Source organism: Cavia porcellus, unplaced genomic scaffold (assembly GCF_034190915.1).
Source record: "Cavia porcellus strain 051 isolate PalLab524CR breed Dunkin Hartley unplaced genomic scaffold, mCavPor4.1 scaffold_8, whole genome shotgun sequence".
NCBI classification, from domain to species: Eukaryota; Metazoa; Chordata; class Mammalia; order Rodentia; family Caviidae; genus Cavia; species Cavia porcellus.
This window is the reverse complement of record NW_026947491.1, coordinates 41,434,772-41,502,129: the sequence shown is the minus strand read 5'-3', so window position 1 is coordinate 41,502,129 and position 67,358 is coordinate 41,434,772. Positions and strand designations below refer to the sequence as shown.

At 49.1% G+C, this 67,358-nt stretch overlaps 3 protein-coding genes, 1 long non-coding RNA gene and 1 pseudogene across 4 annotated transcripts; 2 read left to right on the top strand and 3 right to left on the bottom strand.

Annotated features, from left to right (window-relative positions):
* Positions 1 to 7,378: 7,378 nt before the first annotated feature.
* Aqp6 (aquaporin 6) lies at positions 7,379 to 12,354 on the bottom strand. The gene is made up of 4 exons (XM_003475790.4): positions 11,461 to 12,354; positions 10,623 to 10,781; positions 10,284 to 10,364; positions 7,379 to 9,642 (listed from the first exon to the last, which is right to left on the bottom strand). The coding sequence occupies exons 1-4, from the start codon at positions 11,851 to 11,853 to the stop codon at positions 9,448 to 9,450; spliced, it is 828 nt and encodes a 275-aa protein (XP_003475838.1). The 5' UTR covers positions 11,854 to 12,354; the 3' UTR covers positions 7,379 to 9,447.
* Positions 12,355 to 17,578: 5,224 nt separating this feature from the next.
* Aqp5 (aquaporin 5) lies at positions 17,579 to 21,157 on the bottom strand. Its single transcript, XM_003475791.4, has 4 exons — positions 20,677 to 21,157; positions 19,157 to 19,321; positions 18,666 to 18,749; positions 17,579 to 18,254 (listed from the first exon to the last, which is right to left on the bottom strand). Exons 1-4 carry the CDS (start codon positions 21,037 to 21,039, stop codon positions 18,069 to 18,071), a joined length of 798 nt encoding a protein of 265 aa, XP_003475839.1. The 5' UTR covers positions 21,040 to 21,157; the 3' UTR covers positions 17,579 to 18,068.
* A 68-nt stretch (positions 21,158 to 21,225) lies between these two features.
* On the top strand, positions 21,226 to 24,074 carry LOC106028926 (uncharacterized). Its single transcript, XR_001202573.2, has 2 exons — positions 21,226 to 21,796; positions 23,810 to 24,074. It is a non-coding gene; the product is annotated as an uncharacterized LOC106028926 (long non-coding RNA).
* A 1,444-nt stretch (positions 24,075 to 25,518) lies between these two features.
* Positions 25,519 to 32,072, bottom strand: Aqp2 (aquaporin 2). The gene is made up of 4 exons (XM_003475792.4): positions 31,611 to 32,072; positions 28,675 to 28,839; positions 28,222 to 28,302; positions 25,519 to 27,620 (listed from the first exon to the last, which is right to left on the bottom strand). Exons 1-4 carry the CDS (start codon positions 31,968 to 31,970, stop codon positions 27,411 to 27,413), a joined length of 816 nt encoding a protein of 271 aa, XP_003475840.1. The 5' UTR covers positions 31,971 to 32,072; the 3' UTR covers positions 25,519 to 27,410.
* A 17,692-nt stretch (positions 32,073 to 49,764) lies between these two features.
* Positions 49,765 to 51,226, top strand: LOC111758616 (small ribosomal subunit protein uS2B-like; annotated as a pseudogene).
* Positions 51,227 to 67,358: the final 16,132 nt, after the last annotated feature.

The window sequence follows — 67,358 nt, the reverse complement described above, 5'->3', positions numbered from 1 at the left end:
ATTGGCCTCTAACTTGAAGCAATCTTCCTGCCTCACCCTCGTGAGTGCTGCGATTATAGGCCTGTGCCCCCATGACTGGCTCACCTTTTCATTTGAAGGAAGCATTTTATGGCTTTTCTTTGACATCCAATTGCCATGATCACGCCTTCATTTTGTGGCCATTGTAAGTAATGTAAGGTTTCCTTGAACACAAGCACTCTGACATTGCAATGGGCCCTCTGATAATTGACTAACAGCATATACAGTGTGAACATCCTGGACAGAGTAATGATTCATGTCCCAGGCAGGGCAGAGCAGAATGGCATTACTTTGAATGGTACACAATTTAACAGATTTTTACATCTGAAATTTTCCATTTGATATTTTTGGACCATGGCTGCCTATGGGTAACTGAAATCATGAAAAAACAAACAAACAAACAAACATGGAGGAGGGGCCTACTATATTCATACAGGTATACATAGCAACATACTCTTTTGGTTTGTGTGTTTTCTGAGAAGGTCTTGTTAGGTAGTTGGCCTCACATTTGTGACAGTCCTCCTGACTCAGCCTTCCAAGTGCTGGGATTATGGGCATGCACAGCCTTACCCAGCCCACTGCATTATTATATAGTATATGATTTTCAATTGGAAACGTGTTTGGGGGATGCAGTGTTCTAGCTGGCATGCTGAGTAATTTTCTTAATTGTGCTTTACCATTCCTAGGGTTCTCTATGAACAGGGACAGCTGTTGTGGAAGTCCTGGTTTAAGAAGGAAGGGTGGCACAGAGTTCAAGGTCCAAAGCAACATGATGGAGAAGTAGGTTTTTGATCAACATGGCTTTGATATGATCAGGTTTTAACCACTGAAGTGAAAAGCTTTGAAAGCATGCAGAGTTGGAGCATGTTAGTATCGTGCTTTTACTATAAACAGGGCTTGGGGAATGAACACTTAACCTAAGAACTTAGGGCAATTGTTTTAATATGCTTCATGACGCTGGTATATTTTGTAAATAAATGAAAGCACCAGGCCAAGAGGTCCCTAATTTATGTAATTTATTAGAATCTGGTTTTCAGAGCTGTGTTTGTTGATGGTTTCTATTCATGAATTCAAATGGAAAGCAGCTCAATGTCACCAGGAATAACCTTGGAAAGTCCGAGAACTTTGTCCTCTGCACTTTATGGGATGAGCAAGGAGGCAACTTTTCAGGTACTCATAGCTGGAAGCAGGAATTTTCCTTTTATCTACCTTCTCCCTCCAGAACTCTTGCCAGGCTTCATTTAGCTTCATTGTTTTTACACAGTGATATTCTCATATCTCACAGAGCTGGGCAACATCTGTGTGCTAGATACAGACATGTATGAGTGGATAGTTAAACTTCTAATAAAGTACTTCCCAGTTACTACTGTATCTTCTCTGGTCACCACTGAAGATGGAATTAAGGACTGATTCTCCATAAAACCTCTAGGAAATTTCGTATGGTCATTTATCTTATTCAGAGTGCTATCATTTATCATTTAATTGATCTCACCTCCCCTGTTAGCCCCCTCCTTTAGCATTTTCAGAGAGGTGATTTGGCACAATCTAGTGTGCAGTTTACCTGGGGTTAGAACCTGACCATTCCGGCTCTTAGTCTGGAAGTTAGCCACAGTACTTGGTATTTCAGACTTCTTTAGCAATACCTGTAATAATGTAACATTAAATGCTATTAAGTGGCTTTCCCTTAGGTGCAGTGTAACTTGTATCCTATCTTTTCTACAAAGTGAGCAATATAAAGTGAATAAAGCTATATATAGACAAAGAGATGATCGTGTACATTTCAGGAGTTATTATTATAAGAGCTTCTGTAAGTCACACCCAACCTAAAACTGAGATGTTGATGTAGCTGTGAGTTCTCAGTAGATGACCTAGAAGGCGCAGGCAGATACATACTGCTGGGGACAGAATTTCCTAATGCTTGGGATCATTGGCTGTGTGGAAGGATGAGGATGAGCTAGGGTGAGCCCTTGAGGTTCCCCCTCGTGGAAATCTGTTCTCAGGCCACCCCTGTGCAGCCTGTGCTCCCTGAAGCTCAAAGCTGAAGGCAGGCAAGTCTGTGAGCCAAGCCATTGGCCCACTTCAAGGAATGTGTCAGCGGATTAGCTTATTGGCTTTCCCCCTGAGTGGCATTAGCTCTCACCCTGTCTCATGTTCACCATCTGGCTTTGAGTAAGAAGTCTTCAAGTGATCTCTCTTCAGCAGCCTGGTCTATGCCAGATCTTTCTGAGGGCTGTTCGGCTTTCTTCCTCATCACCCCGCAGGCTCTGTGCTCTCCAAGAAGAGGTAGCTAGTCTGTTGTGTCCCCACACATGCATACCTGAGATCAGAAAATATTTTAGATGTCATGGGCAAACATCAGCTTAAAGAATTAGTCTGGGTGGTTAATGGCCTAAAATCTTTTTGTTAAAACTAGCAAGCGGCTCTGTCCTTAGGTGAGTTTTTGAAAGGGAGTGCCTCCTACCACTCTCCTATGACGAAGAAAGCTCTCTCTGCTGGGTGATGATACAGTCTGTCCAGATTTTAGTAGCCAGAGAGGTATAAGAGGACTGGGAGTTTTTTCCTCATTGGAAATTAAAACCCAAAGTGGAGGTGCTTAAATGAACCCCCTCTCCTCTTCCCAGAGAGCTGGCTGCTTTTCTCCTCCTGGGTTGATATACATTGGCCAGGGCTAAACGCCTGATGCTTTTGGACAGCATCCAGCCCCTTGGCACAGCAGCCGCACTGTGGAGATACAGCTGCTGGCATTAAAGGGCTAAGCCCTTTCCAGCTGCTTTGCTTTAACGGGAACCGCCGGCAGTCGGCGGCTTTACGGAGCTGTCTTAGTCCGATTAGGGGGAAATGACTAGTCTCTGCTTCTTCTCGTGGCACCGCTCTGGAGGCTCTGGGAAAGACGCCCGCTGGGTGGGAAGTGGTTGGAGAATGGTGTTGGAGGGCCAGGCTATTATCTCCTCAGAATTGTGGTCCCAGCTTGGCATGGTTTGCATTTTGTTTTGCCTCCGTGAAAAAAAAGCGGGGTTCTCTTCAGTGGACTTCTTAGCACTGAGGAAGAAGAGATGTCCATGGGGAGGCATACCCTGGGTACCTGAAAGCTGACATGGCCGCAGCGTCTGGGGTGCACAGCAAGCAATGGCAGTGGCAGCCTTCCCCTGAGAGGAAGAAGACTTGAGCCCCTCCAATATGGTCCCTACTTTGGCCATCCATTTTCTCTTTTGATTAAATCTGGATTTAAAGAGTAAAAATTTGAAGGAAGAACAGTCTTTTTAGTAATTATAAGGTATGTTTTATGGCTGGGGATTTAGCTCAGTGGCATAAGCACCTGCCTGGCAAGTGCGCAGTTGTGAGTTCAATCCCCGGTACCAAAAAAAAAAAAAAAAAAAGAATATGTTTTGAAGATCTCTGGGACCTTGGACATCTTATAATCAATGATTCTTACAAATGCATGCAGTAACAGGCTCAGTGATGCAGACCTATAATCCCTGCACTTGAGAGGGATCACAAGTTGGAGGCCAGTCTGAGCTATATAGTGAGACCTTGTCTCAAAAAACCAAACACTTACAATGTAGTATTTGTTCTTAGTGATTTGCTCATAAGATAGTGACATATGGATTTGAAGTGTTAAAAATGTTGGTTGATCCAAGTGTGCAGGCAACCAGGGAGCTCCAGTAGTAGAACATGTGTTTAGCATACATAAGACCCTGAATTTAACTCCCAGCATTATAAAAACAAAAGCCACAATAAAAAACCAGTGAGTTCCCTCAGGTTTGAGGGGAGCTGCTATAGGAACAGCAGAGAAACTTAAGGCTCAACTCCAGAGACCTGGCATGAAGAAGTGGACAAGTAACATTAGCACAGGGTTAAGATCTTGCTTGTTATGACCCCCACAGCCATAACGTGTGACCCCTGAATCAGGGAACAGAGAACATCCGTGGTGTTCAGGATGCTGAAAAAGGCTGGGGTGTTAAAGTGTTCTGTTTGGCTAGCAAGTTGGGAGTGTTCATTGCAATTTTTTGTTCAGTTTGATCACCAAATCCAGAACATCAGGGAAAAGTCCTTTCTTTCTCAAAAGTGGACCAGGATTTGAGGAGCAACAAAAGAAGGAAGCCTAGCTAGTAAAATTAGGGAAACTGTTGCATGAAATTAATAAGCACATTAGTTGTACAGTTTGGCTTGGGAAGGCCTTCCTGTCCAGATAGTAATAGGTGCTCAGTGCTAGGGCAGACATGGGTGCATGGTGTGGGAGCTCAGAGAGGGAGCTGGGGACTGAAATTCTCACGGAACCAGCGTGGTGGTGCACACCTGTAATCCCAGCACTTAGGAGGATTGCTGCAACTTTAAGGCCATCCTGAGCTACATAATAGGACTCCCCCCCCAAAAAAAAAGAAACCCAAACAAATAAAACAAAACAACAACAAAAAAAAACCCTTAGACATAAAGCTGGAATTAGGCATGAATATGGCAGCCAGAAAGGAACCAAAAGCCATTCCTAGGCCAAGGAAGCACAGCTAACCTGTTGCTCTAGAATCAGACATGCCTGGCTGTTCTGGCCTCTTCTCTGACTGTGGACCGGGCCCTGGCTGGGCTGGGCCTTTTTCCATCTGTTCAAGGCTCTCGAGTGTGAGGTCTTGGCCCCTGCCCTTATCTGGCTCTCCCTCTGGCTTTGGCAGTCACTGCCCCTTCATCTACCTTAATCAGAGATCTGAAGCATTGTTTTTCATTTCCCCTTTTCTGCCCAGTAACTGCAGCCTATTAATTAGTGCCATTGGACTCCTGTAAGCCCCCTTTACTAACTACGCTTGGCCTCCGCAGCTTTTGCTAGATGTGTTACTGTGCCTTAGTGTGGCTCTCCCTGAGAAGTGATTACAGATCTTGGCTGGGCTGACCCCCTGCTACAGCTGCCCTGTGTGGCCATAGATTGGCCAGATGCTTCATCTTGATTAGCTCTTCACTTATTCCTCCCTGCTTTCCTCTCTGACACTTCTGGAGCACTAAGCTGTAGATTAAAAAATTTCTCCATCAAGCTTGTCTCCTTGAGCCTGCTCTCTGCAATGCCTGGTCCTGCTCTGGGCATAGAGCACAGTGTTGTGGGACCAGGGGGCCTGGGTGAACCCCTCTGCTGTGGGGTGGAGTCTCCTGTCAAAACCTTCACCAGCTGGTTCTATGTACCTTGACTATTATAGATCACAGAGTTTTGGTCTGTGCTTCACTTAAACCACAGTTCTGATATTGTCTCCCTTTTGTGTTTATTTGACTTTTGTATGAAATTACTAATCCTAAAAGCTCTGGTTCTTTTTGCCTATTTACTATCCCACCCAGTCTCCATTTATCCTCATTGTTTGAAACTTCTCCAAATCAACTTTCCCAGCTTTGATCACTCCAGTGCTCCACTTCCCTGCTCTGAGAAAGTTCTTATTTCTCTCGTTTGATTCTTGAGTTCTCTTTCCCCTGCGATTCCACTTGCTCACCCAGCTTCCTACACACACACACACACACACACACACACACACACACACACACCAGCACATGCGCTCCATTGCTAATCCTGGGATAGAGGAAGGACATGATGCCTTTTTTAGTAATAACCCTGGCCCTGAGTGGAGACTGCAGGGAAAGCACCCTTGCTCATGATGTTACAAGTAGCTGTCAGTGACTGAGAACCAGCCATATGTCAGAAATGATGTTAAACACATTTCATTCTTCCAGCAACCTCCTCCTCCTCTTCCTCTTCCTTTCTTCTTCTTCTTCTTCCTCTTCTTCTTTTTCTTCTTCTTCCTTCTTTCTTCTTTCTTCTCCTGTCTTTTAGAGACAGGGTCTCCCTATGCAGTTCAGGCAGCCTTGAGCTCATTTTGCTGCCCAGGCTGGTCTTGAATTTGCAATGATCCTCCTGTCTCAGTCTCCCGAGCACTGAGAGTACAAACATGTGCCACCATGCTCAACTCAGCAGCCTCATAACTCTCCCCATTTTCCAGATGAAGAAAGGAAGACCCAGGATCCTCAAATAACTTGTTCAAGGCACATATCTCTTAAGTGCCTGAACCCATGCATTTAAGCTCCATCAACTTCTACTTTATGCTTATGTGGTCTTTTAATCTTGATGGCCATCAAAATTACTTTCTTTGGTGGTTGTTGTGTTTGTTTATAATTTATTTATTGTTGATTTGTTTTGAAACAGGGTTTCACTATGCAGTTCAGGCTGGACTTGAACCCACTCAGTAGCCCAGGCTGGCCTCCAACGTGCAATGATCCTCTTGCCTCAGCCTTCTGCATGCTGGGATTATAGGCATGTGCCACCACCCCTGGAAAATGATTTTCTTTGGAAAGTGAGTGTGTAGATTACTGTGTTGCTCCTCCTTTTCCCTCAGCCCCAGAGGATCAAATGTGTCCCAGATCATAGCTTCTCTCTGGGCTTTTTCCCTCTGCATATTTGGCCCCAGATTAGGCCTGTCCTCTTTATACCCAGGAGAGGCAAGTTAAAGGCCACCAGTAGAAGGTGGGCAGTTTGAGGGCCTCTGCTGGTCAATTGGAAGCAACTGGCTAGGTTCTGAGCTCACATCATCTGCTACTGCTAAGACAATCATCAGCTTGAAAGGCTAATTGTATTAATCACCAAGGCATCCATCCCAAGTCCCCCTCCCTCTGGGGAGAATTATGAATTGCGATTGCAGATGGCTCCACTGATTGAAGGCAGTGCTCAGCAGGGAGAAGGGCCAGATCAGATTACACACCATTAATTAAAAACTTCCCCTGACAAAGGGGAGGAAGAGAATGCACACCAAGGGCCTGCCTGGTTGGGGCTCTGTCCTCCTGGGGGGCGCTCCCCCACCAGGCCCAGAGGCTGTGGCAATGAACCTGCTTCCCCAGCCAGAACTGCTGAGATTCGGCTGGCTTGTAAAGGCCAGACCGTCCGTCATCCAAACAGATGGCCCGCTGTCCTATTAAAAGGCTCCAGAAAAGGAGAAGCTAACCTTTGGTTACTGACTTCTGCATCTAACCTTCTATGCTCTTCAGCCTCTAACCTAATTCCTTACTTCTCAGGAAGCTTATCTCTAGCTCTAGTCTATCCTGACCTAGAGCAGTGCTAAAGAACGGTCAGTGAAAATAACCCCTATCCCCCATCTGTCCCTTCAGAAAACACCTCTGGCTGTGAGTCCTGGGACAGAGGTTGCAAAGGCTGCACTGGAGTGGGGGGTGGAGATGCAAATATCTGGCCAGGACCCTCTTCCCAGCCCCTGCCAGGAAGCAGAGCTGCTCAGCTGCTGTCATTTTGGCTCATTTGGAGCTGTAACTCTTGAATTTTCCTACTCTTGATCAATTACTGCCCCAGTCCCTCCGCAGATGCCCAGACTCAGTCATTCATTCAACAAACTTTTATTGAGCACTCAGTGTGTGCTTGGCTCTGGGGATACAGAGATAATTTGCCAAGGAGTTTAAGAGCCCACTGCAGGGATTCACCACCTCTTCAGCGCTGTCTCCTTCTGTGGCTTCTGTAAGCTCCCCCCACCCCAGCTCTGTTTTGCAAAATCCTTCCCTGGGAGCTGGGGAGAGGTTAGGGTCTGTATGACTATGCTGGGTGACCTTTAGCAAGCCACTCATATCCTCTGTTCACACACATGCACATACACACACATATGTGCACATAGCTGTCCCTGCACATAAAAGGGCACAGAAAGCCTTGGGCTCTTGAGTGATCACAAAGATGGATGATTGGGACCCAGCGTGGAGAGATGTGAAAAACGCTGGCCACCGACCACCGTACAGAATGTGGAGCGGCTGCTAACCCACAGCCCTGCCCTGGTCACAGGCCCAGCCTGTGACCCCACCCTTGGAAACCTTGGGCATCCCCGCCCAGACCCTTGGGAGACACCATGGAGAGGGACCTATTTTTTTGTTTTGTTTTGTTTTATGGATTTGGCTGCTGCTTCTCAGGGTACCATGGTGATGGGCACCATAGAGATGAGAGAAACTGACTTTTATTGGCTTGTCTCTTCATTCCAGGTCCCACTCCCACCCCTACTCTCAGCAGACCGGAGAGCAGGAGGCAGGGTCCCTGTTAAAGTAAACGGAGCTAAAGACGTCAAATCTCACTTTTTCCCTTCCTTCTCCCTACTTCCCTCCTCCCTCCCATTACCAATAGCGATTGTATTCAAACCTAGTAATTACAGTAATAGCAACAATAATCATCATTTATTGGGGTTGTTTTTCTAATGTTTTAACTCCCCAGAGCATTTTCTAATCTCTTATTGTTTCACAGCAGCCCCAGAAGGAAGATTGTACCCATTTTACAGCTGGGAAGTTGAAACCCAGGTAGGATTCCAAGTCATGGGCAGAGTAATTACAGCAACCTTTAAATTTTAACAAGCCTATTGAGATTCCTTAATCCTTTGGAGGCTCTGAAGCTTGAGTCTTGGTTTCCTGGGTCCTTCCCATGTTCCTCCTGCCCCTAGGTCTTATTCATCAGCTTCCCTGGGAATCCTGTGATGCCGAGGAAGAGGCTGGAGAGGCTTCTTCTGGCCCAGGCCATGAGCTGAGGACAGGGACAGGGACTCCCTGCTGTGACAGCTTGTGGAGGGCCTGCCCTGAGACAAAGCTCCTTTCCTATATCCTGCCCCTTTTCCAGCTGAGGAAAGGTTTCTCTCCATCAGCAAGGGCACCTTTGTGAGCACTGGAAGAAGCCAGGGATGATGACACACTGTCCTTAGGCAGCCCCTGGTCTGATGGAACCACAGCCCCCAGACCATCCCCAAGGGCAGGCAATCCCGCAGAGCTCAGGGGCTATCCCAGAGCCCAGTTCTTCTGGGAAGACCGCCCCCTTCCTAAGGGCTAAGGTTCCCTGGTTAGAGTCCTAGAAGAATGGTTGCCAGGGCTCTGATTCCCTTTCCCCTAAGACAAGGATCTGGAGGAACAGGACTCTCACCAGGTCTAGCTGGCTGTGAAAAAGGGAGAGTATCATAAAGACCAGTGTCCCCCAGCCCCATTCTGTCCCCTTAGGAAATAGGGAAGGTCTAAGGGGAAGGAACCAGACAGATTTGCTCCAAGATTTATTTGACTTATAATTGTAGAAGATGGGCACATGCAGTAGGCCTATACTCCCTGTTACTCAGGAGACTGAGGCAGGAGGATGGTGAGTTTGCGGCCAACCTCCCCGATTTAGCAATACTTTATCTCAGAAAAAAAGTGTAGATGCAGCTCAGTGATAATGCCTAGTGTGAGTGAGCTTCTAGGTTCCAACCCTTTACCATTTTTAAAAAGAGAAAAAGAGTGTAATGCCAGGGATAAGGCTTGGCTCCCCTCAACCCAGCACACCCTGCTAGAGCAAGGGAGCAGGCCCCCTCGTCCCCATTCCAGTCCCCTCACGGGGAAGCCGAGTCAGGTCATGCAAGAAACGATGCCCCCTGCAGTGCTCCTCCCTGCACTCTGCACGGGCCGGGCTGCTCACACGCTCACTTCCGTGTCCCCCGAACTGGATTGGGAGTCTTTTTTCTCAGGCTGCACCTCTACTCTCTCTGCCTCGGTGGTGCCCATGAGGATGGCCAGGCGCTGGGTCAGAGTCTTGGTGTCAGGGAACAGGATAAAGTTGTAGATGAGCGAAGCTAGGACAGCCCCTGTCAGGGGGCCTACCCAGAAGATCTGAGGAGACAGAAGGAGGCACCCGTCCATGAGGTATCAGAATCGTACGGGGGCTTTGGGACCCTGCTTCTTCACTAGTGCTGACTTAGTTTCCCAGGAACTCGCAAACTGACTCCAATTTGCTAAGTTGAGAACGATCTCCTGAGCCTACAAGATGAAGGGGCCTTGCCTTCCACGCAGCTGGGCCTCAGCTTGCCGCCACGGCAGGGTTCTCCTCGCCATCTCCTGCCTTCCCTCTCACTGCTCCATCTTAGCCGAGTTCTGGCTATTGCTGTTTCTGTCTCTGCTGGTACGTGTGTCTATTTCTGTGTGTGTTTTTCCTTATTCAAGTCTGAAAATTGGTCCAGCTGGAGGAAGTAAAGAAAGAAACAGAACAGAATGCTTGGGCCAAGGCTACAGATCCTGCCCTGGTCCATTTTCCCTAGTTCTCTGGGTATCATGGGCCACTGGAGATGGGAAGGAAAGTACAAGAAAGAACACCCACGTTGGCCTTGTGAGCTTGGGGAAACCTCCAGCCCTGGCTCTGATGGGCTGGGGTTATCTTCCCAAGAGCTGTGGCCCCACTCTGGAGAAACCCACTGGGTCTGGTGCCTCTGGTCAGGCCCGCTCCCTTCCCCGTGACATTCCACAGAGGGTCTCACCCAGTGCAATGTGAACTTGCCAATGATGACTGCAGGACCGAAGGAGCGGGCTGGGTTCATGGAGCAGCCAGTGAAGTAGATCTGGGGAGCAAGTGCAGGGTCAGGGTGTGAGGAGGCTTGAGGAGCCTGGGAGGGAACAGCTGCCTTTCCCCTGGCTCACAGCCCTCATCCCAGCCCCACTGTACTGCCTGATATTTTGGGCCTGGAGTATGGGGCACTATCTCCACTCGAGGCACAAGGAGCTCAGGGAGAGTTACTTCCTGGTTATGAGGGCCCCAAGAGTTCCCGGGGGGGGGGTCCCAGTGTGTGCATGTGCATGATGTCCCCTTTGTCTCTTACCCCGATGAGGTGGCCCAATGCCACAGACATCCCAATCATGGCGGCTGGAGAACCCAGTGTATGACGGCTGTCCATGGAGGCAAAGACACAGAGCACCAGCTGCAGGGTCAGAATCAGCTCCACTGCCACTGCCTGGCCAGTCGAGGTGCTGTTCTGGACCTTGGCAGAGGGGATTACACAGAGGTGGACATGGGCTTTGCCAACAGGATGGTGAACCCCCAGAATTCATATCATCACAGGATCCTCACTCCCTGCAGAAGTGTGTGGCACCTCTCCCTCCCATGGGTTGACTGGGGCTAGTGATTCAGGGGGCCTCAGCACCAGGAGGAGCGGGGAGGTCTAGACGCTGGGGATGCACATTGGAGGGTAGGATTTGAGGAGACCAGCAGGCAGGAGTGGAAGGAGGCGTGAGGGCAAGTCAGCAGGGAAGGGAAGTGAGCAGGCCTTGGGGCACTGGGGAAGGGTGGGACTGGGGGACAGAGGGGAACAGTGGACACGGTGCGGTTGAGGAAACAGGTTCCCACGGAGCCCCTTTCTCCACCCGCAGTTGCAGTTCCAGCGTGCTCCTGGCTGTGCCTGTCCTTAGATGGCTGGTCTTTCTCCCTTGTCCATCTGTTCCTCACACCACACTGTCGCTGCCACTCTGCCTAGGTAAAGCCAGAGTTTGATCCTCTGGGTCCCAGGGCCCTGCTGGGAGCAGGTGTGCAGCAGCTCGTGGCTGAACTGTGTCTGTGTCTCCTCTCCTAAGGTCTGGCTCTCCCTTGCCCCTAATTGGACTTCCTCCTCCTGGCTCCGACAGGTGTCTAAGCACTGTCCAGATGCCCCTCTTTGTACCTACCAGATTGATCCCAAGCGTCCCTCGGACATCTCCCGGGGTGACCCCGTAAAGCAGAGCAGCCCCCACAGTGGCCCCTGCCAACTGGGCAGCTACATAGGCCATAGCCCGGGGCAGGGAGATGTGGGAGGCTACGAGGAAGGCCAGTGTCACAGCAGGGTTGGCGTGGGCCCCACTGGTCTTCCAGGTGACCTGCACTGCTGTGGCTGTGGCCAGGTTGAAGGTGATGGCGATCTGCAGCATGGAGGGAAGTGCCGAGGGCCAGCGCAGGACGGAGCCCACACCAAAGAACACGTACAGTCCTGTGGCCAGGAACTCAGCGAACAGTGCCTTGCTGACCGCTGTCCAAACCTGGTGTACCAGCGTGTTAGTCTTGCTCCACAGCCCTGGCTCCATGTCCTCGAGCCTGGTACCTTGGCTGTCACTTTCTTTTCTTGAGGGGGCTTCTCTTCTGTCTCCCCTGGTCTCTTGTCTCCGCCTGACTCTGGCTGCCTCACTCCACAGAGGCTTCACGTGCTCTGCCTGCAGCTCTTCCACTGCTCTGCTATCTGGGGGAAGGAGCTGGTCACACTGGCAGGCACATGCCTGCCGGTGGGGTTATGCATGTTGGGGTGGGAGGAGGGCGCCCTGGGAGGGCCGGTGCTCACACGCCTACTTCCCCCTGGGCGCACCCGATGGGGGAGCACATAAGGCAGTGTCCTTGGGAGCTGAGCTGGAACCTCCCAGGTGGTTTTCCAAGCCACAACTGAGCAATCAGCCTAACCCTTGCTGCCCACAAAGGCCTCACCTGAGGGCTGCAGGCACAGGAGCACATGGGACAAGATCCCACAGACTCCCAGGTCCAAGGCCTGCTTCAAGGGCTCCAGCTCTCCAGGCGCCCTGTCTCCATGGTGGCCTGGCTGAACCTATTTTGCACTCCATTAAGTAGGACATGAAATTAAGCTCTTGCTTGTGTTTCCAACTAACACTGTGAATGTCAACTTTAAGAAGGACGCGATTGTGGGAGGGCCAGAGAGGGGCGGTGGAGCTGCTCACCTTGTGCCAGACGCTGCATCTGGCTCCGGATACCACTACTGTCCCCTCCAGGAACCTGCACCAGCCCTTCACTACCTTCTTCCTCCCTCTCCGTCTTCCTTTGTCCCCTTCTCACTTCCTTTGTCCCCCTCTGCTCACTTCCCTCTCAGTGCCCTCTGAACTCTTATTTGCTACGTCAGGCAGCTTACCCATTTCTGTAGCTGCGCTGCTCCCAAGGTCACTCATGGCTTGGTTTTCCCTCCCAGCATTACATCAAGACATTTTGTCAAACAAAGACCGTTCCTTCCTGCGGGTGGTGCGAGTCTGTAATCCCAGCTACTGGGGAGGCCAAGGCAGGAGGATCGAAAGTTCAAGGCCAGCAGAGGCAATTTAATGAGACCCTGTCTGAAAATAAAAAAGGCTGGTGATACTTTGGGGGGGCAGAGCACTTAGCTAGCATACATGAGGTCCTCGGTTCCATCTGTATTAATGAAAAAAAGTTTTCTTTCGAAGAAAATCTGTTGAAATGATACCCACACCTGGATACCTTGACCTTGTCTCTGGCCATATCTACCTGCCCATATATGCCTGCTGGTTGTCCTCAGGTCCTCAAACGCAATTTGTCTCAAAATGAGATCCTTATCTCTCCTGCCTCCACCTTTGCTTAGTTTCTAGCTTTGGCAGCACCCGTGATTCACCCTTGACCCTCTCTTTCCCCTTCCCTCATCCAATAAAAGCAGTAAGCCCTGCTGATTTTGGATCCCACGTGTTTCCATGGTGCCCTCTTTTTGCCACCCTGCAGGCTTTAGCCAGTCTCTCTGCTCGCTTGTTCTGTTCTAATCAATTCTCCACACTGCAGCCAGAGTAATCTTTCCAACATGCAAATCTGATCGTGCTGCTCCCCGCTGAAATTCCTGCAGAGCCTGCCGTCCCTCTGGAAGCCCCGTGTCTGGCTGATGAGTCCTCTGGGATCTGCTCTTCGGCTCCCTTACCCCTTCTGCCTGCTTCTAGCCTTTGCCCTCCAGCCTTGCTGGTGGGTGCCGGTGGTCTCTCCAGGAAGATGCTCTCCCCTCTCCTTGCTCAGCTCGGGCTCCCTCTCCTGGGTGAGGGCCCCTCTGGACAGTTTCACACAGTCACACAGGGAATCAGTGAAGCCTTAGTGGGCAGGAACCAAGTTTTGTTCATCTCTGCCTGCAGTGTCTTGCATAGATGGACTGTAGTTCAAAAAATAATTGTTGAATAGATGAATGAAAGTTTGAACTGCTAGAGGCAGATGACTTCTATATGTGCTGCTTCTATAGCCTGGGACCTGTCCTTCCCTGGGAATAAGCCTCTGATACCTTCCAGGGGAACATCCTCTGTATATCAGAGCTTCTGCTGTCTGCCTCCCGTCTCATGCCAGTGAAATCCCCTGCCCACCCTCTCTGTTCTTCTAGCCATCTTGGCATCACCCCTCCCTCTCCAGAGGACCCCTTGGCTTCTCAACCTGTGCACGCTCTGGCCAGTGCCCTGCTCCTAGCTCTGTTCTATCCACCCTGCTCCAGCTGTACCACCGATTCTCATTCTCCTCGGTGCCTCTGAGGCCATCTGCCTGGCTGGGCCCTGCTTGAAGGAGCCTGGCCAGCCTTGCAGACTGTGGCCGTAGTCGAAGGTCTCTGGCCTCCATAGGGGTCTCGGCCTGCTCAGTGATCTTCCCCTCAGCCCCAGTCACCTCTGCCCTCTATTCTTCTTCATACCTCTCCCATCCTCATTAGGCACCCCATTCATTCTGGCTCTCAGGCAGCAGAGTGCCAGCCTACACCTGCCATGCCACCTGGAAAGCACTCTCGCAGGGAGACCTCACCTGGCTTCCTTCGGGCCCCCTCCCCCATGGCCTGTTGGGGAGCGTGCACTGCTTGTCTCTCTTCCACTCAGCCATACGCCCAGGCCTTATCTGCTCCTGGCTCATCTCCCTCTGGCGGTGACAGCCTCATGTATCAGCGGCCTCCATACCCCACAGACTGGACACGACCTCCAAGCTCCAGCCTCTTTCCTGGACTCTGGGCCCATGCAGCCTCCCTACTGTACTTTCTGGCTGCCCCTCCTCATTTTCCTCCTGGGTTTGGTTTAGAAAGGTCCTGGTTGCTGGACAGATGAGGAACAAAGAGGCACCTGCTGTCCCCATCTAGGCAGTAGGTGTAGGTGTAGCTCTTTTCCCCAGTGAGCCTGGTGCAGTGCCTCCTTTGGGCCCTACCTGGCCTGGGACAAGGTCCTTCACCTCCCAAGGGCAGGAGGCCACTGAGCAGGGCTTGCTCCAGCTCTGGCTTTGCCTGCCTCAGCCAGCACCTTCCCAGCTCCAGCCAGTCCTGGGCCCTGGAGTCTGGCTTAGAGCTCACTGGTGCTCAGAGGCCTTTTGCAGGGCCCACTTAGCGTGAGTTCCAGCTAAGGTCTTCTCAGGGTTTGGGAAATGTAGAGCAAATGGGAAACAAGGAGGAGGGGGAAAGGGGCAAGAAAATACAGACATGACAGGGCGGGAAGGAGTTCGAGGCGGCTTCTGGGAAGGCTGCGAAGTCTGATAGCCTCTCACCCACAGCTGATGGAGGAGGAAGCTGAGCTTGAGAGCAGCAGAGGAAGCAGATCTTCTCAGCAGTCTCTCCTCCTGTCCATTCATCTAATCAGTCACCCTCCACTTTTACTCCACTTCTTCCAGCTCTCTACTGGTGAAATGCACAGCCCCTGGGGGGAGGAGGGGGGGGGGGAGATGCCTCCTCCTGGAGAGCCTAGGCTTGCTTTGTGTTCAGTCTTCAGGGGGGACAGAGGGGCAGAGAGGAGACTGAGCCTGTGTGTGCTTGGGGACGGCTGCACACATGCAAGCCTCTCGGAAGACACGCGGAGCCGGCCTTCTAGGTCTCTTTCCTGAGTGGCCTGTGAGAGTGAATGTAGGAAGGGCTGCCGTGGGTCTGCACATCTGAAGGCAGTGTTTCCATGCTGAGGGAAAGAGCACACACACCGAAAAGATGCATGCTCTGTGGTTCAACTGAAGGTCACTGTGCAACGGAGAGCCCCAGAGATGTGCGGAGTTAGTGTGTGTGGGCTCCTTTGTACACAGATCTTTGTCAGCCCACAGACCAGGCAGCTAATGACAGATCAGGCACAGGAGCACAGCGCCCCCTGCTGGCCAAGCGGCGCCATCCTCCGCTACTTAGCCCAAAACCCTTGCATGGCCCTCGCCCAAAGGCCAGGCCGGCGTCACCTGCAGGAAATCCAAGACCACGGCCTCCCTCCGACAGGATGTCCCCCAACCCCAAATGGGCTGTTTCCCATGGAGTCACCCTTCACTCTGTCACATGGACGTTGGATCCGGTCAGAGAAAGGAACAAAAGCCCGTGGGCTGGCGGGAGAAGGCAGCGTCCGTCACCTCTGTGCCTGTACCTGCTGGAATTCCGGAGCTTTGGGGTGGACGTGGGTGGGGGAGGGCTCTCCTCTCCTCTGCACCTGCTCCCGGGTGCTGGGGTGGGGTGGACTAGAGACAGGCTAGTTCTTGGTGGTTCCTGGGAACCGAGTCAAGAGGCTCGGCCCTCCACTCCCGTCCCCGCCCCCTACCTGGCCAGGGGCCAGCCTCAGGAAGGACTCAGGGAAGCGCAGGCTGTGGATTCGATGGGCGAGGTCTCCCCCTGCTGGCCAGAGTGGCTACTCGCAGCCTGGCGTGAGGGTTCTGAGTGTCCCACATTCACGCTCTGCCACATAGTTTTACTCATAAGCCTGTGAGGCAGGCAGGCCGGGGTGGCCGCGGCTTCCATTCACAGACGTCCAGACGTCTGCGGAATGCGGGCGGGGTGGTCCAGGAATGGAGTTTCTCTTGTCCCGGGTAAGCACCTAGTGGGCCCTGCTGGTCCCTCCTCTTCAGAGGCAAAACTGAAGGTCAAAAGGAGAGATTCCTGCAGCACACAAAGAGGAACACAGGGCAGACACTGTCGGGAGGGCAGAAGCCCAGTCGAGCCCAGTGCAGGCAGGAATGTGCACTGCAGCTCTTTCCCACACTAGGGCTGCAAGCACTCACTTGCTGGGTGCCTGGCCTGTCCATACCAGTGTTTCACGTCCACCTATTGTCTTGTTTTCTCCTCACAGCAACCCTTGACGTTGGTAAAAGGATCCCTGCTTCACAGATGTGGTAACTGAAGCTCCGAGAGCTTATGTTACCCAATGTTGCACAGCACGGTTTGAACTTGGGCCTTCAAGATGGACTCCTTGACTATGTCATGAGGTGTTCATTATGTGGCTCCTACCCTGTCTCACAAGGATCCAGCCCAGTCCCAGGTAGTTCACTCCTTTCCCTCACCTGATTCTCACCAACTGCCCCATGAGGGAAGCATTTCTATCCCCATTTTGCAAAAGATGCAGGCCCAGAGAGTTGGAGAGGTTTCTGAGGAGTGTCTGGCAGCAAGCAGTGAGCAGACAAGGTCAGGGTGAGGACAGGGGACACTAGGCAGAGGCAGTCGGGGCGGGCTGGGCGGGGAGCGGCTTCTGTGTCATGTGTGCGGGGAACGGGCTGCTCCTTCTGAGCACAGAGTTGTGGCATGTGACCTTTTTGACACTCTGAGGTGCAGAGAAGGGAGCTCAGGCTGTGTCTCCTCCACATGACAGAACCTGTCCAATCACCACTTTGGCATCTCAAGGGGTTGTTGCGTTCACTTCTTCTTTAGCTTGCCTGGGACACTCTGGCTCTGGTGCCAGGCCCTCCTCAAGTGGCAGGGACTTGACATAGCTGATGGGGGACTTGGGAGGGGGCTGAGGCATATGACATGGATGAGGACCCCTCCTTTGTGCTCCCACTGTCCCCCATCTTCCTGGCTTCTAGTTCTATTTTTAAATGTGGCCATCTTTTCCAAAATCATAGAACAGATTAAGTTAGTGAACCAAGGTATCATTGCATGTGCTCATTCTCCTTTGTCTCTTGGGCCCTCCCATCCCATTCACTAGGCCTCTCTGGCCTCAGCTTCCTTTCCTTTGCAGAGAAGTTGTCTTTTTGTGCCCTGTGAGGATTATGGAAGAGGATGTGGTAATGAAGAGAAGAAGTGATGGGCCAGAGTACCTCAAGAGGCTCCCAAGGAGAAATGGAGGCAGAGCGTGAGGATCAGTGTTTTATTGGGAATCCCCAACCCAAACACCAGCAGCCCCATTCCAAGCATCAAATAAATAAGGTGACTTTCGAGGAAACAGCCTGTCTCCCTGCTGAGGTGCTCTGGGGCGGGGGCTGTGTTGGTCCCCCAGGGCCTGGCTTTAAGTCTTGAGGGTTGGGGAAGGTGGGGAAGCAGACACAGCCACTCCTTTCTGGCCTGGCCTCAGGGCAGCATGCGAGCTTGGCACGACCTTTCTAATCTCTGAGGTCTGACATTACAGCAGCACAATCTGCCCTGTCCCAGAAAAACTTGTCCCCACCAGACTCCTGCTCTGGCCCCTCACAGAGCATCCCTCATGGTCCTGCTCTCATCGCAAACTGCACAGCCTGAGGCGCCAGCACCTCCTCCCCAGCCAAGAGAACCAGCTATGGGAAGGAAGCTCTGCAGTCATATTTTTCTTCTTTTTTCTCCTGTGATTTCCACCCCGCCTGACGCCGGTCAGCGGGCGGTTAGCTCTATGGTCTTCTTGCGCTCCTCATGCTGCTCCTCCCAGTCCTCCTCTGGCTCATATGTGCCCTTGACGATGGCCACACGGTCACTGATGCTCAGGGAGTGGGGGAACAACACGTAGAAGTAGAGGATGGCAGCCAGCACGGCCCCCACGATGGGTCCCACCCAGAACACCTGGTAGAGACAGGGTAGCCATTAGAAGATGAGCCCAGATCCACCACCAAAAGAGACCTCCAGACCCCTCCATGATCCAGGGGCAGATGTGGATCACAGACCTGCAGAGGAGGCAGACAGATCCCACAGGGAAAGAAAGCCTTGCCTCTCACACTCTAAAGAGGGACAAGTAAACCTTCAGAAGGGACAAACATGCAGATCCTCAGACAGAGATGGACAAGACCTTCCCTCCACACAAAGACGGCCCTTGATGAATGAACAGAGCTATGAAAGTAGGTGACAGGCTGCCTGGGGCGGGGGAAGGATCCATAGGAACACCACAGCATCCAGAAAGGTCAACTGGTTTTTCTGGGCCATGACCGGGTCTCCAGGCCCATATTTCCAGGGTGTCAGAAGAGGATTTGGACTCACCCAGTGCGTGGAGCTGAACCGTTTCATGACCACTGCGGGGCCAAAAGAGCGAGCCGGGTTCATGGAGCAGCCAGTGAAGTAGATCTGGACAGACCAGGAGTGGCAGTGAGGGGAGTGACACCCCATCCCCTCCCACAGAAGCTGGACTCTCTTGGGGTCCTGAAGAGGTCCAGGGGCTCCGCCAGATCTCAAACTCAAATCTCCTGATTCCTAGGCTGGTGACCTCTTCCTCCATGGATCCCAGTTGTCCACTGGACCACGGATCCTCACTCATGTCTTCCTCTCTGCCCACCCCTACTCCTGTCTTTCTCTGGTCCAGAGAAAGTTTGGTGGGAGCTGTCCTGGGGCCTAGTAGGGCCAGAGTCCAGCAGCCATGAGACTAAGCCTTGAACTCTGCCGGGAGATTCATCAGTCTGAAGAGAATGTTTTTTGGGGTTTGTCCTGAGTAGCTCCCCCCAGTGGCACTCCTGCTGAGAGTCAGAACCACTCACCCCCACAAGGTGGCCCAGGGTGACAGAAAGGCCAATGGACAGGGCTGGGGAGCCCACCGGGCTGGTGCGGCGCGAGTCAGTGGAGGAGAAGATGCAGAGTGCCAGCTGGAAGGTCAGGATGAGCTCCACCACCACCGCCTGGCCTGTTGTGATGTTGCTGTTGAGCTGCAAGGGAAGGCTGGGTTAGGGCCCTGGCTGTTTCTGCTGTGTGGCTGGGGCCTGCAGGCCTAGGCTGGTGGACTCCAAAAAAGACACTGGGAGTCTAAGCACCTGGAAGCCAGGCCTGTATATGCCACCTCAGAGAAACCATTCGTCAAAGAGACTGGGTACTTCACAGTTTGCACAAGTCCGAAGCTCAGGCCTGCGGCTAAAGGGCAGAGTGTTGGGAGCTTTTCTTGGACACAGTTCTGTCAGTGGCTGTGCCTAATCCCCAACCCCCACAGGCTGGCATTTACCCTCCCTCCAATGGGCAGCTGCCCGGTTTGCCTACTGCAAACTGCCCCCAGCCTCTTACCCATGCCTAGGCCACTGCTGGTGCCAACCTCAAACCCGTCTCTCCAGTGTGGCTGACTCATGGCTTGACAATGGCCATGAAAATCCTCCTCTGTGTTTGATTAATGAACCCAGTTTGCATGGGACAGGGGGCTGAACCTTGGACTGCAAAAGGGGGAGGCCGCTGAGAGGGAGGAGAGGGGTGGGGAAAGGGGGAATCAATACTTGACAAAGACCGCTATGCACAGACCGCTGTGCACCACATTAGGGGGATCGTGTCTAAATGTAATTCTTATGACACCTGTTGTGGTTTGACCACCCTTGTGCACTGGCCAATAACAGTGAAGCACAGAGCCAGTTAGTGGTGGCACATGCCTGTAATCTGAGCACTTGGGAGGCTGAGACATGAGGATTGCTTTGAATTCAAGGCCAGCCTGGGTTACATAATGAGTTCAAGGTCAGTATGAACTACACAGCAAGACCCTGTCTCAAAAATAAATAAAATAAACCAGGTATGGTGGCACACATGCCTGTAATCCCAGCACTCAGGAGGCTGAGGTAAGAGGATTGTTGCAAATTTGGACTACACAGTGAGCTCAAGGACTACACAGTCTGGACTACACAGTGAGCTCAAGACCAGTTTGAACTGCATAACGAGACCCTGTCTCAAAAAAGACAAAATAAAATAAGATAGTGAAGCACAGAGGTTACCCCAAACCAAGATTGCAACTGCTTTCTTTCTGGTGGTTCTGTGAAAACTGCTCCACTAGGGCGGACAAGAGAGGCAGTGAAGGCAGAAGGGGGCCAGGGTGGGACAGAATGAGAGAAGGGAACAAAGGTGATACGTGTGAAGTTGGGTGGCTTTGGTGGGGGCACCGGTTGGCTGGAGTCTCATCTGCCTTGTCTTCCTGGCAAGGGTGCGCGTGCCCCACTTAACTGACCCATTCTCAAGGTGAGGCTTGGGGGCCTGGTCCCGAGCACACCCCGGGGGTCCTGCCCACCCTTCCCTCAGTGGGATGGGCACTCACCGCATTGACAGCCAGGTTGCCCCGGGCGTTGGTCGGTGCCACTCCGTAAAGGATGCCTGCTCCGGCAATGGCACCCACCAGCTGGGCTATCACGTAGAAGACAGCCCGGAGCAGAGAGATCTGGTTGCCTACTAAGAGCGCCAGCGTGATGGCGGGGTTGATGTGGCCTCCACTCACCGGCCCCAGGGCTTGGGCCAGGGTGCCTATGGCCAGGCCAAAGGCCAGGGAGATCTGCAGGATGGTGGGCAGTGCCGATGGCCACTTGAGGGCCGAGCCGAGACCGAAGAAGACAAAGATGAGGGTGGCCAGGAACTCCGCGAACACCGCCTTGAGGAAGGCCACGGAGCACACCTCCTTCTTCATGGTGGCCTCGGGGGCCCCGCGGCGGCGGCGGCGGCGGCGGCCGGGGGCGGCCGTCGGGGCGCGGACGTTGGCGGGGCCGCGGCTCGGGCCGGCGCTGGCTCCCGCGCTCGCTGGGCGGCCGGCGGCCCGGCTGCGCGCGCTATATACGGGGCGGGCGCAGGGCTGCGGGGCGCGCGCGGGGGGGCAGTGGGCGGCCCCGGCGCTCGGGGGCCAGCGCGGCGCGCACGGAGCGGGCCCGGGCCTCGCGCCCACCCCCGCGCCCGGCCGGCGGCCGTCCACCCCGGGCCAGGTGACCCAGCCGGCGGTGTAGACCGGCTGGGCGGCCGGCGACCTGAGCATGCCGCGCTGCGCGCCGCTCCGGCTCCCCGCGCCGCGCTCCGCCGGGAGACGGCCGGCTCTGGGTTCTCCGATCCGGCAGGAAAGTCTACCGAAAAGTCTGCCTGCTCCGGGCCTTCATGTGTTCTTGTCAGGGCCTTGTCCAGCTCCTCCTTTTCCTTTTCTCCCTGAGCCGAGCATCCTTCCTGCCTCGGCCTCAGCCGCGGGCACAGCCGAAGTAATGCGCGTCCCTGAAGACGGCGCCTCTTGGTTCCCCGTCGTCGGCCGGCGTGAGCGGGGGCGTAGGGCACCGCAGGGCGCTGTGCCAGCCTGCGTTTAGCAATCCTCGAAGCTGAGCGTCCGGGCAGGACCTTGACGAGGCGGCAGACTTCCCGAGGCTGCCACCGTCCTGAGGCACAGGATCCCTCGAGTCCTGCAGGAGGTGGGGTGAGGCAGTCCTCTTGTTCACAGCTGGGTGGGACATAGCCAGTTAGGGCTGTTCTGGGGTCACGTAGGAGGCCCCAGCCTTAGGAGCCACAGACCTCCCGTGCCAGGGCTCGACCTCTGCTGCCTCCCACCGGGAGTCCCCGGCTGGGGTCTGGCTTCTGCTCTCAGCGTTCTCAGACTCTTTCTGTAAATCCGCGTTACCTCCTGGCCCCTCTCTCCATAGCGATCTCTTGCTTCTTACCCCAGTGTTTGTCCAAGGCCCATTTTTGTTTATTTGGGGGACTCCTGGGCATTGAATCCAGGGCCAAACACAACTACATCTTGTCTCCAGTTTTCTTTCCTTTCCTTTTTATTTTTTATTTTAAAGACAGGGTCTTGTTAAGTTGCGCAGTCTGGGTTTGGACTTTAGACCCTCCCTCCTCTGCCCCCCAGAACACTAGGATGACAGGCGCAAGTGCTGCCATCCCCGCCCCCCAGTTTGTCCCATCTTTTCCTCTCCCTCCTCACCAGTCTCTTCCCTGCTGTTTTTCTCCTCCTTTCTCCACTTTCTTGGCCTCTCTGCCTTTATCACTTAAGACTGTCAGTCTGTGTCTTAAATTCTCCTCCTTCACCCTCTCTGTCTGTTTATGCGTTCTCATTTTTTGTTTTTTCCCTTCCATTTACAGTCTGAGCCTCTCTGTCTCCATTCATGTTTCCATCTTTCCTCTGCCTCTTTTAATATTTTACAGTCGTCTGTGTTCGCAGGACATAACGATTCCATTCCTTGTATGGAGTTGGCACACTACATAACCTGTCTTGACTCTTTTTTCACCCTCTTCCCCTTACTCTCTCTTTTAGTTTTTGTGTCTTTCTTTGTCTATCTCTGATTTTCTGTGGCGGCATTTCTTACACTTAGTACTTTTCAAGTCCTTCAGTCCTTGGACCGCACAGTTCCTTCTAGCCCTGTCCTTGTGCCTTCCCTCTGAGCTCCTAGTTCCTCTCCTCCTCCATCTTCTCATCCCCAGGTTTAGCACATGGAGCATGAGGCTGGAAGGCTCCCCAGAGATCCATCCTCAGGATTCAGAGAGAGGAGGTACACCCTCCCCTCTGTCACCACCAGTTGCTTGAGAAGCACTTAGCACACTCCTGGCTGTGTAATTAGTTTAAAATGCCCCCTGGGTTTGAGCCCTACCTAGGCTGCAGCTGAGGGAAAGAACAGGTGCCTCCTGTCGGTCTGCCAGGCAGGTCCCAAGGGGCGGAGCTGTGGGAAAGCCGGGGACCTGCAGGAGCAGCTCTGGGCTCTGCAGCAGCCAAGAGGCCAAAGCAAACAGGGGCCAGAGAAACTCCACTGTTGTTCCTGTTCTGCTCTGGCATTTCCTGCTGGAGCAGCTCCTCCTCCATCCCTTTTCTGAGGCAGAAGGGCAGTCTGTCCTTTCTCCCCTGGGTCCCGAGACCCTAGCACTAGCAGGGCATAGCTACTATATATAGCACCTTCCTCATGGCCTGAGGCTCAAACTGCAAAATGGCCCTGATGACCCCAGAGGCCTTCACAGCTGAACTGGCCTTCGTTTGGTCTGCACCCTTCCACCTTCTCTTCCATCCTTTCCTGGGCACTGTCTTTCCGAGTCCACAGGTCTCCAATTCCATGGACTTGGAGTGAACAGGACACAGAAGTGTTCATGGGAGGCTAACCTGCTGAGGGAAGCATCTACCTGAAGACTTGAGCTTAGTCTTTGTGAGCTAGTAGAGGACTGTAAAGCTCAGGAACTTGTTCGGACCATTTTATAGATTCAGAATGACATCTATACAAATAGATAATAACTGGCATCTGCCATGTGACTTAACCCCAAGCTACCTAGTGAAGGGACCTACTCAGAGGTTGCTCGCCTGGGATCACTCAGTGACCTGAGAGGGGAAGCTCAGGGTGCTGTACAGACTTGGTCACTGGGAGTGGACAGGTGAGGACAAGCCCAGGCCCATGGGTGAGGTTCTTCCTTCTCTCTAACCATCTGGGTCACTCTGCTCCCAGGCTGTTCCTGGCGCTGTTGTGTCCTGGAATTGTCTCCACTGAGCACTGAAGATCCTGCCTGCCAGCTCCAGAGGAGAGCCTCCCTAGGACCTACGCTGATGGGAGAGCTGGACTTTCTCAGGACCTTTTGATGCCCTAGGAAAAGCTGTGGGCTGGGGTAGAAATGGCCGGGTGCTCAGTCTGTTTTCTGGTATCTGAATTCTTTCATTTCTAAACTGTGGAAGAAACAGCCCTCATTGATAGATAAAATGAGCATTTATTGAGTGCTTACTATGTGCACAGCTTATAGTAAAATAAGGTTAGATAAGGACCAAGGAGGGAAGATAGACCGGAAAATCCCATCCATGAACTGGAAGGTGCTCTGTCCCAAAGGGCTTACAATCTAGCTGGGAAACATTGGATACACATGAAATCACAGCTCATACATACAAAATGTCAAAGCAACTTTTGCGGGTACCATATCGCTTTGTACAAAGTGGGAGTGTGGAGAAGGATGGTGTTGGGACCCCATGGTCAGTGCCTCCTCCTCTCAGCTCAGAGCCCTGTTCTTCACAGCTCCAAGACCTGCCTACATGCTGCCCTGCCCCTGTCTGGTGTGACCTATGCCTGACCTCCCTAGGCGACCTTCAAAGGCAGAAACCAACCCTGTGTCTTTTGTCACCTCCTCCCTACCAGACTCTCTGTCCACTTGCAGACAGTGGTCTGTCTGGGCTGAGCTGGACAGGCCCAGCTGAGTGTCCTAGTTTCTTCCAGGGGCCGCAGGAGGGAGCTTTCACTGGGAGCCCCTGGGAGAAGATCATGGGGATTTGCATAAAACCTGAGTTCAAGTCTTTAATCCAATGGCTATGTGTTGTTGGCACAGTCTCTTACCCTGGGTTTCTGAATTTATAAGGTAGGAAGAAGAGTTTTTACCTATTTCCCAGGATTGGGAGCAAGCACAGGGATGCTAAGGGAGTGTTTTGGGAATAGTAAAGCCTTACATGGCTGGGGTCATTGTGCCTCCTGACTGAAGTTTAGGATGAGATAAGCTAATGAGTATAAGACAGTCAGCACAGTGGCTGGCACTCAGAGATGCTCAGTAACTGCCAATTCCCCTGCCCCTGTCACTTGGAATCCTGCACTAGTCTCTGATCCCAATCTGACCAATAGGGGCTAGAAGTCGTGGGGCATCTCACAGTTACTTTTTTGGCCAGAAGCAAGCTAGGAAGTGGTCCAGACACAGAGATTCTTGGTGTCTTGTTCGTTAGGATGTAGAGGGTTATAGATGAGCTGCCTTCTAGAGCAAGGAAACTCAGCTACCAGGAGGAAAGGGGTTTGTCCTCCCCACAGCAGCGATAGCCCGGCAAGGCTTTTTCTAACTTTGGAGAGAACTTTGGTCAAGGAAGACAGAAAAGAGCCTGTGTGAGAAAAGAGCCTGCACCATGCCACAGAGAAGTCCTTGTACACAGACTCTGTGAAGGAAGACGAGGGGGAAAAAGGCGCACGCACGGTGGGAGTTTGGTAGAGTGGGATGAATAGACAAAAGCCTGGGGCAACTGAGAACTTAGAGAAATGGCTTCCGCTGTGCTTCTGGGCCAGCTGTGCAGCAAGATGGTGGGAGGAAGGGTCCGGAAGGTGCGAGGAAAGAAGGGGAAGGACTACCGGTGTGTGTGCTCTAAGAGGCTGCTCCGGGAGGGCGCCAGCCAAACCCATTTCCTTCTGCCCAGAGCTTTTTGCTTTTTTTTTTTTTTTTTTTTTTTTTTTTTATCGGTACCGGGGATCGAACTCATGACTGCCTGCTTGCAAGGCAGGCACTTTTGCCGCTGAGCTAAATCCCCAGCCCCCTCTCCTTTGCTTTTACCACCAACTAAAAGAGGGGAAGGAGGCTGACGGTCGGGCCCCTTCTGTAGTCACCTCCCTCCAGAGGAAGCAGAAGTACTGAAAATCAACCTCATAGTGCATACTACTAGTATTAAGAATTACTGTTCACCCAGCATTTTTACGTGCATGGTCTCGCTTAATCCTATGGAGTCTCATTTGAGAACCATTACACTGGCCTGGAAATGTAGAAACCTGGGTTCTAGACTCACATCTGCCTCTCCCCCAGGCAAGTCGTTTCCTTTTCTGGTCTGCAGTATCCACAATAAGCGTTCAATGTGAGAGCCAGAAGGGGCATCTAACTTAAGGGGACTGTCTGTTTCTACCCCCAAGGAGGCGGGAACAGAGATTTCTGGGGAGGAGGAACCTCCCTGGGGCTGGGGGAGGAAGAGGAGCATGATGGTGGCTGCTGCCTTGTGCTGTGGTTGCACACCTGAGTGCCCTGCCTAGCCAGCCATAGGTGTGAGCTGGGCCAGAGACTCACTTGCGGAAACTGAGTGTCTCCTTTCAAGAAGTGTCTAGTTGCAAATCTCCCCTTCTTGAAGACAAAAGCCAGGGGCCCACAAAGGGTTTTTGTTTTCTGCACCTGAGAAGAAGTTTAATCTGTGGGTCTTCCCCCTCCACCAGATGGGGGTCTCATGTGTGTGCATGCCTGCACATGTGTTTGTACATGCACACACATGCAGGTGTGTACACACAGGTGTGCTTTCCCTTTGAAGAGTCCTTCCTAAAGGCAGAAAGGAAATCTTTGGCCACTCAGCCCTCTCCTTTCTTTCTTTTCTTTTTTTAAAAATCTTTTTGAGACAGAGTTCCTCCTGCCTCTCAACCTCCTGGTGTTATGGGCTTGCACCACCACACTCCACTGAGACAGAGCTTCACTATGCAGTTCAGGCTGGCCTCGAACTCACTTTGTAGCCCATGCTGGCCTTGAATTGAAGCAGTCCTCCTGCTTCAGCCTCTCAAGTGCTGGGATTACAGGCATGTGTCACCATGCCCAGCCTTAGACCTCCTTTTCCCAGAGGCCATTTCTGGTGGAGCTGTTCTCTGGTTGATACTTCTTGCCTCCACCAATGCATCAGGGCAGGTCTTGAGGCCCGGTGCTGCAGCTTGGGAATTTTCCAGAAGGGGCAAGACAGGGGTTGGAATCGGGGCCTTCCCTTCAGACTCTCCTTTCCTCTTCTCCTGGGAGTAACTTGCTCGGAGGATTCATCCTCTGCAGAGGAAGTGGATTTATTGCAAGTGTGGGAGGAGGAGGTTGAAGTGGGGAGTGAGAGGCCCTAGCACTGCACACTGACATCACCATACCAGTTCACACTCAGGCAAACCCGGCACTGGAGGACAGAGGAAAGTAAGGATGAATATACATTTGCACACTAGCAAAACGGAATGCACCATTCCTGGACCCCTAAGGTGGGGGTCTCCACACTTCTCACCCAAGAACCTGGGCGCAGGCTCTCAGAGCTTCCACTTCCTCCCACCTGTCCTCCCTCCCCAGCTCGTGTCTCTTAAATCTTCAGTTCCCTGTCAGGGCCCAGAGGGTCACTGGCACAGCGGTGCACAGCCTCCACCTCCAGGCAGGGCATCCATCAGGCTCACTGCTATTCCAGAGGCCCCCTTCCTGCTGCCAGCCGCTCTGCCCTGGGAGCAGTCTCGGGCCTGGAGAGACAGGGACAGGGTGGGCCTTCCATGCCTGGCCGCACCCAGCAGGCTGCGCTGCCTGCGGTCCAGGCCCAGAGGCAGCAGCTCAGGCCTTGCTGCCCCGCGGCGGGCTCTGCGGCGAGTGCAGCTCCACCGACTGCCGCCGCCGCACCTCGCGCTCCTCCCAGTCGACGTCAGGCTCCAGGCCCTTCAGCACCGCCAGGCGCTCAGACAGGCTCTTGGTGGAGGGGAACAGCAGGTAGTTGTAGAGGAGAGAGCCCAGGATGGCGCCGACCAGGGGCCCGATCCAGAAGACCTGGGAGGAGCAGAGAGAGCGCTGGCATCTCGCACCCCAGGCATGCGCGCAGTTTGGGGCCAGACCAGCTCCTCTCTCGTGGCACGGGACTAACACAATGAAAGGCTTATTCACCAAGTTGGTAATGGCAACGCAAGCTGCCCAGGACGGCTTGTTCGCGTGGAGGCTAAGGAGGGAATTCTGATTCTCTCACTGTATGAGCCTGATGCTTACCTTTGCGCGTGGGTTTCCCTTCCAACAGTGATTACCTCCTGGTGTTGTGCAGATGAAATGAGTTGAAGTTTGCAAAGCACTTAGAACAGAGTCTAGGCACACTAAGCACTAGGTAAGCATTAAGCAATAAAACAATGTTAACTGTTACAAATGTTATGGTTGACTGACTGCTACATGTTTTCACGGGTAATCTTAATTTTCCCAAGAAGCCAGTGACATAAGAAATTGTCATCCTCATTTACGGCTGGGGACAGGGAAGGGAAACTGAGTCTTTGGCACTGGAGGAGGCTTGTGGAGCCACTGAGCCCCTTGCCCATTCTGTTCCAGCTTTTGCTCTCCCTCTGAGATGGGTTTTTAGGGAGGGGAAAACAGGGATTTGGGCCATTACCCAGTGGTCATCAAACTTGCCGGTGACAACAGCCGGAGCCAGTGAGCGGGCAGGATTCATGGAGCAGCCAGTGTAGTAGATCTATAGTGGGAAGTGGGGGTCAAAGAGGAAAAGGAGGTGAGGACAGGGAAGGGAGTTCCTGTCCCCCTCTCCAACACTTCAACTTAACCTAAAGGCAACCCATTTGATGGGCAATTGACACTGTGATTTGATTACTAGGCTCTGTATATGTTTGGGGCCAGAGTGGTAGTGTCGCTCTGGGGTATCTGGGAGTCAGCACCTCTGGGCTGTGTGTTCCTTCGGGCATTCTGTGTGTCTGTCTCTCTGAGAGTCTTTAAACCTATCACTTTTGGGAGTTCTACATGTGCATCTCTAGAGCGGTCTCTGTTTCTGTTTCTTTGGTGATGACTGTGTCTGTCCCTCAAGGGAAGCTGAAACCCATGTGTGACCTACCCCAAGAAGATGGCCCAGGGTCACAGAGAAACCGATGGAGAGGGCAGGGCTGCCCAGGTTGTCTCCACGACGTTCATCAGTGGAGGCGAAGATACAGAGCACCAGCTGCAGGGTCAGAAAGAGCTCCACGGTCACTGCCTGGCCAGCTGTTGTGTTATGGTTGAGCTGGGGACAGAGAAGGGTTAAGTGGGAGGGGGGCACTGATCATGCTCTCTGCCCTGTCCTCTGGTCCACCTGCAGTCGGCTGCAGGGAGGCCACTGGGCTGGGAGCCAGAACATCTGGGCTCACCAGACACCTTATGTGTCCCTCTTGCCAACTGCTTCCTGATGGACCCCAGGGCCGCCCTGGCCACTCCAGGCTGAGGTAGGAAAACTGGCTATTTAGCCACTGGATCTTGAGGCCTATAGCATGAGAACAAAACAATGCTTTCTTTAATTCTGAATTTTGATTCAGAAGGTTTCAACTTCATTAGGAAGATAGCAGGAAGGCCTTCCTTCCTCTGGGAAGACACAGTGTGACAGTCCGAGGGTCCGTCTTCCTGTGGTCAGATGGTTCCCAGGGATAGGGTCCAGGGACTTGGTGTAGGGGATAGCCCGGAGTGCACCCAGCCCATGGGTACAGCACACAACACTTCTCCTCACAGTTGCTGCTCCCCACTGCATTCCAGGCCTCCCCCAGTTTTGCCCCGTGATTTGCTCCCTGCGCATCCTCTGGAGGTTGGGGTGGGTGTGAGAGCACTGGACTGTGAGGCCTCCAGCCCGTACCAAGAGTGCCCTTGGTGCAAGCAGTCTCTGCCCTGGGTAAGGAGAGAACTCAGGGTTCTTGGAGGCAGTTTTATAAATGGGCCACACCCAGCACTGGGTTTCTCTCTGGGTTTTGTCATCCTATACCCTTGCCCTCTGGGGCACATTGGAGCTGTGACACCTCAACTCCCATGCTCCTCTTCCAGGCCCTGAGTCCCCCACCTAGACGTGAGTCTGGCGCTCTTAGATCTTTCTCGTGGTCAAACCTCCATTCCTCTGGCTGCTGTCCAGGTGAGATTCTCTAAGGGACAGTGAAAGGGGCTTTGGAGGCAGATACTTTGGAGGTCTCTGATTTGCTGCAGGACCCTCTTTACTTTGGTTTGGGGTTATCCTTCTGTAAAATGGGGATGAGAAAATGGATTATGGAGAGCTGTGTGAGGACAGGAAACGACAAGGGCTATCACAACCCCATTCCTGTTGTACATGGCTGCTCAGAGGGAACAGTATATACATGGCTTACTGTGCTTGTGATTTGTATCTATTGAATCCTAAGCCTCAACTTACTACCCAAGATGGGAGAATGACAGAATTTACCCCACAGTGTTGTACCAAGAGTGAAATAGTGTCTGGCCTGGCACAGGGCAGACGTAGATCAATGGCAACTTTCTGGCAACCAGACTGGCTCTCAGCATCTCTACAGGGCACCTGGCACAGCTTTGGGGGCCATCTGATTTTCCTGAGCCTCAGGGGAAGTCAGCCCCACTGCTACCCCATTCTAGCCAGGCAGGAGTCTCTCCAGTTCCTCAGGATGGAAAATGCCCAGTTCCAGCTTGGAGGAGACTTCCCAGAGCCTCCCCTTCTGATGGCCCCAGGCCACTGAAAAGTGATGGAGGAGCTGGACTGAGTGCTCGCTAGGGCCTCTTTGTGCTTCAGGAGCCACAAGACTAGAGAAGACAATGCTTTAGAGAAATTCCTCTTTTCTAGCTGGTCCCCTCCCCACTGCAAAATGAGCTCATATCACTCAGTGGAAATAGGCATGGTCCTCCACTACCTTGACCATGCTAACACTTTTTGTCCCTGGGCTCTCAGCCTTGTCATATTTTCCCTAACTGTCATATTTTGAAGAAGGAAGAGTTCCCTATCTGGGAAAATCTGCCCTCTTGCCCAAGGAAGATCACTTGTACAGGGGAAGGGACAACCACAGAGACCATGCAGGACCCTTTGGAGACATCGGGGCAAGGAACAGAGCAGGCCAAGCCGTGCAGGAGATGGAATATGGGTACTTGCTGTCTTGGCTTGGGCAGGGGTACAGTGTGGGAGTTGTGATAAGTTAACTCTGTGCCCCAGCCCTCGAATTTCCTGCACAGACCCAGAACAGGGGTCAAAACATCACCTCCAGCTCCCAAAGTGCCTGAGGTGCCCAGTTAGGCACGGTACCCTATAATCAGCAGCCAAACTATAGGCTCCCAGGTCCTTCTTCCAGGGTCTGGGAAAATTCTGCTCCTACCCCCGTCCTCCAGGTTCTGGTGTTTTCTCTCATACTGACCAACTGCAAAGCTTCCGACCCATCACTTTACGTACCACAGCCTAATTCTTGCTTTCAAACAAGGCCGAGGTGATGGCTCAGAAGGAATGAGCACGGGGTTTATCATCAAGCCTGAGTCTGATGGTTGGGCCCTTTATCTGAGCCTCAGTTCTCACATGTCTATCCCTGCTTCTCAGGGATATTGTGAGTCTTCAAGCATCTGAAGAGTGGCTGTCCTGTGGCCACACACAAGAGAAGCTGAAGAAATGTTCAGTTCATCTTCTTTCTGGTAGACCCTTGCCATTGCACTCTGAAGTCCCCTCAGCTCAGAAGCCCTGTCTGCTCTGAGACGCTGTTCCCTGCTGAGGTCTGGCCCAGTCCTCTCTGTACTGCAGGCAGCAAGTCCAACAGAAACCTTGATGCACTCTTCCTCCTGGGGACTTGGGCACAAGCTCCAGCTTCCCTGCATGTATCCTGCTTCTGGTCTGACACCATGGCCCTGCCTACCAATTCTCCTGGGGCTTCTGGGTTTGGCTCCAGCTTCTTCTCCGTCTCTGCCTTGCCACCCAGACTCCTACCCAGAGTCTGTCCCTCCCATCTCACTCTTTCCAAGTGGTCCCCAGGACCATCCCTTGTAGAAGGGACCGAGTAAATTTGGGCTACTCACGGCATTGATAGCCAGATCCCCACGGACTTCTGCTGGCGTGATCTCATGGAGCAGAGCAGCGCCTGCTACAGCACCCAGAAGCTGGGCAGCCACGTAGAAGATGGCCCGCAGGAAGGAGACATGGCAACCCACCAGGCAGGCCACAGTCACAGCTGGGTTGATGTGAGCCCCACTGACATGACCCAGAGCCTGCACCAGGGTGCCAATTCCAAGGCCAAAAGCCATGGCGATCTGCAGCACAGAAGGCAGGGCCTGTGGCCAGTTGAGGGCTGAGCCAAGGCCAAAGAAGACAAAGAGGAGTGTGGCCAGGAACTCCGCCAACACGGCTCTGGAGAAGGCTATAGATCGGAGCTCCCACATGCTGTGGAGCTTTCCGCGGGCTGGCCCAGAGGCCTGAGGCCAGGAGGTCTGCACTGCACTCTCTCCTCTCTCTCTTTCTCTGGGCTTCTGGGAGGCTGGGTACGGACACTTATAGGGTGCTTATGTCCCGGATTTGGGCACGTGGGTGCGGAGGTGGAATTTAGGCCAATACCTTTTGTCCCCATGGCTGCTTCTGCCCCTGCCCCTCACCCCTGCCCAACTGCATGCCTATCACCCCATCTGGGCCTTCACAGCTGACTAATGTTCCCCATTAATAAGCTCCAGATAAGGATTGACGTCCCCTATTTTCCTTGTTTGTTCCCTTAGTTACCCCAGAGTTGCTGCCCAGGGCCTCTCCCACTCCCAGCTGCAAACGCAAATCGCCTGGAGGGGAGCACATTTGGTGCACCTCTCTCCGACTCAAACCATTGGTCTAGATGGGGGCAACACCTCTCTCAAAACCAATCATCAGAGACGATGTTGCCCTACTCTTCTAGTGATCGGGAAGTTCTGCTGTCTGACCTCCAATTAATTCTTTCTTGAAGTGGTGGAAAACAACTGGTTGGCTTGTAACAAATTTCTAAGGCATAAAGCTTTCTCGTTTCATGCTTGCTTTCTTGTAGTTAATCACCCATAAGTCACTAGGCTTCCACTAGTCCCTGGAACCTTGGCTGGAAGTGGCTCCCTTACCCTTGGGACTGGGCTGGCTTCAGTGGCCCTGGGACCCTAGCCTTTGGGAGAGTCAGTCATCCTGGGGGGAGGCTGAGACAGCTGAAGGCTTCCCTTCTCCTGCTCCAACTCTGAGGTTTTACCTTTGTCTCCCTCTGTACAATGGGGATAATAAAACCTAGCTCATGGGATTGGGGTTTGGATTAAATGTGATCATGGCTGCAAAGCCTTCAGAGGGGCATCTGGCCCACAGTGAGTAGTCAGTCCTATCAGGCATCACATCGAATTGTCTGTGCTTACGGGACAATGCGACCACAGACTCACATGTCAGGGTTCCAGAAGCTGTGGCTCTAGGCATGAGCAGGAGCTCAGAGCCTCTCATGCCACAGGGGAAAGTCATTTCTGTGAGGCAGTGAGCTGTGTAGGCCCTGGAGGCCATGATATCTGATAAGGGACTCTGGTCTTGGTGCCCATTCAGCCCAGCCATTGTCCAGGGAAGGCCACCTCTGGGGTGGCTACTCTTCCCTATGCCTTCCAACTTTACTACTGTTTTGGGTAACCCAGTGGGGCCAGAAGGTACAGGTTTTTGACCTCCTGGGCAGTAGGTCCCTAGGAAATTTAGAGTACCAGGAATGAAAACCTGAGAGGGATTGGAGACCGTAGGGTGAAACCTCTTGTGAATAGTTGTTGGGGAGAAACTGAGATATAGGGAGGGGAGATGACTTATCCACGGGGTCCAGCCAGTTAGGGGCTGAGCTGACACTGGAACCTGGTTTGGGGAGATTCCAGCCTTCTCCACTGCCAAGTCACATTTAAGCCTCGGTTTCCTAGTCTGATCAACAGTAGTAATGATCCCCTCCTTACCCAATTGTTCGGAGAATGCAGTAAGATTGTGAGTGGAAAAGTGTTTTGCTACTGCAAATGTATCCCACACACCTACGTAAACAGGAGCCTTCATGTCCTGCTTATAAGGAGGAGAAAGAGGAGTAGGAGAGGGAGGAAGAATTAACACACAACCCCAACAGAAGGGAACTCCAAATTTCAAGGACTTTTGGGGGATTTGTGCCTGGGACAGGACCTGGCATACAGGGATCTGGTACTCTGGTCCTGCACCCTGAGCTGTCTCTTCCCAATCTGAGGCAGTCCAGATGCTCAAAGAAAAGATGCAGAGGAGAATGTGGGCAAATCCCATCTTGAGAAAGGCATCTGGGCCCCACCTCTGCACTCCATGCAGAACGAGATTCCAGTGACAAGGATCTGGGTGGCCAGGCTTGGCTGTGCCTGTGTCCCACCCAGGGAATTTGCCTCTCTTCTGTCTCCATCCACAGTGTCATGGTTCACTTCTGACTCTTGCTAAGTTGTAGCCTGAGCCTCTGGGCTCGCTGGAGAACCCTCCCCGCAGGCCTAACATGAATTGAAGTTGTAACACTCGTTTTTAAACCCACTCTCACCCTCTGAACTGCTGTGTGCTCTTGAATGAGCCACACACCTTTCTGGGCAAGCTGTTCATGGTCTTGAAATACGTCTCCCTGAAACTTGACTCTGAGCAAGACTGAAATTATCCCACTCAGCTGTCGTGATAAATTCAGAATAGATGCCACAGCTTCTCTTCGCAGCTCGTGAACCCCAGCCCAAGTTTGTGTGTGTTGATGGTTCGTATGTGTGTGTGCAGTCATTCAGTCACACAATCATACATTTGGGACCAAGGAAGTGGTATGTGGCACAATGTAGAACACATACCTGGCTATTCCTGAGCTCCTGGGTTCAGTCTAGCACTTCAATAAATAAAAAACCTGATAGAGACTCATTTGACAGATGAGAACTTGAAATCTGGAGGGAGGTGATTTTTATGGTTCCACAACACATTCAGGCCATTCTGGTCTGGCTGCAAGCCCAGAGGTGGGGGAGTGGTTGGACATGATCAGGCCCCACTGTGCTTTGCACTCGGCTCTCTGTCAGCACCAAGGAGGAAGAAAGTGCTCCTGTCACAGCCCGGGGCCTCCTGCTGTGGCTCTGGGAGGGCAGCAGAGCTTTCCTGGGAGGGCAGCTACATTTTGTATACAATGACTGGAAGTCTAAGAAGACAACTACACACCTATCACGCACTACTAACTAGAATAAGACAAAAATGCCTTCCTGGAAAGGGTTGAATTACCTAGCACCAATGAATTGTGCATTTAAAAATGGCTAAGAGGGCTGAGCATGGTGACAGCCTTAATCACAGCTACTCTGCAGGCTGAGGCAGGAGGATCATGAGCTCAAGGTCAGCCTGGGTAATTTAGAGGGACTTTATCTCAAAATAAAAAGGGCTGTGGGTACAACTCAGAGGTAGACCACTTGCCTAGCATGTGCAAGGCCCCACATTCACTCTCCAGCACTCTATACACACACACACACACACACACACAAAATAAAATAACAATTATGTGCATTTGACCACAATTAAAAATAATATATTTTTTTAAAAGAGAAGGAGACAAAAAAAAAAGGGGGGGGGGACTGGGGATTTAGCTCAGCGGCATAAGCGCCTGCCTTGCAAGTGTGCGGTCATGAGTTTGATCCCTGGTACCGATAAAAACGAAAAAGACAAAAAAAAAAAAAAGTCAGAGAAGGGAGATGCCCCCAAATGGGTGGGCTTTTTCTTTTTCTTCTTTGCAAGGGAGAATGGATTTACTTACCAGTCAGCATTTTTTTTTTTTTTTTTTTTAATTTTGAAGGTAGTAGAAATACAACAAAACAAGACAGAACCAAGCCAATCGAGACAATGCAGTGAAATCGGTACAGAACTTCAGAGCAGGATACCGGGATGACAACAATAGGTACCATAGTATATCTCGTTATCTTTACAATAGTTGTCCAGCCAATTAGGTATAGTGAAATCAAACCGAAGACAGAACATTATAAAACCAATCGAAATAGAGTAAAGCAATTAATCATAATGAAACAAAACAGTGAAAACAATATTTGCCTTCAAAGAGAAGATAGAAGGAAATTCCCCATATTTGCTGTATTGCGTACTGTCATCCTCCCAAGAGATGCTCAGACCTCTGTCCCCAGTTGCTAAGGTCGGGGGATGTTGAATGTTTGCTTCCCAGCCAGTGCACCCACAGACTCACAGGAGACGCTGACCGGTCTCCTCCTGGCTCACACCAGAGGAAGGCGCTTACTAAGAGGGCGGGCAAATTGCTCCTTTGGGCAGCCGCCTGGGTTCCACCATGGCCGTGTCCAAATCTCAGGGGCTGCTGCCAGTCAGCATTTTAAAAATATTTATGGAGAGCTGGCGTGGTGGCTCACGCCACCCCAGCACTCAGGAGGCTGAGGGGGGAGGATCGTTTCAAGTTCAAGACCAGCCTGGGCTACAAAGTGAGCTCAAGGACAGCCTGAACTGCATAGGGAGACTCCATCTCAAAAAAGACAAAAAAAAAAAAAAAGAAGGAAATTTATTGAACAGTCTTTTAGATTTTACTTAGATATCAGTTTTTCAAGTCAAAATGACTCATATGCATAAAAATGAAGTCATAGACCAAACAAAGCTGACCAAAATAGTCCCTCCCCCCAATTTTTTTTTGTACCAGAGATTGAACCCACAACCTCACACTTAGCCCATAAGCGCTTGAGCTGCTGAGCTACATCCCCAGCTCCTCAAATTTCTTCACATTCAGAATCCCACTCTCCTGAACCCCCTTTTGACTGGGCTGTTTATCTATACGGACTTCTGTGCCACTTGGAACACTGGTGATGCACCATTTCTTAAAAGGTTGCTGTTCTTTCCAGACTCCTAGCCCTAGATACGCATTCTTCAAGTTTTACTGTGGAGGTTTTCTTTCTTTGTGTGTGATCAGTGATCATTTCGCTCTTTTCTTGGTAATAAAACATAGCTTCACTTCCTTGACTCTTCCTTTCTTACGCCACATAAACACTCGGTTATTGTTTTGTAGGAAAGTAAAGAATTGTGGTCATTCTTTAATGACCACAGTTTGCTGCACTAATATCAAATTCTTCCTGGCTCCTCTGTTTCCACGCCTTTCTGGGAACACAATAGCTTTGTGTAAATGCTAAACCACAGTGTAACCTTCTCAAAGACATTCTCAACAGCAATTAAACTGAACCTATATAGGAAGAAAAGGCACTTGGCATGCACCTGACTAAGCTGAGGTTTGTACAGGAAATGACGACCATTTCCAGCTGTAGGTGCCACAACAGGAAGAGAAGTTGCAATGAAAAACAAAAGACACCTGAGGACAGATGTAATGTGACAGCTATTACACTAAACATGCGCCTAGTGCCACTGTGTGCACTGTTCTAGGCATCTTTTTGTCAGTTCTCGGGATTGACTCTAAGGTCTTTGCTCTGAATTACAGCCTCAGCCAATTTTAATATTTTAAGTCTGAAACAAGGTCTCCCTAAGTTGCTACATTATCCAGACTGGAGTTGAACTTGTGATCTTTCTGCCAGCTCCTTCAGATCATTACAGGGAGCTAGATGCCGAGACACTGCCTGTAGCCCCAGTGCTCTGAGAGGCTAAGACGCGAGGACTAGAAATTTGAGTGCTTGTTAGGCAACTTAGTGAGACCTTATCTCAAAATTTAAAAAATAGCTGGGTTTGGTAGTGCACACCTGTAATCCCAGGACTCCTGAGGCTGAGGCAGGAGGATCACCACGAGTTCAAAGCCAGCTTGGAGTACATAGTGAGTTCAAGGCCAGCGTGAACTATGAAGTGGAGAGCCTGTCTCAAAACAAAACAAAACATGTTTCAAAAAGGCCCTCAAAGTGAAGGACCTGGGTTCAGTCCCCAGTACCACCAAAAAATAAAAAATCTGCACAGTTATCCTGTATGCCTAAAAGTTATCACCCCAGTTTTAAAAGATGAGGAAAATTAGGCAGAAAAAAGTTAAGTATTTTTCCTGAGGTCACACAGCTTGTAAGTGGGAAGGCAGAATTGGAACCGCAATATTTTAGCTTCAAGAGATCATTTTTATGTGCAAAGTATATAGCATTGTTGCCCCAATTGATGTTTTGAAATTTTATTTTCTTTCTTTTTCTTTTTGAAATAAGACAGATTTGAAAAAAAAATTTTTTTAATCTGCACATATTTACTCTTGAAAAAACAAATTAAAAAAGAGGACTTTTTTTATTGTGAAAGTGAATTCCATCTTCACTTCTCAAAATAATTAAGAAATAAATAATTAAGAGATAATAAAGGCCCAGGAAGTTAGTTCAGTGGCATAAGCCTCTGCCTGGCAAGCGGGAGATTGTAAGTTCGATCCCCGGTTACCCCCCCCCCAAAAAAAAAGAAATAATAAAGATATTAGGAAATAAGAGAAAGATAGCCAAATGTCTCTTGAATCATATATAAATTAATTAGGGTGTCCTTTGCTGGTAGCTTGAGAGAGGAGGCTGGTACCCTGCAAGGAGGGAGTTGGGCAGTGTCTCTGGCTGGACCCCATGATGGGATTCAGGACTGATCCTCTCCCACAGTTAACATGAGCTGTGTTTCCTGCCCTGACCTGAGATGTGAATGCCCTCCATTCTAAATCCCTACAAGATTGGTAAAAGGGAACCACAAACCACCACCTAAGAGGGACAGTGGGAGGAAGGCAGACAGAGCCACGGTCTGCCAAAGTGGGGCAGAATGAAATCAGGGTCATAGTCAGTGGGCAGGAGGGGTGGGGGATGGTGCCTGGCCTCCAGGCCTGCGGGCTGTGTGATTTCTATGTACCATTTCATTTGAATTTCAGATGAAGAACCAATGATTTCTAAAGTACATTCTAAGCAATATTTAGGATCCACTTCTCCCTACCTTTTAGATGTATGTGATTTTTTTTTTTTTTTGTCTTTTTCATTTTTATCGGTACCGGGGATCGAACTCACAACTACCTGCTTGCAAGACAGGGGATTATGCCGCTGAGCTAAATCCCCAGCCCCGATGTATGTGATTTTTAAAATGTATTCTTTTGTGGGCCCTGATAGGGCCTTCATGGCCAAATCATGGAGGCTCTTGAGGGTCTTATGAGGGGAGAATTGGAAGTGTGAGGGGAAGTGGGTCCTTGAATCAGGCCTGGAATGGTTGGGCCCTACTGATATTTTCACAGGGGAGATTTATAAAACTTCTAGACAAAGCAAGTGACAGGTTCCTCTGCTATAGTCTTCCCTATTACCCAAATGGGCTTTAACACCCTTATATGAAGACCTGAGATCGCCAGTGTATGGCAAAATAGGTGACACATGAAATCAAGAGGAGTTAATTTTCCTGTCTAAAGTAAGTGGGTGTAAAGAATCTAAACTATTGCTTTTTTTCAGAGTGGCCACTTGAGAGAGGAACAAGTAGCCATGAGAAACCCTGTCGTTAGAGTAATCTGTCTCTCTGTGTGAGAGAGAGGTTAGCAACAGTCTAGGGCAAATATTGCCCCCAAATGCATCCAGCTCTGATGAGCTCACTCAAGTCACTGCTGTTAGACGGAGCATTCTCTTTAGAAGGTTTAAGGAAGGAAAGTATGGTTAATTGCTGGAGAGTTAAGATTTTTTCTCTGTTGAAAGGCCTCAGTTCACTGAAGAATGGAGAAGTAAGATTCTTAGCAAGAAATGAGGGAGTCAAGGCTGATATAGTGGGAAGCAAAATTTCTTTAAAGTGTGGCAAATGTAAAATAAGCAGAAGGGAAACTATCTTAGCAGCAGGGCAGTGCTGTAAGGTAGGGGACACCCTGCTGGGGTGCCAGGGAGTATGAGATGTACTTCATATTTACTGGCTTCCAAAAGTCACTGTTTCACTGATTGGTGGTCTGGGCCAATCACGGTCTTAGCCTTTGTTTCTGGGAGGGGGACAAGGACAGCACAAGTAAATGTGAGTGACACTTTCATAAAGACACAGTAGAATACGTTTCCTCAAGAATATGGAATACAGAGAAGAATGTGATGATCTTACAATGTTAGTCATCTACGATTTGCTCTGGATTTTTTTTTTTTTTTTTTTTTTTTGCGACAAGGTCTCACTATGCAGTTCAGGCTGGCCCTGAGCTCACTTTGTAGCCCAAGGTGGTCTCAGACTTGCAACAATCCTCCTGCCTCAGCCTACCAAGTGCCAGAATTATTGGTGTGTTCTACCATGCCCAGCTGCCCTGGATTTTTGTTTAGGTCCCTCTGCCTATACATATTAGACATTGTTCTTTGTTTTATTGAAGGTTTAAGGACATCTGAATTACAAATGGAATTCTCACAAGAACTTTTGGGTATGAATCTTAGCCCCATTTTACAAAGAACAGATTCGAATAGTTGCCTAAAATCATAACACTGGAAGTGGCAGAGATGAGCTATGAATATATAATATAGCTATATGAATATAGAAATCATGTCATTCTCCCTAACCTAGGCTGATTTCTTTCTCTCCTCCCACCCCCACTGGAAGCTCAGGTAGTCCCGAGAGCTGACGCCAGGTACAGGTAGGAAATGTCACAGATCCGGACTCCTGGGGAGTTACAAAGACAACTTCCTGCAGTCTCCTCCTGCTCATGTGGGGTGGGGACCAAGCGTGAAGAAGATGGGGCCTCACCTAATTCCCCGTGGCTCTGCACTGCCCACAGGACCTGGGACTTGGCACATTCACTTCTGTGCCCTTCGTCTCTGAGCAGGGACACAGGTGTCTGGAAAGGGTCCTCACCACCCAGCTAATCAAGCTCCAGGCCTGAGGCTTTTAAACTTTTTCATTGACGCCTGCAATAAGAGATATATTTATTATCCTAACCCATAAATGTTATCTCTCAGACATTCCCTCTTAGACATTCTGGGGCAGTTGATTTCATGACCCACTAGTGGGTCATCACTCACACTCAGAAGGTTCTGCTCAACATCCTGGCTAAAAAAAGTGCTTTTCACTGGGGAAGGGGTCCTGTAGTATCAGTAAGAGCCGTCTACCCCTCCACCTGCCCGGTGGTCTGTTCCACGCTTTTGTGTTGCTCAGAGGATCTGTGATAATCCATACAGCCTCTGACCCCCGTTCTGGATGTAGACTGCTGCAGGACAGGAACCACATCAGAATTTGCTCACTATTGCATCCCTACAATAAGGCCAGGCACATTGTAGATGCTTAATAAATGTCTGTCAAGTGAACCAATGCACAGATTGCCAGCCTCCATTCCTGCAAGGCCACCCTCGCTCTGACACACACCCGCCATGTGGAAGCTATGTGGAAGCCCTCAGAAACCCTGTTCAGGGGAGAGGGAAGTTCCTGAAGCTTGGGCAGGGAGAGTGAATGTGTGTCTTTTTGGTTTGGTGGGGTCAGGAAGGGCCAGGCACAAGCTTGTCCACCTGCGAGGAGAATTAGGTATGAGTGAGGAGCCAAGGATAGAGAGATCTTTCTAATCACCCTGCCCTGGCAAGGAGTGGGGCTCCCGGCTGCCTGGAGGAGTCTAGACAGGTTCAGCAAAGGCAGGCCACACTGTGGCAGGAGTCTGTGTACCAGGGGAGGGCTGGACAAACAATGTAGGAGGAGCTGCAGCCTAATTAAGCAGCTTTATAGGAGGGCAGCTGGGAGCCATGGTGGGTGTTAGACAGCGGGGACACCAGCTAGAAGGAGGAGACTGCAGGAGGCTGTGTCTCCCAGTGCTATTCCTCCCTCCCTGAACCCCTCAAGTCCCTGCTTCTACTCTCATCACATCTCGGGGAGGCCGGCCGGGGTGGAGGCCTCAGTGGAGACCCCAGTGAATTGAGTGTGTCTTGGTACCTACTGTGGTTCCCTCTCTGTTCCCAGGCTCACGAGCTCCTTGTGAGGTTCCTCCTTTACGGCTGAGGGCAAGAGGGAAGGGTTTTGCCAGCTGGCCCAGAAAGGTAGGGAGAGGGGGGAAGCTGTGAATGTCAGGGTCATTACCCAAATAGGGGTGGGAAATGAGAAACGCCCCATGACCTTGTGTGCAAAGGTCACCCAAACCTGTTTGACTCCTGGCTCAGAACAGTGCAGCTGAACCACCTGGCTCACCACTGTCTGCCCTCCGCTCTAGGAAAGGGGTGGCCCTCAGGCCCCTTCAGACAGTGTCCAGGGCCCACTGTCTCCCTTTCTGCCAGCTCCATAACTGCTCCCCACTGCCCTGCTGCTGTGCCTTCCTGCCACAGCCTCTGCCAGCTTCACCCTCTGCCCTGTCCTTTCTTCATGTGAGGGACTGAGCTCAGCTCACACTGTACTTGTCCTCCCAATTCTGTGGGGAAGGGGCACAAACCTCACTTTGGGGGGGGGGAGGCTGAAAAACACTCGCTGGCCACCACCCCCTCTGCCCCACCCTGCCACACCATCTCCCACTTGCACACTGCTCGGGGTCATGCTGTCCTGGGCAATCTGATTAATCCCTGAGGACAGGAGCCGTATCTAATTCACTTTTGTTGTCCTAATACTTCGCTGTGATTGGCATGGAGTAGACACACCAAAAAAATGTTTGTAGAATGAACTAAATGCTTGCCCAAGGTCAAACAGCTCGGAAGTAACCCATCTATAATTCAAACCTATGTCTTCCGGGATCCCAACCCACCCTAAACATTTTGTTTTCCTCCAGGAAGCTTTCCTGAACTTAGTCAAGGCAGCTTTCCCCTCTTGAACCCCCAGAATCCTGGGTATTTGGGCATGTTCCTATTCTGACCTGGAACAAGATCTCAGCCTAGCTCTGATTTCCCCCCAGTTCTGTTCCCCAAACCCAGAAAGTGCTCTGTGCCTGCTGGATGTCTAAGCAGAGGTGGAGGGGCCAGCAGCCAGACCTCATCCAGGCCCATGTTGTCTCCCGCTTGTGGGCACCACCCTGCCTCCTGGCTCTGCTCATCCAGCCATGCTTCCACCTGGTACTAGGCCTGTCAGCTCTCAGGAGGCCGGCCCAGCCCTGGTGTTCTCCTGGGGTAGGTCGAGGTGGGGCACCTAATCCTCTGCTCAGTTTGCTGCAATTCAATATCAGCCTCAATTTGCACGCTCTGCTGCTGTCCTTCCTTCTATCGGGTGGGTAGGGCTGTGTGTTCCCTGAAGCAACTCGTGCTGACCTCACCTAAGGCTCACTCAGAGCTCAGCACCGGCCTTGGAGTAGGAAGACCACTGTCCTTCTCACTGCGGGTGAGTTCCAGTTACGCTTCCAGCGTCTCCTGGCTGGGAAATCCAGAGCCACCCGGCCCTCCAAGCTTCTGTGTAAATATACATAAAAGTACCTGCATGTGGCATTAAAGATGTGAGCTGAGGTGTCACCAAAGCTGAGGGCTCCCAAGCTCTGGGAAGTCCTTTATCATCTCTAACCTCCCACCGGTGGCTGCAGTTGTGGCCCATTCCCTCTCCTTCCGATTGGTGGATGCTGTGCTCTCGGGATGTCAGGGCACTTGAATCAGTTCATTGTATTTCTTTATTCATGTAACAAACAGTTACTGAGTGCCAAGTCCTGTTCTAGGCTTTGGAGGTACATTAGGGAGCAAGTTGACAAAGATCCCTGGCCTGGTGGCACTTGCACAATAGAGCAACAAATTCAGTGCATGTGGCAGATTCGTTTTGTTTGTTTGCTTGTTTGTTTTATTCTTTTTGGGATGGGTCTCACTATGCACTCACTTTGTAGCCCAAACCGGCCTCAAACTCACATCAGGCCTCCTGTCTCAGCCTCCAGAGTGCTGGGATTGCAGACGTGTACCACCATACCTGGCCGTGTGTCGGATTGTTAGATGGCCCCTCTCAGCTTGTTATCGTCCTCCACTTTAAACAGTCAGAGAGAAAAGAAATTTTAAACACTGAAAAACAACAATACTAAAAAAGAGAAAGAAAAAGTAACAATGCTTACTCTCAGATGGTGCCTTCACTCCTGCCTTATTCAGACTGATTGAATTTAAGTAATGAAATTAAAAGTGGTTGCTATGTCTTAAAAAGAAAAGCACAGAGTTAAGATAAGCTCTTCCACTGCTGGCCATATATCCAGAAGAATTGAAATCTGGTGTTCAACAATAGCATGTTATACACCTGATCACAGGAGCATTCTTCCTGGTAGTCAAAAGGCAGAAACAACCCAAATACCCATTGGTTAATGAGTGAATAATGTGCTATCTCCTCAGGGTGGAAAAGTATTCAGCCCTAAAAGGAAGGACCAATTTGTGTTCAACATGGATGAACCTTGAAGACATTATGTTACATGAAAGGAGCCAGACATAAAAGACCATGTATGACATGATTCCATGTAGATGGAATGCCCAGAATGGGCAAATCCATGGAGACATGAAATGAATGAATATTTGCCAGAGGCTGGGAGGGATGAAGACTGAAGGATAAGTGCTAAATGGGTATAGGGCTTCCTCTAGGGGAAGTGATGATGGTAAGGACTGTGCAAGATTGCAGATTTTCTAAATGCGATTGAACTGTATATCTGGGATGGCTGAAATGGTGAATTTTGTGGGAATGGTGAATTTTGCAGTTTTAATAAAAATGAATTCCCAAAGTCTAATGCAATCTTAGGTAGAGCTTTTCAGAGGCGGCTGGATCTAGAGTGTGTGGTGCTGAGATTAAGTGTGTGATGCTGGGATCAAGGATGAATGATTACTAAATTAGTTCACTGACTGGTTTGGCATAGTTCGGACTGTGGATAATGGGAAGAGCACACGGGTGTGAGTGCTACCTGCCCTATGTGTATATAGCCTAGACAGAATTTAAGGGACGGGGCTGGGGATTTAGCTCAGCGGCATAAGTGTCTGCCTTGCAAGCACATCGATTGTTGCTTGCTGCTTTTTTTGCTGCTTCACTGCTCTGCTGCCTTCTCCTGCCATGCACTGCTCCTCCTCTGTGATGCCCCTTTGCCATGCCGCTCTGCCTTCGAGCCAGCCAGCTGTGAACTGAAACCTCTACAAACTGTGTGCTAAATGAACTTTTCCTCCTTTAACTTTGGGTGTTGAATATTTTGTCTCAAAAAGGAGAAAAAGTAACTAAGACAGTATTGTTCTGGCCTCACCCACACTGGATTCTTCTCTGCCCTGTGAACTTCCTCTGCGTCACTCTCCCCCATCTCTTCTCTTAGTTTCCTTCGGACATCAGCCTGACCTTCATATCCTCAGAGAGAACCAACTCGCTGCATGTTATGCACAGAGCACCAGCAACCACCCCAGGGGAACACTGGTCTTGGTGATGACTGACATTTAATGACACATGTCATCCCCAGATTATGACATTTATACAGTGGACATCTGCCCTACTAATCTGTAAGGTTCAGGAGGAAGCTGCATACGTTTTGCTCCCTAACATAGTACCTATCTCAATATCTGGCACAACACTGGTGCCAGCATTTATTTACTGAGTACATAAATCACTGTCCCTATAGGAATTATCATTCCTATAGGAACGCAGCCAACATGTGAGGCTGGGTGAGGTGGCTCTGGGGGTGCTGGTGAAGGGCTGGGGTAGCTTCAGTATAGAATGGAGAGAGGCTGGAGAGGGCCTCCTGGAGTCTAAAGCCAGGACATGCTGAGGTGGAGATAGACTGCCTTCAAACTGGGCAGAGGCTAGATATCTACTATGTAGGAGAGCAGCAGTGCTGTGAGTGCTGCTGGAGGTGGAGAGGGGGTTCTAGAACACCCAGAGGAGAAGGAAGGCTTGTCCCCATGAGACAGAAGATTAGGGAATGGCAAAGCTGGCTGGATAAGTAGGTGTGACCTGTTAATTACAAAGAACACAGGTGCAGATTCCAAAGCCCTGAACCTGAACTTCTTTTGAGAACTCTAGCGGGCTTTTGGCAGGATGACATCAACCCGAGGAGTGTGTGATACAAAAAGAAGAGTCCACACTGAGTTTTTGCCACTGTGTTCTCTCTTGCCTGGTAGCCTGCCCTGTACTCCAGACTTTTACTTGGCCCAGACTCACTGTGCAGAGTCTGTCTCCTTTCCTGCCTTTAATCAAACTTTGCTACTGTTTGTGCTTGTCTTGACCATTTCTTTGTTCAGGACAGAAAGAACCTAGAAACCACCTCTAAAAGGAGATCCCAGCACCCCAAAACCCAGGACTTGGTGCTAAGAGTGGGGAGAGGGAGGAATAAGACAGAGTGGAGCTGAAGCCGATGGGCACAGGAACTCACAGGTGGAGTGGTGATCACTGGTCACAAGGTTCCCTCCACAGTCCTCTCAGCAGGCCACAGTGTAAGGGGATGCAGGCCCTTCAGGAGGTCAGCTTTGCTGAGATTATGTGTCTGAGGAACCTAGGCATTCCTGGCCTTGTGGATCTTCTTTTTACTCAAGTCTCAGTGTCCTTGCTAAGATCTGATGGGTGCATGACAGTGTGAATTTACCAAAGGTCACTGAGCTGTATACTTTAAGATGGCTGAAATAGTGAATTTTCAGCCAGTGGATCTGTCCTCTGACTGCAGTGACCTCTCTCCAGACCCATCTATTGGCCAGGCTACAGCCAGAGTAATGGCTGCACCCCTAGTCTTCCTCAGACAAGACCTTTTTTTAGTCACCCCCCAGCTCCTCCCCGTGGCCTACTAATGGGCCATAGCCCCTGCTCGACCCTAACCCTCTGGCATGCAAACCACACCTGCCTTACTGGTACTTCCCCAGCCAGCCAGCCCTCTCCTGCTCCCAGGCAGTGTGTAGGTGGCTGCTTCCTCCTGAAAGGCATTCTCCACCTTCCAGCTTGCTCTGACACCCACCTACTCTTTCAGGAAGACTGCTCCTCCCGGTGTTCCTAGAGTACCCTGAACTTCTCTGTCATGGGATTGTCAAGGTACGGTGGCCATCTTGATTCTGGTCTGCCTTCCCACCTGGAGTGCAAAGTTGAGTCTTGGATCTCTGACACCTGGCCAATGTAGATGCTCAATAAAAAGATGTGAATGAATTGGCTGGTTTGTAGAACGGGGTAATGCTGAGTTGAGATGGTCTATTTAGCTCTGAGGGACTAATTTTTATTTCTGCTTCTCAATGACCTTTGTGGACAGGTGCTCTGAGGGAGAAAGACCAAGTAAGTGCCTGGGATAGATCAGGGGGACCTGGAGGATTTTCAGTAGTAGTTTATCCCTTCCCTGGCAGCCCTGCTAAACAGGAGTGAGGAAGGAGGCAGGCACATGTGTTCAAGGAGCTCCTTGCTCTTCCCACAAACAACCACTGTCCTAGGCTGAGGTCCCAGCCATCTTCAAGGTGGTCATGAGCATCCATTGGATTCAAGCCAAGGTCTTGGCTTTGCTGAACCAGCCATGACCTCCACCACCACCAGCACCCCACTTTTGTGACTCACATCCCATGATGCTCCTAACATGTTCTCCTCACTGGGCCCCTTACCCCATGGCCACCATGACACGCTTGGTCTTGGGGAACTGCTCCTGCTGAAGACCACCTTCCTCTACCACCAGAAGTCTGGCCATGATACCAGTCATGCTTTTGCATCCATGACCTTTGCTTCTGCCCAAGGAAAAGCTGGGACCTGGATTCAGTCATCATTCTTGGGGTTCTTTGCCCCAGAAATCTGTATCCATAACTATCACCACTCTTTTCATGACCTTATGACCTTTGTTTGGGATGCCACTCTAAGGTTCCTGGGGTGTGTGTGTGTGTGTGTGTGTGTGTGTGTGTGTGTGTATCTAAGAAAGGGATCATAACTACTTTCATCATTGGAGCCTTACAAAGACTGGAACCCCCGAGTGTGTGCCCATTTTTGCCTCTCAGAGAATTCTTCTTTATCCATCAAGGCTCAATTCAGACATAGGTGACTTTAGGCACTATCCCACGCCCTTCATAGCCTTTCTCAAATGCCTTATTTTTGCCGTGTTCTGCTCTCTATTATCTGCCTTCTCCACTAGAATGTCAGTTCCCTAAGGTCAGGGCTCACAGCAGTTTGCCCTTCTTTTCCACAACTTCATCAGCCTACAACACATGTGTCAGACTATTTCCTAATCAGACCATTTGTCCCATCTGACATATTGTTCCAGAAATTGCTGCTCTATCTAGGCGCCTACACCACATGTGCCAGCAGGTGAGCACTTCTTCATTCCAAGGCGATTCTCTCAATGCCCTTCACATCTCACTGTGGTAGAGGCTTAGCACTGCCTTAAAGGGAGGCAGGATCGATGTGATGTTCACTGGTCACTCATTTATTTGCCCTAGGCTTGTCTAAATATCCAACCAAGTCCTCTAGGTGTTTTGATATCAAGTTCCAAATCCTCAGCAGACATAGCATGTGCTTCCCTCCTGCCTCTCGCCTCATTGGCTACTTCATTCCTCCAGAGGTGACTCTTAGGTCCCCTCCACACTCTTGTACTCCCCAGAATGATGCAGGGAAACTGTCCAAGCTGCAACACTCCCGCATGGGACACCCTCATTCCATAGAGCTGTTCCTTCTCCCTCCATGTGTATATGTGAGGCCCATTTTTCAAGTTCTTTTCTGACCAAATCTCCCCACTCCAAACTCCCTTTCTTCCTGTCCTAAGTCCTGTCCTCGACTGGGCTGTGCCCTATGTTAGGTTCTGGGCAGAATCGAGGCAGAGCTAGAAAGCCTCAGAGGCAGCCAGGTTTATAGAAAACCCTGCTGGACCTAGTAAAGGTCCAGAAAAGTCCCACATTTGTAACCCCATGGAAAAGTTGTTGGAATTCTAGTGAGTTAATTCCAATCTACCACTTCCAGGGCATGGCGAGAATAAAGACACTAAGACATATTTGTTGTTGTGGGGAGCCAAAGGGGGTCCTAAATCCTGTTAGCACCATGGCTAACTAGAACAGAGGTCTCAACCCAGGGCTGAATCCAGGTTTGCTTAATTCATGAAGTGGGGAGTGGCTCAGGGATGAGTGACTGAGAGTGGCAGGAAGTACCTTAGTGCCGTGAACTGGGCTAGCTAGGCAGGAGGCCTGAAATCACCTCTGCAATATGCAGAGAGAAAGATAGGCGAAAAGTGTAATCTGCATAACACAACAAGGAAGTATCTAACGTTTTAGGGTCAGTGTTTCAGCTCTTAGTGTAATTTTTATGCCGTGAGAAGTCATAACCTCTTATCTCAAGGCTCATCCCAAACTCACAGCAGGGCTACACCCAGCCTAGCTCACACGCATTATCTGTATTATCCGGAGCTGCAGGAGGGGCTCCACTGACCCCTCGCATTGCTTCAAAGACTACACCTCAACTAGACCCATTTGCATTATTTATAGCCAAGTGAGGGAGTAGGGACAAAACTTAGCCAGCTGAGCACATGTCAATACATGGAAGTAGGCTCAGAGGAGGAGGCAGTTTCTGTACTGAAAGAACCCCTGAAAATGCAAATGCCTCTCACCCCAAAGGACTTGTAGGTCGAGGGCCTGCTGGGGAAAAGGCAGGGGAAGGCTGAGGGGCTGACACTGAGGATGTGGTCTGCACCTCATAACTCCGATCAATTCCAGGCAGCCCCACCCTATGAGGTTTGTCAGGATTGGAAGGAAAGTTAGAGATTGTGCCTCTTGGGGGTCCCTGGGCTCAGGCTGCATGAAGTATGGGGGAAGGTTTCTCCCGCTGCTCACTGGATTTCATCGGGCGTGCCAGGCTCTGAACATCTCCCTGACAAGAGGCTGCAGTCAAGTAACTCAGCCAGCCTCTGCTTTTGCCTGGAATTCTAGCAACCCAGGTGACTCTGCTTGCTCTCTGCCACAGATCTGAGTCTGCTCTGTAAGCCTCCTGATTAACAAGAAATGGGGAAAGAAATTAATCATTACTTACATGCAGTCTGTGAGGTAGGCAGCATTTTTCAAAACATGACATCCATGGCAGCAATAGAGTGGGAATAACTAACAGGAGTCTTTGGTGGTGGAAAGGTAGAAAACCATAAATCACTCCAGTCGTGCAAAGGATGCAGCTGAGGTCCAGAGAGGGAAAGAGATTTTGCCAGATTGCATAGAAAACTGTAGATGCATATCAAATTTGAGCACAAATTCCTGATTTCTAAGCCACAGTATTTTCCACCAGATCCCCTGTGCTCTTCATCCAGGGACCACAGAAACCCTCAGACTCTCAAGTCATTTCATTTTGCATGTATAGATCCCCATTTCTTCTGAGAACCTGGCCTCCAACCCCCTCTCACTTTTCCTCTTTGAAGTCTGACTAATCTGTGCTCAAGAGTAAGTGCCAAGAGAGTCAAAAGTAAGCGATGCCTTTCATATAAAATGCAACGCTGATCTGAGCAGTTACCGAAGGATGGTGCTTGCCTTGGAGGTGGTGGAGACTGGAAGGAGAATGACGCTAGAAGGAGTGGGTGACATGACTGGGGTTCTGGTCACACAGGTGTGTACTGTAGGTAAAAATATATCTGGTTCACTGATCATGTATGCATATTTTTTTTTTTTTTTTTTTTTTTTTGGTACCAGGAATGTAACTCACGACCACGAGCTTGCAAGGCAGGCACTTATGCCCTTGAGCTAAATCCCCAGCCTATGCATTTTAATGTTAATGTAAATTCCAAACTGGGCCTGGTGGAACATATCTATAATCCCAGCACTCTGGGAGGCTGAGCCAGGAGAACACAAGCTTGAGCTCAGTCTGGGCAATTTAGTGATTTAATGAGGCTCTGTCTCAAAATAATAAAAAAACAGGCAGGGTTGGAAATATAGCTCAGTATAAAGGTTTTGGCTATCACCAAAACAGTAAAGAAAAAATTAAATTTTAGCTTTTCTGCCCTACCCAAGGAGGGGTTCATAGGGTATTTTTTTCTTGATTCCTATAGTAATTTCAAGGGAAACTTTCAGTGTCTGGACCCCTTGATGTCCTGCAAATGGAAGAGGAGGATATTCTCAAATTTTGTGCAGCAGGAAGCCACTAACAGTAGCACCAACCTTGACTTCCAGATAGAGCAGTACATCTACAAAAGGAAAAGCAGCCCAGTGTGGTGATGCACACCTATAATCTCAGCATTAGGGAGACTGAGACAGAAGAATTGCTGCAAGTTCAAGTCCAACTTGGGTTACATAGTGAGTTCAAGGCCAACCTAGACTATGCAGCAAGACCCTCAAACAATTAAATTAACTGGGAAACATGTGATTATATATGATTATATCATAGTGTACAGAGGACCCCAGAGGAGCTCCTGCCGGCTGCTTGGCCAGTGTTGCCATGGAAAACTCTGCTGATGTCAGTGTCATATCCTCCAGAAATTCTGCCTGTGTTGAGGTTTGTCGCTGCCACTGGAACTATTCCTATTGCTGGCTGCTTCTGAAACCTTCACTAACCAGACCCAAGCAGTCTTCTGGGAGACTTGTTTCCAGTGGACACTGGAATCACAGGGCTGACCACCACCCTCTCCCAGAGGTACCTCATGTCAACCTGCCTACCACTACTCTGAGTGGCATAGATTCTCCTCTGTGCTTTGTGGACATTGACATCCTGTGCAACAAGGGGACTCACTCCATGTCTATGTGTGGATGCTGGCTGGGGATATTCCGTGCTCCTGTGAACACTTACAGGAGGGCATGACTGACCTCAGCCTCTGTGGAGATCTTGAAGAGATAGAAAAGGAAGAGCAGGCTACTGCTAAAAAGCTGCACCCAAGGAGGAATTTCAGGGCAAATGGATTACAACAGCTCCTAAATCTACTGTTATTCAACCTGAGGCCCCAGACTGGTCTGATAACATGCAGGCACTTCTGTGCCCAGCTGGCCACTGAAGCCCCACTATGCAGCCCCTGAATGAGTAGGAACCAACTCTAAGTGGTTGGAAGCTGTGCTGCTTAAGCAAAATGGAAATCAGGTTGATGCAAAATAAAACAGCAGTTTCTAAAAATTGTTTTCCTTTTAATTCTAAACTTAAGCAGTCAATAAACTTGTATTGATTGAAGAAAGAAAGCCCATGGGGCTGGGGATTTAGCTCAGCAGCATAAGCACCTGCCTTGCAAGCAGGCAGTCGAGAGTTCAATCCCTGGTACCGATAAAAAAAAAAAAAAAAGAAGAAGAAAGAAAGCCCAATAAGGCTGTTTCTCAGCAAAGCACTCAATATGAGATGGAGTTACATCACAGTAAGCACCCTGCCGTGCTGGGGAGGCTCCCTTGCACAGGGGCACACACATACACACACACACACCTGGCTTGGTCATTTAGCCAAAGGCCCCAGCAGGGAAGTGGAAAATTCTGCATGGGGACACGTCCAGGCTTCATCAGCTTCAGTCCAGGCTTCATCAGCTTCAGTAAGCTCTGGCTCGGTTGATGGGGAGCCTCCTGGGATATGCGCTGTAGGGAGTTTTTAGTCCATAAGGACATGGAATGGAAGGAAAAAGATGGGCACCAATGGGAAGGCAGAGGCGGGGAGTGGTGCATGTCCAGCGCCCTCCTGGAGAACCTCTAGTGAGCCTGTGAACTGTGGGTTGGCTCACGTGGGCACAGTGACATCTCTTAGACAGTGTCTGACTGAGTCGAGTCTAGGGAGACAAATGTACCTGGCACACAAGTGTGCACTGGTATCACTATTTCCTGTAAGTGTGCCTCTCTTTTGGGTGTTCTGCGGGAACACCCTGTCCACTGCCCTGGAAGCTTCCAGTCCTTGTCTTTGCCTGGAAAAATCCCAGGCATGCTCCAAGATTTGGTTCAAATGTGTAATGTGACACCTCATTGGCAAATGAATCACCCCATCCCAGGGCCACTGTTACCTCGCACTGGCCCCTTGACTCATAAGAGAGCTGCTTATGGGCTCCTCTTCAAGGGCAGGGCCTGTGTCGCCTCAGCTGTCTGCTCAGGGACAAATATGCACATATAGATTTGGGAGCGTGTATTAGAATTGACTGGGGCCTAGTTCTCTAACAAAGAAAATCATTAAGCAGATTAATTGTGAGTTCTGTTTGGAATGCTAATTTGAAGGCTAGTAATCTTTTATCTTAAGCAAGATCCAGTGGTTTGATAAGAAATGCCATTGTGTTAGTTTTGTTTAAGGCTGGGCCCAGCTGCGAAATGGCTGAATGAGCAATTCATACATAATTCCTCAAGTCACTTGGGCATGTTTTTGTCTTACTGACAAGCATTGTAATGACGCTAACAAACTAAGGAAACTTCAGTGAAATAACCCATGAGTATGCCTGTCAATAGAGGTGTAACCGTGAGTCTAATAAATGCATTTCCCAAGTCCTTTGTTAAGGATGTTTTTCCAGGCTCTTATCAGAATATGAGCTGTGTGAATCACTCAACAGCATTTCATTTATTTACCCACTCATTCATTCAACATATCCTCAGCCCCACCATAGTCCTGGACACCACACCAGAAACCATGGGAAAACTTTCCAAGTGAGTGAGCGCATCTTCCCAAGAAGTATTGATTTGAGTCATCATCCAAAGGAAGGCCCAAACCTAGAGTCTGGGGAAAGATCCCCAAGAAGACAGGGAAATGAATTGGAATGGTTTGAATGAGTTGAATATGTAGGGATTTGTTAGTAGCAATATATTTTTTCCTCCTATGAAAGTAATTCATAAGCTGGGTGTGGTGATATACACCTATAATCCCAGCACTTGGGAGGCTGAGGTAGGAGGATCTTTGTGAGTCTCAGACTAGCCTGAACAACAAAGTGAGCTCAAACTTGGCCTAAACTGCATTTTGTCTAAAAAAAAAAAGTAATTCATGCGTCGGAATTGGCTCCCAAAATCTTGAAAAAGAACAATCCTTTTGTGATTTTGAAACTGAACAAAAGACTTCCTGAAAATAAGAAATAATAGCCTTTTCAATAGGTGATGTAAGGTGTGAATATTTACATGCAAAAGAATGAATTTGGGTTAGACAAAGGATCAGGGATACAGCTCATTGGCATAAGTGACTGTCTGGTAAGTGCAAGGTCATGAGTTTGATCCCCAGAACCAAAAAAAAAAAAAAAAAGAACTACTAGCAAAACTTAGCTAAATGTGATCAAAGATTTAAATTTGAGGCAAAACCTTCAGAAGAAAACATGGAGGTAAGTCTGTTCTCAGAGTAGAGAAACTGGGTACTGTAAGTACCTAGTCTAAATCTAAAGTATAAGCTAAAAAAAAAAAAAGGTAAATTAGACTTCACCAAAATTCAGATCTTTTAAGGGTTGGGGATGCAGCTTAGTGGTAGAGTGGTTGGTTGGCATGTATGACGCCCTGGATACTACAGTACTCTAAAACAAACAAAAATCTTATACTTCAGAGATATCAGCAGAAAATGAAAAGCAAAAATAAACTAATACAACAATCCACGGAATGAGAGACAATATTGGCATATCATATATCTGATTCTCAAAAGTAAACAAAATACTCTTACAACTCAACAACAAAAAGGACAAATAATTCTATTATGCAACAGGCACAAGATTTGAACAGACATTTCTCCAGAAGCTATGTACAACTGAGCACAGGGATGCTTGCCTGCAATCACAGCTGCTCAGAAGCCCGAGTCAGGAGGAACACAAATTCCTGGTCAGCCTAGTTATCTCAAAGTTAAAAAAAGCGTTTTTGAAACAGGGTCTCACTATGTAGTTCATGCTGGACTTGACTTCACTGTGTAGCCGAGGCTGACCTCAACTGCATGATGACCTTCCTGCCTTGGCCTCCAAAGTACTAAAATTACTGATATGTGTGTGTCACCACACCCATCCCAAAATAAATTTTAAAAATTCCCGGGGATATATCTCAGTGGTAGAACACTAGAAAACTTCCTGCATGCTTGAGGCCCTGGGTTCAATCCCTGGTATTGCAAAAAATAAATAAATAATCTATCTATCTATATATATATAGATACATATAGATATAGATCTGAAAGTCCAGCAAGGACATGGGAACATGCTTGACAGCATTAGTCATTGGAAAATACAAATGAAAACCACAATGGGATGTTACTTCATACCTACTGAGATGGCTATAATAAAAAGGAAACAATAGCAAGTGTTGACAAGGCAAAGAAAAAAAAGTGTTGACAGGGCCATAGAAAAACTAATCCTCATACGTTGCTGGTGAGAATGTAAAGCAGTGAATTCTTTGTAAAAAACACTGTGACTGTTTCAAAACTGAATTACTATATAATCTAGCACTTCTACTACTTCACAGCGTACTTAAAAAACTGCAAACAGGAGCCCAAGCAGGAATGTGTAGGCCTATAGCTATGGCTCACAGTACCGTAACTCAAGAGCCAAAAAGCAGAGACGACCCAGCATCCATCAACAAATGAGTGGGTGGACACAATGGCAACTGTACAATGGAATATCTAGCTTTAGAAAGAAAGGAAATTGAATCAAGTGGGATCTCACCCTACTGAAAACCTTTTGCACAGCAAGAGAAACCACCAACAGAGTGAAGAGACCACCCATAATGTGGGAGATGTTTGCCAGCTGTTCCTCAGACAGATGATTACTACTAAGAACATACAAAGAACTCAAAAACATCACGCCTCCCAGATTTAAAGACCCAATCCAAAAATAGGCATCTGAGATGAGTACACACTTCTCAGATGAAGAAGTACAAACAGCAAATAAATATGTGAAAAAATGTTCAACATCACTGGTCATTGGCGAGATGCAAGTTAAACCAACCAACAGAATGGCTATTATCAAATAATCAACTGGGGCTGGGATTTACCTATAGGTAAATGGATGCACCTTGAGAACATACTCATTAATGAAATAAATAAGACACACATGTGTAACATTATATTGTCTCATTAGTGTGATAAGCTGAAAGACAAAACATATGTATACGTATATAAAAATAGTTAAGTTTTACTACTGATTTCTCAGTTTGCTGAAGTTTGCTGAAAAGAAAGATTTGTGCTGGTATTGTTCAGATAATTGAATCCAGATGTCTTGTGCTCTGGGTGAATGATATGGGGATGACAATTCACAAAGTATTTAGCATTGTTGCCCCCGATTGATGTGCTTTGAAATTTTGTTGTAGTTTTTTCTCTTTATCCTTCTCCTTCTTATTTCTTCTTCTTCTTCTCCTCCTCCGCCGCCTTCTTCTTTTCTTTTTCTCCTTGAATAAAATGGATTTGAAAAAAAGGAAGAAAATTCTAACATGTTAAAATATAGATGAACCTTGATGACAATATACCAAGTAAAATAAGCCAGTCACAAAGATCACATGTTTTATTATTCCATTTTTATGAAATATTCTGAGTAGGAAAATCCACAGAGATAGCAAATAGGATAGAAATTACAGCAGGCAGGAGACTAGACAGTGACTGCTCATCGGTATGAGTTCCTTTTAGAAGTAATGAAAATCTTCTGGAATTAGGTAGTGGTGATGGTCACTCAACCCTGTAGACATGCCAAAAATCACTGAATTCTACACTTTTTTCTTTTTGAGACAGTGTCTCACTCTGTAGCCTAGGCTTATGATCTTCCTGCTCAGCCTCTCTGTATTGTACCTTGTATTAAAGGACGCATTTTATTACTTAAGATTTAGATCTTATTAAAAAGGGTAATTCATTGCTATCATGTTCAGTTTGGAAATAATTACTTTAAAAAAAAAAAAAGAAAGGAAAGCACTCTTCACACTCTCAGCTAGAGGATGTCACTGCTGTGTGAGGGGTGAGGATGTGGAGGCCTGGGGAGGGCCTGAAGGCTGGCGCTCCACCCAGTACAAGGTGAGAAGGAACTGGGAAGCTTCTAGGGCAATCCAGCTGGTGCTATTAAGAGGCCATTACCATGAGGATGTGAGCAAGACTCAATCCTTGCCCTGGTCAAGTTCGAACTTGATTTATAATAAATCTATCTATCTAAGACTGAAGCTGCTTACCTAGTAGAATAATAGTTAACATTTACTAATGCTAGTCAGGCATGGTGGCGCATTCCTGTAACCCCCAACACTCAGGAAGCTGAGGCAAGAGGATTGTTGCAAGGTCAAGACCAACCTGGGCTACAAAGTGAGCTCAAGGTCAGCCTGAACTGATAGTGAGACTATCTCAGAAAGACAAAAAGCAAAACGAAATGAAACAAAACAAAACCCCCAACATTTACAATGCTTTCTGTGTGCCATGTGTCAGGTGCTTATGCTGTCTGGCTTGTACAATCCTCTGAATGACCCTGGGCAGTGGTTACCAGCATCATGACTCCTTAGGTAGGTTAGCAATTAGCCTAGGGCTTCAGCTTCCACCAGTAAGCTGCTGGCTTCCAAAGCACGCGTCACAGCTGCCTTTGTCAGCAGAGGAACAAGGCACATGCTCACCTCCTCCACAATGGGAGAATTGTGGGGCAGGCGCTGGGCTGGGTGCCGGGGGCATGGTGATGACTAAGCAGGGCCCGCCCTCCAGCAGTGCAGAGCACTGAGGTGGAAAGTGGAGATGGACATCGTCCTCATTACATTAACAACACAAAACGCTGGTGCTGGGAGGGCTGAGAAGCGTTTCTGAATTTAAGCCTTGATGAAGTGGGGCAGAGCTATTGAACAGCACCTAACACAAGGTGATGCTCCATAATGTCAGCTGCTGCTATTGCTTCTAAGGTTGTGAAACTTTAGAAACTTCATTGTTCCTTCCCCGAAAGGCATAGGCAGGGGAGCTCCTCACTGGGCAGGGGCCAGCCCAGGTTCTGTGGGTCCTAAAGGTTGTACAGTTTGTGGGACACTTTTTAAGAAGACTACAGCCAGGCACAATGGCACACACCTAGGATCCACCTGCTCAGCCAGTTGGGGCAGGAGTATCAATAGCTCAAGATCAGCCTAGGAAACTTAACAAGACTCTGTCTCAAAAAAAAAAAAAATGTAGAAAGGTCTGGGGAGATAGCCTAGTGGTAGTGTATCTCTGGGTACCATTTTAAAAACAGATAACAAATTACAATATTTACAAAAATACATGGCCATGTGAAAACAATTCTAGGGTCTCTTCTAAGGTCCCAGGTTCTAAAAGGCTTTAGGCAGACCAGGGTCACTAGAGCTTAGCTTCAGAAGCTCCATGGCCAAACATCTCTGCTACAGCGGGTTCTAGAAATTCTGCTGCCTGAGTGAGCCAGGCACCAGCCACCAGCTACCGAGGTCCCATCTGAGACTGAGTTTGTGAGTCTGCATCCTGCAAGCTTTAGAAGGCCCTGCCACAGCACACACCTACAAGACAGATTAAGGACCTCTTTCTCTTTTTTTGGTAAATGCAAAGAAATCACTTAATAAAAATTTTTTTTGATACACAATAAGTACATTCTTTGGGAATTGGCACATTTACATTCTTTGCCTTGATCTTTTCTTTCTCTTCCTCCCTCTTTCTTCCTGTCTTCCTCTACTTCCAGGTCTCCTTCCCAGTTCTATAGTCTGTTCTCCTGTTTTCCATCATCTATTTTCTTATTTTGTTCCTTGAATTACTTATTCTTGGAAAGACTACAGACCTTGGGCATGGAGGGTAGGGTCTGGTCTGGAACCTGGCATCCATCTGTGCTCAGGACCAACACCAGGCAGGCGCCAGGGCAGCATCTGTCTGTCGATCACTGCAGTTCTTGAAGCAAAACATTGCAGAATCCCAGAGCTGGAAAGATCTCTGCGTCATGCTTCTGCCTTGAGGGAGACAAACACTATTTCCAGGGCACAGAACAGGAAGGATTTAAGAGCAGACTATGCTGTACAAAGTGGGTGTACCTGCAGCCCCAGCTCCTCAGGAGGCTTAGGGGGAAGGATTCTAGGCGCCCAGAAATTTGACATCAGTCTTGGCAACATGACGAGACTGCATCTCAAAAATTAATACATGAAAACAAAATAAGAAAATTAACTCACCACTAAAACTTTTCACCCTGCACATGAGGGATGTTTTATAAAGTAAAATTTTAGCTGGGCATGGTGATACGTTGCCTGTAATCTCGGCATACATGAGGCTGAGGCAGGAGGACTGGGTTCCATAGTGAGTTCAAAACCAGTCTGGACTACATAATGAGACCCTGCCTCAAAAAACCCTAACTGAATGAGTGAATCAGTAAATGAATGAATGAATAAATCAATCAATAAATACATAGAGTGTGAAGGCATTCTGACTTCAGAAAGTTTGAAAAGTGCTGTTCTACAGACCTAGCTACTGCTTTAAAACTTTTTCATGATGTAAGGGATAGCAGTTTATAGGATGAAACAAAAATAGTTTTGTAATCATTTTTTGTGACGGCAATAATTTGTCCCATCTCATCCATTGTTTTGTTTGTATATGACCCGTAAAATCTGTGGTTTAGTTCTGTATTCAAGTATCACTTCTGGAATTACATTAATAATAAATTGAAATCCATAAAACAAAACCAAGGTCTGTAACAACTCAAGAAAGAGTATTTAATTTGACTTGACTATCAACAGAACACAAATTATGTAAAAATCTTGGTTATAATTATATAATTTGTGGCTTTGTTATGACAAAGGCAGGAAAAATAAACTCTTGAATAAACAAACACGTAATGGTTTATGAATTATGTATGTGTTTATTACTCAACAGAACCTTGCAGCTAATCATATGCAATAATAATTAGATTTAGTCTTTTGATGTTTGATCACCTTTCAGGTATATAAAAACCACAGCTTCAATTGGGCATGGTGGTGCACGCCTGTAATCCCAGCACTCAGGAGGCTAAGACAGGAGAATTACAGCAAGTTCAAGGCCAGCCAGGGCTACATAGTGAATTCAAAGCCAGTCTAAATTATAGAGTGAGATCCTGTCTCAAACAAACAAAAAATCAAACAAAACCAAACAAAAGAAAAAAACATAACTTCATTCATTTTTCACTTTTATCAGTATGAAGGTATATTGTCAGCCTGGTATGGTGGGGCACACTTATAGTCCCAGCACTCAGGAGGCTGAGGCAAGAGGATCAATGCAAGTTCAAGGCCAACCTGAACTGTGCAGCAAAACCCTACCTTAAAAAAAAAAAGAAGAAGAAGTATATTGTCAGGGTATTTGGTACGATATATTTTAAATAACATTTTGTGAGCACAATTGCTAACTTTTCAATATTTGGTCTTACGGTATGAGAACTTGTCTGGGTCTTGTAGGAGTCAGGGCTGGGCTTGGAATTATATGTGAGGCTGTTGTCTTCCATAGAAGTGGACAAGGATTTCCAGAATGTTCAGATCCTACACAGGCCACTTCTTATTCAAGCTGTTAGTTCTGGCACCAAGAAAGAGGCAGTTAAGAATCCATAACACATCTTGAATCTTGAGTCTTGAGTCTTGAAGGATGGTCATTGCCTTTTCCATGGCCCTAGAATTTCCTGAAGAAGGCAAACACTTCACATGTGCAGGAGCCCACTATGGGACCTCTCATCCTGACCCACACCGCTACCATGTAGACTGCCAAGATGAATGTGAGGTCCCAGTGGGTACAGGAAATCGCCCCACTCAGGCAAGTCCATCCTAGGGGATGGCCAGCCCAGTTCCCTGCAGGAAGCTAATGTCTTGGGCTGTGACTGTCTCAGGGGAGCTCCAAGCCAGAGGTTCTGTGTGGCTTGGCAGGTGTGGCTCATGAAGTTTGGCTTGCCCAGTTACAGTTTCCCAACCCAGGCCGTGCCAGGAAATCTGGGTCAAAAAGCCTTGCTCAGACCTTGGCTGTCTTTTTAGGGGCTTCCTGGGAAAAGAGAAAGGTGGAGAGTGAGGGAAGAGGTGTGTGTGTGTGGCAGGGCGGACAGACAATGGGAAGCCAGGGCAGTGTCTGGGATTGCAGAAATAGGTCTCCAGAGGAAGCCGTGCCCCTCTCGCTTGATCCCATCATGTCCCCAGTCTGTTTCACTCTCCCTCCAGCCCAGAAAGGAGAATGGGAAAATGAGAGAAGTGAGCTTGTCAAATTTGCTGTCCCCTTTGCTCAGCTAGAGGTGTGGAACACACATCAGTTGAGGGGTACAAGGACAGCGACCACAGGTCTTCCTCATCCTCCTCAGCAGCCACCAGCCATAGGCAGCCATAACAAGTGTTGCACTGGGACCAAGGTGATGTCAGTCCCTAACCTCTGGGCATCTCAGGTCAGGAGGTTTGGAGAATATATGTATCAGTCCCCACCCAGCACGAAACTCAAAGATATTTGGGCACTGACTGGACAAGACAAGAGGGAGGAGGAGGGGAAGAGATGAAGGCACAGTGATTGTGCAGGGCCCAGCCCTCAGAGTCCTGGGTGATGGAGGCTCTAGGGTGTGGTAGGTGAGGCCAGAGGCTAAGGCTATGTCTTCCTGTTAATTTAGTTTTTATGAGGCCGACTCTGCGATAGACCTTGTTCCAGTAAAATGGTCACTTTCCTCAGAGCCCTTACAATGTTTTTAACCAATATACACTAACTAAGCACTACTGCATACCTGGCACTGAGCTGGTCACCAGGGTGCCGGAGATGAATTCCAAGGAGCTTACAGTAGATGTGAAAGTCACCTGTGCACATAGATTAAGTACTAATTACAGATTAGAGTAAATCACAGAACTTTCAGATGAGTTTTCTTCTCTATAAAATAAGCAGGGAGTGACTGTCTATAACTTATACCCTACTTGCTTCCACAAGATATTTATTTATTTATTTATTTAATTATTTATTGAGATGGTCTCACCATGAAGTTCAGGCTGGCCTTGAACTCACTTTGTAGCCCAGGCTGGCCTCGAACTCACAGCAATCCCCCTGCCTCAGCCTCCCACATGTTGGGATCACAAGTGTGCACCACCACCCAGCTCCAAAAGATTTTTAAATAGTGTCCCAAAAAGCACATATTTATAGTAATTTTGCTAAACTAGGATTAGAAGACTAAACACCATGTAGAAGGAGAGAAACTAATTGAAAGGGAGAGAAGAAAAAGTGTAAGAAAGCTAAAATGAGGTTATATTAGGTAGAGAAATTAAACGCTATCTTCCCTTGTTGTGTTCTTTCTGAGCCAGAACAGAATGGCTTACATAACTGTTGTGTTGGAAGATGAAATGCATCAGGTTGTCATCAAAGAGGAAATTTCCGGAAAATAATATCAAAGATCGTGTATTTTGTTGGTCCTTCCTTAGGCAGGGTTACAGTGGCAACATAGCAAACAAGGCCTTTGGTGGTTTTTCTAGGACAAAAAGTGTATGTAGTCATTTCTTCTGTCAACTATCAATAGATGCCAAGGATACACTGTTGAAGCAGAGTTTCCTGGGTGGGCTTGGAGCTTGGTGGCAAAGCACTTACCTACCATGAGGTTCAATCCACACCATCACCAGCCCTGGGTGTTTGCCAAACAAAGAGGGAAAATGTGGGGTCTAGGCCCCAGTTGCATTTTGCAGGTCAAATGATATCAAACATCTTTATGTTTACTGACAGTTCATATTATTTTCTTCAAACTGTTTTGTATATTCTTTGACTATTTTTAAAACTATATTAGCATCTTTATCTCTATAACAGTACCTCAAAGGGTCAGTTATTGTGTTCAATTTAAATTAAAGTCTATGTTCTAAAATAGTGTCTAGCAATTAGTAAATGACCTTTAAGTCAGATATTACAGTGATCAGTATTTTTTCTTGTTCATTATTATGAGTTTCTTATAAATTATAAGTTTCTTATAAATTAAGGAAATAGCCCCTTGTCATATGTTTTCTCAGTTATTGGACTGTGTGTTTGTGTGTGTGTGTGTGTGTGTGTGTGTGTGTGTGTACTGGGGATGGATCCTAGGTCTTCACGCATGCTAGGCAAGCTCTCTACCACTGATCAATATTCCTGGTCCCTTGAAAAAATATTTAGATGGTGGTTTCCATATAAAAGATTTTTTAAAAAGTTATGTGGTCTACTGCTCGAGGCCCCACTGCCTGACATCCCAGGTGACTCTGGCCCTAAGAAGAGGGAGTGAGGCATCAGAGAAGCTTCTGACTGAGGGACAGAGGGTAGGTGGTTCTAGTCCCTGAGAAAGCGAGCCCCATGTGAGTACTAGCTCCAAGGCCCTGGGTCTACCAGAAGGAGGAATGCCAGGGAACGCATGCAAAACCCTGCTTCAAAGGTAGGATGAGACTGCGGGAAAACACACATGCACATACATATAAACACACACACACACACACACACACACACACACACACACACACACACACACATACACCTTCCCACAGTGCAGACACAGGAAGAACCAAATTAGGTCTGAGATGAGGCAAACCTGGATTCAAATCTGCTCCACCACTTAACCTGGGGGACTTTAACAAGGCACTTCCAGAATCTCCTAAAGAATTAACACTGGGGGCTGGGCATTTAGCTCAGTGGCATAAGCACCTGCCTTGCAAGCAGGCAGTCGTGAGTTCGATCCCTGGTACTCATCAAAAAAAAAAAATAAATAAATAAGAATGAACACTCCCGAGATTTTGATTCAGTGCCTATGACCCATCAGAAGGCGCTCGGGTCAGCCCATGTCAGTGGCAGTGAACCTACACCACATGTGCCACAGTGGGCTGTTTATGCCATTCGAAGCTCTAAAAGGTCAGCTGTCACTGGCTCCTCTCCACTCCTGCTCCTGCCTCAGTACCCCAACTACCTGGGTCTTTGAATTGGCCACAAGATCATGACTATGGGTTCAGACCAACCTGCACTGGTATCTCAACCCTGCGGCTTCACCAGGTCACACTCACAGAGCATCTGGCATATAGCAAGTGATATAACACCACCGCTCAGCACATCTTTAGTGAGCACATCATGGGGTTCAGATCCAGAGGGAAGAATGCCTGTACCTGAGGGCTTCATGGGCAAATAAAGGTTTAACACAGTCTTAGGGTAACAATCCCACATCTCCAGTGGGAGTCTTACCACAGACTCCTGTGCAATTTGGTTGTAAGCAGCTTTTGCAGAGCCCTTTCCTGACCCTCAGTCCTGTCATCCCCAGCCAATCAATAAGCTGCCATCAATATGGGTTGCCAGACAAAATCTAGGACACATAATTAAATTTGAATTTTAGCTATACAATGAATGCTCTTTTAGTATGTCCCAAATATTGCATAAGAAAAACTTGTCCTTAAAAAAAAATTGTAATCTGTCTGAAATTCATGTTTAACTGCATGTCTTGTATTTTTACTTGATAAAGTTGCCAATCCTAACCACTAACCACCCATCACAAGAGAAACTCCCCTCTGTGGACGGTTAAATGCCCATCACCTCCACTGGGCAAGCCTCCTGCACAGCAGGTCCCATCCACAAGCTGGTGTGACCCTCAGGAAGGGGACCACTGAGGGGCCAGTGGGCACAGGATCTTGGGAAGTGGGCAGGAACCTTGCTCTGGGCACCTTACCTAACTATCATATTGCCCCCATTTAACCTGCAAAGAAACTGAACTCACTCACTTACAAAATACATACTGAGCCAGTGCTTTTCAAAGCCTGAGAGAAGAGGTTAACTGAATTGGGTCCCATCACTGGTGTACAGCAACCTGCTAAATTCTGCCACCACAGTGTGTGTGTGTGTGTGTGTGTGTGTGTGTGTGTGTGTGTGTGTGCATGTGTAGTCCATGTGTAGTCCCCCCCCCCCTAAAATGCCAATGCAGGAGAATCCCACACAATACATTGTATGTTGTATGCATGTTAGAGTTTACCGGGTGATGTGTTTGTCTCCTTCTCTACCCAGCTCCATTCCCCAGCCTCACCCCAGCAGGAAGTTCTAGGGAGCAGGGGTGGTCATGTTCACTTTGAGATCCCAAGAAAAGTCTCTGAGAGGGTACCCAATTACAGGAAAGTTGTCACTGGGATCCCCTCTTTCCTGGACACTACATCCTAAACCGCTACTTCCCTGGGTCACTAGGGATAACAATGACCACACACGCTCTAGCTGAACTGCTCTGCTTCCTCCAGATCCCAGATTCCTGGGACCTCTGGAAAGAATCAGGAAAGGCAGGGCAAATGCTTGGATGCCATAGAGGATTAGGAGAAGCAGAAGACACTGTCCTAAGAAGGTGAAGTACATACCTATTCAAATGTCACTGTTTTAGCATCCACATTTCTGCCATTTACTATATGGGGTGAGTCCTTAAAGGTAGGTAAGGGAGAGGTCAGGGAATGAGCAAGCTCCGGGTCCAGGTCAGGGTCTATATCCTCAGGGCAGGGCTGAACATGTCTCCAGCATTAGCTGCTTCTGAGGCTGCCCTCTTCCTGTCATCCAACCAGGGTTGGGTGCCTGGTTGGGTTCTGGCCACCTTGCACACATGCTCCTCCATCAGGATCCATCTTACCCTTGACTGCTTGGAACATTCTCCCTATACATCCACTTGGCTATTGCCTCCACCACCCTTGGGTGCCCTTCTCAGTGAGGCCAGCCCTTGCTATCCTTCTATGTCCTGTAACTGTCCCTACCCTGCTGTCACCTTGCCTGAACACTTTTCTGTTTCCACAGCACTTCTGAAATTTTGTTGATTTATTTTGGTCCACTGATCATGTTCTGAGCCTGCAGAATTTCACCCTGCATAGTGGATGCTCAATAAATACGTGTCATATTGCACTCACTGAACTAAATTTGGTAATCTAGTCATTTTTAAGCAGGAGAGCTCTGGGAGTTTCCTGAAGAGCTTGTTAGGACACGTCAGGCAGAATGCCTTTCCTCAACTTCCGGAGTCAGCGTGAGAAGCTTCCACAGCTTCAGATACTAAACCTTTCTCTAGGGCAGTCCCCTGCCCTGTTTAAGGTCACCATGTAATTAGGAGCTGAGCCAGCAGTCTTGCAGTTCTTACCAGCTGGAGCTCTTTCTAGCTTTCCAAGCAGATGCAGGGTCACCTGGTCCAGCTTGGGGAACTCTCAGTCCAAACTGTCAGTTATCAGAGCTACTGCTGGGCACTACTGTCTCTGCCTAAGTTTCTCCTAGGCCAGTTCTATAGGTCCATAGTTGGAGCTCAGTAAACATTGCTTCTTTTTACTGTGATAGTCTTGGTGGCCAGATTGGCTTGGCACCTTTACCTGGTTTATATTTGTCTCTCTCTCTCTCTCCAGTGAGGCCCAGCAGGAGCAGGGCTGGAAAAATTAGAACTGCAGGATGCCCCTGGCTTTTTTTTACAATGCCTTGAATTTTGGAGCAATGTCCTGAGATAGCTGTAACTGTTGTTTATTGCTCTGTGGCCTGAGCAAGTCTCATAATTATTATGAATTTTTCTTTCTTTCTTTCTTTCTTTCTTTTTCTTTTTTCCTTTCTTTGTTGGTTTTATTTTTGCTGTTTTGAAACAGGGTCTCACTATGTAGCTCAGGCTGGCTTTAAACTCCCAACAATCTTCCTGCCTCAGCCTCCTGAGTTCTGGGATTACAGGCATGTGCCAACCACACCTGGCTACGTGTCTGTTTCTAACTGTAAAACAGGGTAGATATGAGCCTTCTTCCTGGTACGTATCTTGGAAAGTTCCTGGTAAACCACAGCTAGCCATGCCAACCCAAGTCACACTGTCATGAGCCTACTTACTTAACTTGTACTCAAGGACAAGGTTCTGGCTCCTTGGCCCCAGCCCCCAACTCCTCCCATATCTGTAGCCTCTCCCCTACTCACACCCTTCATGGCAGCTGCCATTGGCTAACTGGTGGTACAGAGTTAGTCACCACTATTAACCTCATAACATTTCGTACCTCACACCTCTGGCCAGATCTTTCCCTCTGCCAGGAAACCTCCTCACCAGCCTCTGCAGAGCCTGCTGCCCTGCTGTGGGGTGGACGCTGGGTTAGACTCCTGCCGGCCATCCCTGGGCAAGTGACTACAGGCAGAGTTGCTTAACCTCTTTCCACCTCAGGTTCCTATTCTGCAAAATGGAGAGAATAATAAGACCTGGGTCCTAAGGCGAGGGTCTGGGCCACAGCAGGGCAGAGGCAGTTTGGGGAAGGGACACTGTGGCTGCTCCACATGCCAGGCCTGATTGTGCTCATCCCAAGGGTCCTGGGCTCCCCTCTCTCAGCTCTCCTGCCCCACCCTCATTCCCATGGTGGTGCCTTCTACAAGCACACTGTTAACTCTAATTCTGCATCCATTGCAGGCCAGTGCCATCTCCCAAGGTATTGGCTAAGGGCATGGGCTGTGGAGTCAGGTCATGTGCCTGGCGTGGTGCCTGGTATGCTGCAGAATCATGACAAGTGGACACCTTTACCCTCTCACACTGCAGTTGCCATGAGAACAGTGGGCTTTGGAGTCAGACTGCCCTGGGTTCAAGTTCCCAGGCTTTTCTCTCTAGAAGTGTAACCTTGACAAATTGCTCAACCTCTCTGGGCTCCTGCTGCTTCCTAGTCTCTAAATGTAGATAAGAGTAATAGCTGCTACCTCACTGAGCTAACAAGAATAACTGCCATGACATGTGTGAAGCACTTAGTGTAATGCTTAGAAGGTCGCAAGCACTCAGTGAGCATCAGCTGTTACAATTAACCATTTCCCTATGGGGGGGGGATGAGGAAATAGAAATAACTTGACTGAGGTCACCTATGTAAGTGACAATGCCAGGATTCTACCCCTGGGCCATTTGCCTCCAGAGTCAGTGTTTTCTTGATTTCTCCCTGTTGTTCCCATCTTTATTACCCCCACTGCCTAAAAATAAGCCAGAAGAACAGTTTTAATGCCCTAACTATAATGGCAATGGGTTAAAATATCTCACATATATTTAAACCCATGAGTTCATGTTAAGAAACCATTGATCAAGATACGGCGAGAGAGCTAGCTCATTATTTAAAAACTGCAAAAGAGAAAGAAGTGTAGATTCTACTTTCCTGTGCAGTATATAATAGTCAACTCACACTCACTAAATAGATGAGAGAGGAATTGTCTCTTAGTAAAATTTTTAGTTACTAAGTGCAGGAAGAGTGGTAAAACGTCACCGTTTTGCAGCCTCAATGAGAGGATGAGTCCTGGCAGTGACCCTCAGGGCTGCTTAGCCTGTGTCCTGAAGAACGGACCCTGCACTCCTGGGGCACAGCTGCCGTCCATCATCCCATTCG

Coding starts and splice junctions, on each gene's coding strand:
- Aqp2 (XM_003475792.4), bottom strand. CDS start 31,970: ATGTGGGAGCTCCGATCTATAGCCTTCTCCAGAGCCGTGTTGGCGGAG. Junction 28,840..31,610: donor GGGATCTGGCTATCAATGCC/GTGAGTAGCCCA, acceptor CTCTGTCCCCAG/CTCAACCATAACACAACAGC. Junction 28,303..28,674: donor CCCTGGGCCATCTTCTTGGG/GTAGGTCACACA, acceptor TTCCCACTATAG/ATCTACTACACTGGCTGCTC.
- Aqp6 (XM_003475790.4), bottom strand. CDS start 11,853: ATGGAGCCAGGGCTGTGGAGCAAGACTAACACGCTGGTACACCAGGTT. Junction 10,782..11,460: donor GGACGCTTGGGATCAATCTG/GTAGGTACAAAG, acceptor CCCTCTGCCAAG/GTCCAGAACAGCACCTCGAC. Junction 9,643..10,283: donor GCAAGTTCACATTGCACTGG/GTGAGACCCTCT, acceptor CTGTCTCCTCAG/ATCTTCTGGGTAGGCCCCCT.
- Aqp5 (XM_003475791.4), bottom strand. CDS start 21,039: ATGAAGAAGGAGGTGTGCTCCGTGGCCTTCCTCAAGGCGGTGTTCGCG. Junction 19,322..20,676: donor GCAACCTGGCTGTCAATGCG/GTGAGTGCCCAT, acceptor CTTCCCTTGCAG/CTCAACAGCAACATCACAAC. Junction 18,255..18,665: donor GGTTCAGCTCCACGCACTGG/GTGAGTCCAAAT, acceptor TGTCTCTACCAG/GTGTTCTGGGTGGGACCCAT.